Source organism: Carya illinoinensis, chromosome 16 (genome assembly GCF_018687715.1).
Source record: "Carya illinoinensis cultivar Pawnee chromosome 16, C.illinoinensisPawnee_v1, whole genome shotgun sequence".
NCBI lineage: Eukaryota > Viridiplantae > Streptophyta > Magnoliopsida > Fagales > Juglandaceae > Carya > Carya illinoinensis.
Window position 1 is genome coordinate 13,029,239 of NC_056767.1, and position 72,089 is coordinate 13,101,327.

General features: G+C 36.3%; 3 protein-coding genes, 1 long non-coding RNA gene, 1 other non-coding gene and 1 pseudogene across 5 annotated transcripts; 4 read left to right on the forward strand and 2 right to left on the reverse strand.

Annotated features, from left to right (window-relative positions):
• The first annotated feature begins 11,264 nt into the window (after nt 1–11,264).
• On the forward strand, nt 11,265–11,372 carry LOC122299989. Its single transcript, XR_006239840.1, has one exon. It is a non-coding gene; the product is annotated as a small nucleolar RNA R71 (small nucleolar RNA).
• A 7,727-nt stretch (nt 11,373–19,099) lies between these two features.
• LOC122298828 lies at nt 19,100–20,242 on the forward strand. The gene is made up of 2 exons (XM_043108680.1): nt 19,100–19,219; nt 19,544–20,242. The coding sequence occupies exons 1-2, from the start codon at nt 19,100–19,102 to the stop codon at nt 20,240–20,242; spliced, it is 819 nt and encodes a 272-aa protein (XP_042964614.1).
• A 7,841-nt stretch (nt 20,243–28,083) lies between these two features.
• Nucleotides 28,084–29,097, forward strand: LOC122298829 (protein FAR-RED IMPAIRED RESPONSE 1-like). The gene has a single exon (XM_043108681.1). The coding sequence runs from the start codon at nt 28,084–28,086 to the stop codon at nt 29,095–29,097; it is 1,014 nt and encodes a 337-aa protein (XP_042964615.1).
• A 2,819-nt stretch (nt 29,098–31,916) lies between these two features.
• Nucleotides 31,917–32,718, reverse strand: LOC122299905. The gene is made up of 2 exons (XR_006239793.1): nt 32,592–32,718; nt 31,917–32,495 (listed from the first exon to the last, which is right to left on the reverse strand). It is a non-coding gene; the product is annotated as an uncharacterized LOC122299905 (long non-coding RNA).
• Nucleotides 32,719–36,389: 3,671 nt separating this feature from the next.
• On the forward strand, nt 36,390–41,343 carry LOC122298830. Its single transcript, XM_043108682.1, has 7 exons — nt 36,390–36,592; nt 36,749–37,381; nt 37,530–37,938; nt 38,035–38,088; nt 38,193–39,641; nt 40,207–40,224; nt 41,092–41,343. The coding sequence occupies exons 1-7, from the start codon at nt 36,390–36,392 to the stop codon at nt 41,341–41,343; spliced, it is 3,018 nt and encodes a 1,005-aa protein (XP_042964616.1).
• Nucleotides 41,344–47,667: 6,324 nt separating this feature from the next.
• LOC122299937 lies at nt 47,668–56,298 on the reverse strand (annotated as a pseudogene).
• Between the last annotated feature and the right edge of the window lie 15,791 nt (nt 56,299–72,089).

The window sequence follows — 72,089 nt, forward strand, 5'->3', positions numbered from 1 at the left end:
ATCTGAAGCAACCGGTAATTTCTCCAACCTATCAATGAGAGTTCTTTCAGTCTTTCCACTCCAGTGCTTAGAAACATAGACCCAAAACTTGAAACAGTCTTCATGTGGCAGTTGGGGTCTTAAAGTTTTCCAAATCTTCCAAAGCTGGCAATAATCATCAATAGAGGGATTACTTTTAACATTGAAAGCCTTTGAGAAAAAAGAGAGTAGCTTCTGATCAGGGTATTTTTCCAAAACTTGCACCCGGAAACTAAAGAGATCATCCTTGTCATGCAAAACACACTCTTCGGGGCTGGCCCACTTTCCATTCTCAGTTCCATATGGGATCCAAATCCTTTTTGTTGCTTCAGTGTCCGGCTCCCAATTAAACTCACTCAAGTAGTTGTAAATTCAAACTATACTAGAAAATTCATGATGGAAATTAAGGTGGCTGGCAATGAAAAGGCATCCTTTCTTTACATTCACGGTAACATGAATAGCATTAAGCTCTTTTTTGTATGATCTAATGTTAGAACCATAAAAACCTTCATCAAGAAAAGGTCCATCTGTATGCTTCAAATGAGAGCCCCACGTAGAATCAAACAAGTAGCACTGGTCTGGAGGCCTATAACCATCATTCTTCTTCAACCATTTTTGAGAGATTCTTCTGTAGAAACTATCTGGAAATTTGTGACTCCCTGCATGATCATGCAATAAAATGAGGATGAATTCCAGCAAGGCAACCACATTTGCAGGAGTTATGATGAAAGGGTCCTGGGGGGAAAAAACACCATCAGCAATAAACTTTACACCATCTTTGAATTTAGTGACAACCCCTATACTTTTCAGCTCTTTCTTGTATTCATGAATGTCCTTGCCATAATAATTGTCACTATCGTCTATGAAAGATAGCAGAGTAATTGGGGCAATTGATTGCCAATTTGGACCATACAGAATGCAATTGCTTGGAGATCTGAGATCACCAAGCCTAGTTTGCAGCCACTTCACTTCATAGATACATTTCATAAGATCTGAAGGAAACTTATGTGGAGTATCCTTTAGTAGTCTGTAACATGACAAAAAGAACAAAACATTTTCTTTCATCATGGAAGCCGCTCGCTGCTTGAAACTCTGGCCAAATACTTGGGCTACCTCCTCAACATCCACCATTATGCCTAGTTGCTGCAACTCGTTTCTGTACTAGAAGATGCTGCCTCCATAGAAATCATGATCAATGAGTGGGAAACCATTGAAAATGTGTAGAATGCAAGCCCACTAAGAGTTAAACATGAAACATTCTCCTGGAGACTTGTAACCAATATTTGTCTTAAAGCATTTCACACCACTCAATGTCCCAATGAGTTTGTTGGATTGTCCTGAATGATTCATACATTTCAATATGAATATAATAGCCTCTGCTGTTAGAGAAGACAAGGATGAAGGTGATTTTAAGTTTTCTACAACGAGCTTGTAATTTCCACTGAAGCCAATTAACACACCAAGTGACCTGAGTTCCTCTTTAAAAGAAAGGATTTCATCCCCAAAGTAACCTGTATCGATGAAGGGGAGGTTACTAATTTGAGATGCAACTTTCCATTTATGATCAAACAAAATAGATCCAACTAGCGACATGTCACCTCTAGATGTCATCAACCATCTTCTTTCTTTAACAATACTGATGAATTTTTCCAGTGCAAGATAATTGGCCCTCAAAAACCTAATGAAATTAAAAATAGAGAGCACCTGGCCTCTAGTTAAAGTGGAGGAATCAGCAAGAGACATGAGATGCTTCCCAATAAATTCATATGCTTCTCCATACTTAAACATGACACCGATTGTCTTTAGCTCCTCCTTATATTTATTTATTTGAACACCATAGAAACTTTGATCAATCAATGGAATATCAACCAGCAATGATCCGCTCTGCAAAATGTTTCCTAGTGAAGAAGTAAGCATGCATGACCAAGATGGTGGCCTGTAACCCGAGCAGCCATTAGTAGTAATCTTCAATCAGCTACCTTCCTTTATGCTCGCCAAGAATTTATCTGGAATTCGAGCTCTCCTACATGTCAGGTTTTGAATCCAATCCAAAAGCAAGAATGCATTTTGTTTGGTGAGAGGTGCAGAAACAGCAAGAATTTTGACAATGGGAGGAGATATATAAGGGATATCAGAAGCAACAACATGAGTTTTAAGGAACTCCAAGAGTTGTTCTTCAGAACAAGATTCACCTGCAAAAGGACCCGGGCACAAGTATGCTTCTCCTAACTCAACATAGCTTTCACCTCTCCATGGATTTGAACCAATCAATCCAGCCAATTTGCTCCAGTTGGCAGGGACCAGAACCCCTTTCGTCTGTCTAGTTAGATTCCCGTAATTATTTATGAGGGGCATAATACCACATAAATAATCTACTTCAGCTTTTGACAGATAACTCTTTGAGAAAGAGTGATATAAGAAGTGAACAAAGGTATTGGCAAGCTTCCGGTCATTATTAATATAGCCATTAAGGTGAACTGCATAGTCATGTACATCCAGAGCACCAACCTTGACATTTTCTTGAAGCCATTGTTGTAAAGTCATCTTCTTAGGAAAGAATCAAATAGCTTCTTGTGTGCTTTGTGGCATAAAAAAATGACTAGCAAGACAATGGAATTCCCTATTCCAATTAATTAGCCATGAAGAACAACGAGGATACTTGGATGAAGACACCACCTTATAAGAGTTTCTGCATTCATCTATGCTGCATGACTCGGTTTCGAATGTGCTTCCAAGTGTAGAAGGGTCAAATTGTATCAAGGATAAGTCCAGGATCGTATTCCACAGGGACAATGGATGTTCAAAGCGTATAAGGGATTTGTGAGTAACAAATGAATCAAGTATGAGAGATAAAAATAGAATTCAAATGCAATGCAAAAAGATAATCGAAATTGAAATTAGAGTTTCTAAAAAAAAAAACAAATTAACGAACACTTGGGTTGGGTTTGAGACTCTTTATTTTGGATTCTAGATAATTTTCTCGATTAATAACCCAATCAAGGCATTGATAATCGGAAGATAAAAAGGTTAAGCTCAAGTTTTTGCAATATTTTCCTAAGGGATTTTCTATTTTACTAGCCGAACACACATTAACAAACAAACAAGAGCAAGCCTTGATAATTTTCAAGCTTTTGTTGTGCCTTACGTCAACAACAAAACAAGAGCAAGAGCTGCAATCTATTTTCAATTTAAATCCAACTAGTAACTTAGTGAAATCAACATTCAACCATAAAATATTGCATTAAACTAGAACCCAAAATAAATTAAATCTCATTCCACAACCCAAGTTTCTAGAATTAGCTACACATGATGTTTCTAATAATAAAAATTAATCTAATTAAAGCCATAACAAAATCTGAGAGCAAAAATAAACCCAAAATTAAAATGAGGCTAAACGAAGGAGAAATCACAATACAGGAAAAATAAAACCAAAGAAATAAAACTCAAAGGAAAAAAAGAAAAGAATGAAAATGGAAATGGAGAGAGTTCCGTCTCCAACGAAAAAGAATCAACCCGAAAACAAAAAAATAAAGAAAGCTGCCGCCCCAGTCTAAGGTCTAAGCGCCTAAATGAAAAAATGAAAATAAAAACCAGCCGCCTCCCCCTTCCAGGTTCTCTCCGGCCTGTAAAATGAAAAGTAAACTAAAAACTCTGCCATCCCTTGAGCTCTAAACTAACAAGAACGAAAAGAAAAAAAATAACCAAGCCACCCAATAAGGTCTGTAACGGGAAGAAATACTGAAAACTCCAACTCTATCAACGCTTAACGGAAAGTAAATTAAAAATTGAAAACTTAAGGCACTCTAATGTAAATGACAGCAAAAGTACCAACAAGAAACTCCAGACGCCGAAAACGAAAAGAGGTCAAGATGCTCCACGCTACAACCGAACAGAAAAACTAAAGACTCAAACTCTTGTTCTGCAAACGCCGAACGAAAAGCAAAAGAAAGCTGAAAGAAAACTACTCTGCTGCTGAACGAGGTCTCTAACCAAAAGCAAAAAAATAAAGTCTGCAAGACAATAAAACCCTGCTGCTTCTCTTAAACGAGAAGAAAAGAAAGAAAACTGAAACTCCAAGCTCCTGCTGCTACCAAACCGAAAGCAAGAAAAAAATGAATGAAGGTAAAAGTCAAGAAAAACAGCAGCCCAAGTCTTGCCCCCTGCTGCTGCCAAACCAAAAACTCCCAGCCGTATAAAACAAGTTGAGAAGTAAAGAGTTATCTCCTGCTGCTGCGGTCCAGCTATCCTCCATCTGCTGCTGCACGTTCAGTCATCCAAAAAAGAAGGAAGAATGATTCTTTGCTGATCAACGTGATTTGCTCCAGCATGCAGAGTGTGAGCTATCATTGACCTTCCATGTGCAGAAACAAGAAAAGCTTGCCTTCCAGCAACATGTTTTCTGCATTGGTGTGCTGCTGGTCCACGTTTGAGGCTGCATGTGTGCTGTCCATGTGGGTTTGTTCTGCTGCATGTGTCTGAATGAGTGCATTTGATTGTGTTCTGCAACATGGTGTGATTGGCTGGCTATGAGTTGCTGTAACGTGCTGCCCGAGTGATCTGCATGTGCTGGTTTGTTGCATGTTTGCTTACTGATGTGTACATGTGTCCATGCATGCGTGAGTGCTTTCCGACTGATCTTCTTTCTGCTGCTTGGTGTAGTAGCTGCTGCACATGTGATTTTTCTGCAAGTGCTGTGTGAGTATTAGTGCTGTCCGAATGATGCTATGCTACTTTTAGCATGTGTGAGTTTCCAGCGTGTGTGAGTGTCTTTGCTGCATGAAGATCCCATCATCCCGTAGCAAAAATCTGAATTTGCCCTTTTCTTCCATGCGTGACTGCTCCTTTCGGCCTTTGTTTGTATCTTGTCAAGAATGCACCTTTTATGATAATATTTCTCTATACTCAACAGGGTGTCAGCAGCTCATATATGTTTTTCTTTCTAAAAATAATTGCCCTGCAGTGTATAAACATGATATGAGAAGAGTAAAATTGAAATATTTATTTTGACATGAAACAATTGAATTATAACTCTTTTTAAGCACAAACAATATTAGAATTTATCAATTGACTCAAGTATCATAATTTACTACATAATTAAGTACTTAAATCATTTTTGGTTAAATAATTTATTCACTTAAGTAACTTAATCATGCAGTTTTAGCGCTTCATCACACCCCCAACTAGCTTTTTGCTAGACTCTAGCAAATAAAGTGAATGAATTCATGCGAAGGTGAGATTTCCAACTACAATTTCAAAAGAAATTCAAGAATCACATGCCATGAAATAGACTTGTTGAATTTAAGAACACTGGAGATAGATTAATCTGAATTTTGTATCAACTAAGAGATTTATACACAATTTAGTTAATCAACCAAGGGAATTACATGTAACAAAGCTTGCTTTCTTTCAAGTGCATAGAAATGGGGTTAGAATTCCAAGATCGACTACCAAGAGAGATTAACAGTTTCAATCACAACAACCAATCTGAGAAAACCACATAGTCTTACTCTAATTCAAAACCATTGTAGTGGCGGCTTTCACGCTATTACACTTTGAAAGACGCCTACTTCTTTTTTTTGTAAGGACCCCGGTAATAGGCAGCCTTTTCCACTACACAAATGTAATTTTTGTTTTTTTATGTTTTTAGATTTCCTAGTGGGGGAATCGGACCTATGAATGTGCGCCTACCCACACTTTCACAAGTCAGCCCTTACCACTAGTCTACCTAAAGGATTTTTTTTTTTTTTTTGGAATCCCTGGCTTGTCCCTTTTCTCATTTAATTCATTTCAGATCTCTTCCTAAGCCATTAGGATATGGTTCATTAGAGTCTCAAACAATTGAAGTGTAAATCAACCAACAATGACTCAATGTAGTCTTTATAGGCCTTCCAGGTATGTGTTGTGTGTGTTTTAGCAAAACTTTTAACATCTTTCCCTTGGTTTAACAACTAAATAAAATGGATAAATCCCTCTTTTGACATATACTCTTATTTGCACTACATTCCACATGTTCCATGACCTCAACAAATCTTTTTTTTTTTTTTTTTTTTAACTTTCCAGCATGTAAAATTCAAGAATGGGGAATTTAATCTGCTTTCAACTCATTACTAGCACTCCCCAAGGTGGACCAACAAAAGAGTAAGGCATGCAAACAGAAAAATAAATTCTCTTCCACCCCCCAACTAGATTGTAGCATTGTCCTCAATGGTGCAAGAGAAACGAAAGAATTTACACAAAGAGAGCAGTTAAGGGGCAAAACAACTAAAAGAAGAATCGAAAATTCAAAGAAAAACTGAAGGAAAGAGGAAAAGGAAGTACCTGGATAGCTTTGAAAGAAATGCAGCCAAAATAAAAATAAAAACTGAAGAACAAAAGAAAACAATGAAAAGAGATGGATAGATCAAGAACCATCAATTAGGATCAAGCAAATGTAGAGTAGATTCCTCAGGTGCAAAGTTAGAAATAAAAGACTTGAGCCTTTGACCATTAACCTTAAAAATGTTACCATTGAGAGGATTCATTATCTCTATAGCACCATGAGGAAAAACAGTTTGTACCACATAAGGCCCACTCCATCGAGACCTTAACTTACCAGGGAACAAGTGTAACCGAGAGTTGTACAATAACACTTTTTGATTAGGCTCAAAAGTCTTAGGTTGGATGTGTTTGTCATGTAAGTTCTTCATTCTTTCTTTCGACAACTTAGAGTTGTTGTAGGCATCTTTCCTCAACTCATCCAACTCAGACAACTGCAATTTTCTCACACAACCAGCTTTATCAATGTTAAAATTGCATTGCTTAATGGCCCAATACACTCTATGTTCCAACTCTACAGGCAAATGGCAAGCCTTACCATACGCTAGTCTATATGGAGACATGCCCAAAATGGTTTTAAAGGCTGTTCTATAAGCCCACAAGGCATCAGACAATCTCAAAGACCAATCCTTCCTGTTTGGGTTAACTGTTTTTTCAAGAATGTTTTTAATCTCCCTATTTGCTAGTTCAGCTTGTCCATTGGTTTGAGGATGATAGGGAGTAGAGATTTTGTGATGGATACCATACTTCTTCATTAACGCCGAGAAATGCTTGTTACAAAAGTGGGTGCCATTATCACTGATTATAGCTTTAGGCATGCCAAACCTTGCAAAAATGTTTTCTTTTAAAAATTTTAAAACAACTTGATGATCATTAGATTTGCAAGGGACTGCCTCAACCCACTTAGAAACATAGTCAACAACAAGCAAAATGTATAAATAGCCATAAGAAGAAGGAAATGGTTCCATAAAATCTATCCCCCATCAATCAAAAATTTCAATCACTAGTATGGGTTGCATAGGCATCATATTTCTCCTAGTGATTCCTCCTAATTTCTGACAAGGTTCACAAGTTTTACAAAAACTAAAGGCATCCTTGAACATGGTTGGCCAATAAAATCCGCTTTGAAGAATTTTGGCCACTGTTTTGTGGGCTGAAAAATGCCCACCACAAGCTTCCGTATGGCAAAAATTTAAGACACCAGAAATTTCATCATTGGGCACACACTTCCTAATGATTTGATCTGAACAATACTTGAAAAGGTAAGGATCATCATAGAAGAACGACCTCACCTCATGCATGAATTTCCGTATATCTTGAGCACTCCAATGAGGTGGTGTTTGTCCTGTCACCAAGAAATTTACTATATCAGCAAACCAAGGCAAATTTTCAACTAACATAAGATGTTCATCAGGAAAAGAATCAAGAACAGGTGTTGTTTGTTCAGTTTCAGCAACTGTGAGCCTAGACAAATGGTCGGCTACCACATTCTCTACTCCTTTCTTGTCTTTGATGATAATATTGAACTCCTGGAGTAAAAGTATCCATCTAATCAACCTTGGTTTTGCATCTTTCTTTGCCAATAAATACTTGAGAGCTGCATGGTCAGTAAAGATGACTATAGGAGAACCAAAAATATATGCACGAAACTTTTCTAAGGCAAATACCACAGCAAATAATTCTTTTTCAGTAGTAGAATAATTTTTTTGAGCAAAATTCAAAGTTTTACTTGCATAGTAAATGACATAAGGAAGTTTGTTCCTACGCTGTCCAAGAACAGCTCCTATAGCAAAATCACTTGCATCACACATGATTTCAAAAGAAAGTGACCAATCAGGAGGTTGAAGAATAGGAGCAGTGGTTAGCAAAGTTTTAAGCCGACAAAAAGCTTCTTGACACTCGGGTGTCCAATCAAATTTTACATCATTCATCAATAGCTTACATAAAGGCTTAGAAGTAGAGCTAAAGTCTTTGATAAATCTCCTATAAAAACCCACATGCCCAAGAAAAGATCTAATGTCTTTTATTGACTTAGGTGTAGGAAGTTTAGAAATCAACTCAATTTTTGCTCTATCTACTTTAAGTCCTCTAGATGAAACAATATGTCCCAGAACAATGCCCTGTTGTACCATGAAATGACACTTCTCCCAATTAAGTAGCAATTGCTTCTCTTCACACCTGGCCAAAACAACTTGTAAATTGGTTAAACAACTCTCAAATGAATCACCAAATACAGAAAAATCATCCATAAACACTTCTAGGGTATTCTCAATCATGTCACTAAAAATGCTAAGCATGCATCTTTGAAAAGTTGCTGGTGCATTGCATAAACCAAAAGGCATTCTCCTAAAAGTAAAAGTACCAAAAGGACAAGTAAAGGTGGTCTTTTCTTGATCCTCTGGTGCTATTTCTAATTGATAGTACCCGGAGAATCCATCTAAGAAGCAATAAAAAGCATGTCCAGCAACTTTTTCTAACACTTGATCAAGAAAAGGCAAAGGAAAATGATCTTTCCTAGTGGCGGCATTCAACTTCCTATAATCTATACACATGCGCCAACCAATATGAATTTTGGTGGGAATCGATTCATTTTGCTCATTTTTAACAATGGTAAGCCCAGATTTTTTTGGAACTATATGAATAGGACTTACCCACTTGCTATCCGAGATGGGGTAAATGATACCCACATCAAGCAATTTCAACACCTCATTTTTAACCACTTCCTTCATTGTGGGATTCAACCTTCTTTGCATTTCCCTAGAAGGCTTTGCTTCATCTTCTAAATAAATCCTATGGGTACACTCTAAGGGACTTATACCTTTTATATTAGCCATTGTCCACCCAATAGACTTTTTATGCTTCTTAAGGACCTCTAGCAATTTATCTTCTTGTTCACTAGTTAAGTGAGAAGAAATTACCACAGGGAAGGTGCTTTGTGGTCCTAAGAAAGCATACTTCAACTCCAATGGAAGAGGTTTGAAGTCCAAAGTTGGGGATTGCTCCTCTGAAGGCTTGAGGGTTGATGTCAATGGTGGAAGTTGCTCAAATTTTGGCCTCCATGGTGGTGTAACTTGCTGACCTATTGAGGAAACAAAAGATGAGTCATTAACATTATCAAATATTTTCAAATTTTCTTCAAATTCCTGTAAAGAATCAATAAGTTGAAAGTAATGTGTAGAATTTTCATCAATGAAATTTTCCAGCAAATTCACTTCATGAACTTCTTCAACTTCTTGCGGTTGCCTGCAAAGATTAAAAATATTTAGTTCCAAGGTCATATTTCCAAAACTCAACTTTAAAACTCCACTTCTACAATTTATGAGTGCATTAGAAGTAGCCAAGAAGGGTCTTCCTAAGATAACAGGTGCTTGGAAGGTAGAATGAGTAGTCAATTGCTTGTCGAGTACGATAAAGTCTACCGGATAGTAGAATTTGTCTACTTGAACCAAAACATCTTCCACAACACCCCTAGGAATCTTAATAGACCTATCAGCCAACTGCAATGTGATAGAAGTAGATTTCAACTCACCCAATCCAAGCTGTACATAAACATTATAAGGCAATAAGTTCACACTTGAACCTAAGTCTAATAATGCTTGGCCTATTTTTGAGCTCCCTATCATACAAGCTATGGTAGGGGATCCTGGGTCCTTGTATTTGGGAGGAGTGTTGGTTTGGATAATAGCACTAACCTACTCAGTAAGAAAAGCTTTCTTTTGCACATTCAATTTTCTTTTTACGGTGCATAAATCCTTTAAAAATTTAGCATAGGTAGGAATCTGTTGAATAGCATCTAACAATGGTATATTAATCCTAACTTGCTTAAAAATTTCAAGAATTTCAGCGTAATGCTTATATTTGTGCAAAGGGGCTAACCTTTGAGGAAAAGGTGCAAGTGTAGTGCTTGGGACACTTTCAGATTCCAAAGGATCATGTGCCTCATTTTCAGAAGGAGGTTTAGAAGTGTTACCATTCTTTTCTACCTCTTGAGCTGGAATGCCAATCACCTTACCACTTCTCAAGGTTGTAATAGCCTTGACTTGCTTGACATTTGAATCTCCTGCCATACTTTGAAATTGCTGGTTTTGGCCTTGGGGATTAGGCTGAGATTGTGCAGGGAACTTCCCTTTCTCTTGAGCACTCATGGTTGTAGTCAACCTTGTGACTGACCCACGAATCTCAGCAATGGCTTGTGAATTTTGACTGTTGATAGCAGCTTGGCTTTGCATGAATTGCTGAAAATTGGTGGACAGTTGCTGGAAGTTGGTGGATAATTGCTGGAAATTGTCTTCAAGGTTCTTTTTCTGGGCTGGCACCATGTGGTTGGCATATTGAGATGGTCCTGAACCTCCTGGGGTAGTGTATGGTGCAAATTGTGAGGGACCAGCTATATTGGGTGCAGGTAAAGCAGCTTGTTCACCCCTCCAACTGAAGTTAGGGTGATTTCTCCATCCCGAATTGTAAGTGTTGGAGTAAGGACCTGAAAAAGATTTAGCAACCATATTAACATCATTAGATTGATCCAAGAGAACTTCTTCAAAGGCAGGAATGGTCGGGCAATCATTAGTTAATGCCCTTGGTCCTCACAAATATTACAGCTCAAGGTAATCTGAAGTACAACTTGTACTTCATTTACTTTCTTCAGTTCTATGGTTTCTAATTTCTTAGAAATCATAGCTAACCTAGCATTCAAATCATCTACTTCTCTCAGATTATATTTCCCACCCCCTGAAATTGTCCTTGAACTTTCCGACCTATCATGAACATCAGATGTATCCCATGATTGTGCATTTTCAGCTAGATAATCAAAATATTCAAAAGCTTCCTCAGGTTCTTTGTTAAAAAACGCTCCATTACACATGGTCTCCACAAATTGTCTCATTTTTGGTTGCAACCCCTCATAAAAAAAACTAATGACCCTCCAATTCTCATATCCATGATGAGGACATGCATTTAAAAGGTCTTTGAATCGTTCCCAACAATGATAAAATGTTTCCACATCCTTTTGGCCAAAATTCATGATATGTCTTTTCAAGGCATTGGTTCTATGCATGGGAAAAAATTTCTTTAAAAATTCAGTTTGCATTTGTTGCCAAGTCCCAATGGATCTTGGTCTTAAAGAATTCAACCATGTCTTAGCCTTGTCTTTTAAGGAAAATGGAAACAGTTTCAATCTTATGACCTCATCAGTGCATGTTCTATCCACGAATGTGGAACACACTTCTTCAAACTCTTTGATATGCAAATATGGGTTTTCAGATTCCATACCATGAAAGTGTGGTAACAATGGAATCATCCCAGGTTTGAAATTAAAAGCATTTGCATTAATAGGTAAAATGATGCAAGAAGGTGTGCTAGTCCTAACAGGCTGAAGATATTCTCTAAGAGTCCTGTTTGGATTCTCCACTTCCCTATCATGATGCTCATTTTCAGCCATGATGCTAACAGTGTCTGATGATGATTCAACAAAGATGATGCAGAGCTAAAAGATGTCAATGATTCTGTCCTAAACAATCGAGATGTATGGTCTCTAGTCCAACCAGTCATACAAACAGGAGCAGAAAATCAAAGACTATGAAGAATAAACAGAGAGAAGGGAAAAAGATTAGATGTCACCCAGGCTGTGAAGAGGTTCACAGCTCCACAAACGTCCTCTCAACAGTAGAGGAATGCTCTAATAAGCACCAGTTGTCCCCGGCAACAGCGCCAAAAACTTGACTCGGTTTCGAATATGCTTCCAAGTGTAGAAGGGTCAACTTGTATCAAGGATAAGTCCAGGATCGTATTCCACAGGGACAATGGATTTTCAAAGCGTATAAGGGATTTGTGAGTAACAAATGAATCAAGTATGAGAGATAAAAATAGAATTCAAATGCAATGCAAAAAGATAATCGAAATTGAAATTAGAGTTTCTAAAAAGAAAAATAAATTAACGAACACTTGGGTTGGGTTTGAGACTCTTTATTTTGGATTCTAGATAATTTTCTCGATTAATAACCCAATCAAGGCATTGATAATCGGAAGATAAAAAGGTTAAGCTCAAGTTTTTGCAATATTTTCCTAAGGGATTTTCTATATTACTAGCCGAACACACATTAACAAACAAACAAGAGCAAGCCTTGATAATTTTCAAGCTTTTGTTGTGCCTTACGTCAACAACAAAACAAGAGCAAGAGCTGCAATCTATTTTCAATTTAAATCCAACTAGTAACTTAGTGAAATCAACATTCAACCATAAAATATTGCATTAAACTAGAACCCAAAATAAATTAAATCTCATTCCACAACCCAAGTTTCTAGAATTAGCTACACATGATGTTTCTAATAATAAAAATTAATCTAATTAAAGCCATAACAAAATCTGAGAGCAAAAATAAACCCAAAATTAAAATGAGGCTAAACGAAGGAGAAATCACAATACAGGAAAAATAAAACCAAAGAAATAAAAGTCAAAGGAAAAAAAGAAAAGAATGAAAACGGAAATGGAGAGAGTTCCGTCTCCAACGAAAAAGAATCAACCCGAAAACAAAAAAATAAAGAAAGCTGCCGCCCCAGTCTAAGGTCTAAGCGCCTAAATGAAAAAATGAAAATAAAAACCAGCCGCCTCCCCCTTCCAGGTTCTCTCCGGCCTATAAAATGAAAAGTAAACTAAAAACTCTGCCGTCCCTTGAGCTCTAAACTAACAAGAACGAAAAGAAAAAAAATAACCAAGCCACCCAATAAGGTCTGTAACGGGAAGAAATACTGAAAACTCCAACTCTATCAACGCTTAACGGAAAGTAAATTAAAAATTGAAAACTTAAGGCACTCTAATGTAAATGACAGCAAAAGTACCAACAAGAAACTCCAGACGCCGAAAACGAAAAGAGGTCAAGATGCTCCACGCTACAACCGAACAGAAAAACTAAAGACTCAAACTCTTGTTCTGCAAACGCCGAACGAAAAGCAAAAGAAAGCTGAAAGAAAACTACTCTGCTGCTGAACGAGGTCTCTAACCAAAAGCAAAAAAATAAAGTCTGCAAGACAATAAAACCCTGCTGCTTCTCTTAAACGAGAAGAAAAGAAAGAAAACTGAAACTCCAAGCTCCTGCTGCTACCAAACCGAAAGCAAGAAAAAAATGAATGAAGGTAAAAGTCAAGAAAAACAGCAGCCCAAGTCTTGCCCCCTGCTGCTGCCAAACCAAAAACTCCCAGCCGTATAAAACAAGTTGAGAAGTAAAGAGTCATCTCCTGCTGCTGCGGTCCAACTATCCTCCATCTGCTGCTGCACGTTCAGTCATCCAAAAAAGAAGGAAGAATGATTCTTTGCTGATCAACGTGATTTGCTCCAGCATGCAGAGTGTGAGCTATCATTGACCTTCCATGTGCAGAAACAAGAAAAGCTTGCCTTCCAGCAACATGTTTTCTGCATTGGTGTGCTGCTGGTCCATGTTTGAGGCTGCATGTGTGCTGTCCATGTGGGTTTGTTCTGCTGCATGTGTCCGAATGAGTGCATTTGATTGTGTTCTGCAACATGGTGTGATTGGCTGGCTATGAGTTGCTGTAACGTGCTGCCCGAGTGATCTGCATGTGCTGGTTTGTTGCATGTTTGCTTACTGATGTGTACATGTGTGCATGCATGCGTGAGTGCTGTCTGAATGATCTTCTTTCTGCTGCTTGGTGTAGTAGCTGCTGCACATGTGATTTTTCTGCAAGTGTTGTGTGAGTATTAGTGTTGTCCGAATGATGCTCTGCTACTTTTAGCATGTGTGAGTTTCCAGCATGTGTGAGTGTCTTTGCTGCATGAAGATCCCATCATCCCGTAGCAAAAATCTGAATTTGCCCTTTTCTTCCATGCGTGACTGCTCCTTTCGGCCTTTGTTTGTATCTTGTCAAGAATGCACCTTTTATGATAATATTTCTCTATACTCAACAGGGTGTCAGCAGCTCATATATGTTTTTCTTTCTAAAAATAATTGCCCTGCAGTGTATAAACATGATATGAGAAGAGTAAAATTGAAATATTTATTTTGACATGAAACAATTGAATTATAACTCTTTTTAAGCACAAACAATATTAGAATTTATCAATTGACTCAGGTATCATAATCTACTACATAATTAAGTACTTAAATCATTTTTGGTTAAATAATTTATTCACTTAAGTAAGTTAATCATGCAGTTTTAGCGCTTCATCACTGCACAAAGATACATCCCCATAAACACCCAAATATTTTATGAGTGGTATGTTTTTCATCTCGGTGCTGTCAAATTTTGACTTCCAATTCGTAGCAACCAATAGTAAAATCTCTAAATACACATCCTCGGTGACTCCTACAACAAGATTAAAACTCTTGATGCACTTGGCATACCATTCATTGTTGACTAGTTCTACTCCTAAGAAGCTCAATATGTGATCATACTCCCCTTTATCAAATGAAGAACTCAGTATATACTTTCCATGGGATGAGAGATTGAGCAAGCTCACCCCTTGCTTCTCTGCCTGTTCCAAAATGTTCCAAAAATCAGGCATAAGCCTACCGACTTTGCATGGTTTATGAAAGAACTTCTGCGGCGTGTATGACTCACTTGGGACAATATTTTCTTGATCAAGCTTTTCCTTGGATTGAATTCCTCACTTTGTTCAACTCTTGATAAGAAGAGCAATTGATAGGAATGAACCTGAACATGGGAGCCAAATATAATGGTGGAATGTTATGATCAGAAGTTCGAACAAGGGAGACAAAAGCATCAATAAAAGCAGAGGAAACACAGTCAAGAATCCCTTGGTTCCACTTACTGTCTAAGAGAATTGTTTCCCGTGATGATGCAAGAAGAAAATCTGCCTAAATTATAAAGGGAAAGTTAGTAATCATCTCTGTGGGTAGAAATGCATAGATCCCAGGAGAACTAGTTCCTCTGTTGAGATGCTCTCCAAATGGAAAAGCCAATTTGATCACTAACTCTTTCTGTGACGCCCCCAACTCTCACGTACGGACACGTGGAAATCGAGGCATCGGGATGATGACAACACGGGTCACACGTCCCATCGCGAAGTGCCAAGTGTGTGTACATGCAACAAGTGTACAATACAATCACGCAGCGGATAATAAAAGTCTTATAACTAAGTACCATAATTTTTTGTTTAAATACAAACTCGTTTAAATCACACATAATAAAATATTACAAGTCTCAAATATTGTTTCAAAAGCCAAATTACAAGACATAAAAGCTAGCAGAGATAATTTTTGACATAAACGACTCCAAATCAAAACTCTGGCAGAGCCGCCTCCTCGGGCTCAGCCTCCTCCTCCTCCTCAACATCTGCATCAAAGTCTACGGTACCAAAATGGTGCCGCAAGTAAGTAATAATCCAAACGCCACAAGATAAAAATATATTAAACTCAACAATATGCATGAAAGAATGCCAAATGCACACGTCCCATAAATCCACATTTTTTTCCACACACGCCAAAAAAATCTCATTTTGGCTTAAAACATATCCTTTAAAACCAGACCTTGCCATTATCCCAGATAATGATCCAAACCAAGAAAACCACCATTTTCTCAGAAAATGGATCACAATATCCTCATACAAAACCTCGCCATTTTCCCAGAAAATGGCCCGTATCTAGTATCCAAAATCAGTTCCAAATTAATGCATGCACCATGATCTCCCCTAGGGATCATCCGCACACTATGGCTCCTGTGCCACACCATAGGTAACAACTATGCAAGTGACACCGAAATGAGCGATGCCCAGTCTCACGCCCAGCGCGTACCTGGACCAGGCCATCCTCTAGTCCCCACCAGCCTAGGGACCATGGAGTCGACATGACAGCGTTACCGTATCGTGCAATCCGGTCATCGCCCAGCGACAACCCAGGGGATTTCACTCAGTATTATCTACTCTCGAGTGACCAGAGGAGCTCCACCGAGATAATACCCCATCCCGGCTTGGGGTTGTGATACGCACGCACCCGAAAATCCATTTACACTGATAAAACCAGTTTTTCTCGATTTAATACATGCACATGAATGCACCATGCAATGCACATCTCAAGACACAATTTATCCAACAAATCCCAACATCAACAATAACCAAACAACTCCGTTCTCAAATCCATCCGACCCCCGACTCCTCGGACTCAGTCCGGAATAACCAACCAGTCAAAGAATTTATTGTAAAAGCAATAATATATTTAAATCTAAAATAGAGTTTAAAAAATACTTACAGCACTATATAATAATTTTTGAATGATCAAGAGGCTGCAAACGGCAAAGAAAAAGCACCGTAACAGTGTAAAATACACTGTGGCCGTGGGTTGTAAAATACCCACTTTTGAATGGGGACAAACCAAGACTTGAGATTGATAGGTAATGGCTTAGAGGTGTTTATGAAGCTAGTGGAAGTGAGAGTTGGCCATGGGTGGCGGAGGAAATGGCGGTGGAAGAGAAAAACGGCCAAAACGAAGATGAGCTCGTGGGGGCTACTCTAGCAACGGATCGGAGCTGGAAATAGGTGGTTTAGGACGGCAAGAGATCAGTGATAAAGTGGTGAAGAGGTGGTGGCCGGAGGTGGAACGACAGCAGTGAAATGGGAGAAAAACCGTGCGGCTTGGAGGAGCCCACGGTGGCTAACGGCGGCACGGAAAGGATTGGAATTTGGTGGGGAGGTGTGCCAGCCGGAGGGGAAGAGAACTGGGTGGGTGGTGCAGGTCGCCAGCGAACGGCGGCACTGGGTGGCTGAAGGAAATGGCAAAAATGAAGGGGGAGAGAGACGCGCGCAGAAAGGAGAGAACCGGAGGAGAAAAAGAAGAAAAATAAAGAAAAAGAGAAAGAAAAAAGAAAGGAAAAAAAGAAATGATGGGGAAAAGAAATGAGGTCCAATCCTCACTTTTGGAGTCCAAAAACTTATCCGACAAAAACAACTTGAAAAGCTATAAAACGAACAAAATAATTTAAACACCACATCAAGCTAAAATATAGTAAATAACTAGTAAAAACTAACAACATAATTTTAAATCTAAAAGCAAACTAAAATAAATTACACAGCAATTTAAACTCAAAACGATAATTAATGTTAAGAAAGCTCTACAAAATAAATTTCACAGTTAAGTAAATCCAATTAAATATGATAATTTAAAATAAAAAAACCAATATTTTAATTAAATTGAAATACTCCTTCAGTGAAAATATATGTAAAAACGGGGTATCACACTTTCCACTTTGTTTTCATGTCTTACAGGGAACTTTTGCTTCCACATATAGTAGCTACATTCTTCATCAATCCCATTATTCTTTCTCTCAGCGGAAAGATGGAATGTGGAGGACTCAGCATCAATGTTCTTCCTCATCACAAAGTTAGTCTCGCTTGTAATAGCAATTGCACTAACGGTATTGAGCTTAGGATTCTTATTATGTTCCCTGACTGAGAGTCGCTTTAACTTTGTTAGGAATAAAAGAACTTCAAGTAAACGCTTGAGAGCTACTATTTCACAGGATTGACCTGATCAGGCTTCAAAGGTAAGACAATTGTTGTTGTAGGAGGATATTTTTGGGAACCATATATTTGTTGTATATCAGAAAGTCTTGGGTTCTCCTCCACCCATTCTAGAACTATGTACCCAAGGTTGCAATGTGGGCAAGGCTCTTCGTTGAATCGTATCTGATACCCACTGCTGAATATGTATGGTTGAGCAGTAATGAGAAATACACTTTTGAACCCAATTCCTGCATTTTTAACTATATTGAAATTTAATTAGAGATAAAAGAATGTACATATCCTTCCCATTCTCATAGATCAGTTAAAAATAGAAAAGGAAAGAAAATACATGATGCATTACAGTATATGAAGAATATAGCTCATAATTAATTCACAGTAATCAAGGTTCATATGTTATATATCATGGCACATATCAAGTAATTTCTTGAGCATTGAGAGAGAGAGAGAGAGAGAACTATTAAGAAATAAGCTTGTAATTTCTAGATGTTACACTTTGAACACTTTTGAAAGAAATAAGCTACTAATTTCAAGCAACTATTGTAATCATCTTTCATATGACTGCTTTCTAGGAGATGTTACTAATTACTTCCCAAACATATTAAATTTCATGTAACCATTTATAATCAGTTAAAAAACTATATGTAAAAGTTGTTGCTTTTGTGCATCAAAAGGATTAGAGATGTTGATAAATCTAACAAGTGCATGCATTATTGCTAAACCCAGTGTAAGAGGTAGGCCAAGATTGAGATAACTTGTCAGCTATAATACTTTTAGTTACTAAAATAAAAGAAACAAAACAAAACCTCATCAAAGTAACATCACATGATTCTCAAACGTATGCATGATAATTTACATTAATAGATCTATCAAGATGGGTGATCAAAATTGGGTAACTCATAGTAATAAATAGTTGTTTTAAGGGGGTTAATTTATCTATCATGCATGGTTTAGATCATCATGTGTACATGTTTAAGAAATATTGGTGGAAGCAGTTCAGTTCGAAAGATTATATACTATATGAAAAATGATCATTTGTGACGCAAGAATGACTATTTGCCACCAAAATAGACTCATTTTGACAAAAAAAAAAAAAAATCATTTTCGCAAAAAATAACTGAACCATTTTCTTGTAGTAAATATATATATATACACATACACATATGTGTGTGAAATTCAGTACTTATTTTTGTTAAAGTATCTACTGCAACCACATCAGATCCCTCAAGCTCCAGCTCTGCAAATCATGCACACAATGAGTGTCCAAGAAGTATCATTACCAATATGGCAAGAGCAGCTCTTCAAGATCATGACAGCAAGCCTCCAAACAAGAATCCTTGCAAATATGGAAGCTCACACTTAAGGCAAGCCTTTGCAAGAATCATGGATCCTACAAAATCTGCTGTATAACTCCCATTGATTCAACAAATCAATCTTATTTATGTTAATTGTATCATTTGCTACCTTGTACGGAAAATCATGTTTATCTCTCAAGATTGTATCTTTTGATTCTTTCATTGACTTGTACTACCTATATAATGAATACACAATATACTAGTTTGGTGTGTTGGCCAAACCTATTTTTTTGCAATTTTGTTCATGGTATTAGAGCCAGGTTCAATGGCTTCTCCAAATACTAATTTTGTTGCTCCTCTTGTTTTTCCATCCTTTACCCAATTAACTGGGGTTAAACTTGATGGAAACAACTACTTATAATGGCTATCTCAGCCGGTTCCTGTTATGAGAAGTCATGACATAATGGGCATTGTGGATGGTTCTGAATCATGCCCTACCACTTTGATCTCTGATTCTCGAGGCAAAGAGGTTCCTAATTCAGCTTATGCTCTATGGATAAAGAAGGACCAATTCCTTCTCGAATGGATCAATATGACCCTATTTGAATCAGTGCTTTCCACAGTTTATGGATTGCAAACTTCTCACCAAGTGTGGATTGCCCTTGCCAGTCGATTTGCATCACAGTCTAGATCTCATGTCTCTCACATAAAGAGACAATTGCAGTCCCTTTTTCAAGACACCAAATCATGTTCTGAATACCTGCAAAGTGCTAAAGTTCTAGCAGACCAACTTGTTGCAATTAGTGGCCTTAATCCTTCCTTCAATGGATTTATCACTTCTTTCTCTCTTGCAACAAGAAACAATCCTATAACATTTCTTGACTTTCAAGATGAGTTACATAGTCATGAAATGCTCCTCAAACAACAAACTCCTCCTATTCCAACAAACTTTGCTCTATTTATGCCAAATTCCAACTCCTCACAACAAAACATATTTTCCTTACGTAATGGAGCACCCCACTTCCACAAGAAAGGCAAAAATCCTAAAACATACAATTACCCTCCAAGAAATGGGCCCTTTAAGCCCTCTGCAGATTCAGCACCTAAGCCACCACAGCAAAACAATGCTTAAAACTTCAGCAACACTAGTAAGCCATCCTGTCAAATTTGTAAAAAAACTAGCCATAAAACTATTGATTACTTTCATAGGATGGATTATTCCTATCAAGGAAGGCATCTCCTTTCTAGCTTACTGCCATGGTGGCTCACACCAATCAAGCATTAAAAGAACAACCTTGGTATGTTGATAGTGGTGCCAATGCGCACATCACCAATTACTCGGAGATCCTGACCATCCAGCAACCTTTTCAAGGTCATGACACAGTTATAGTTGGCAAAGGAGCTGTAATTCACATCCGAAACACTGGTTCTTCCATCATTCACTCATCTACATCTCATTTTCATCTTAAAAATGTGTTGCATTGTCCACAGGCCTCAACCAACTTGCTCTCTATTAACAAATTATGTTCTGATAACAATTTCTATTTTGTCCTAACCTTCTCTCATTTCTTTGTGAAGGACAATTAGACTAGAGCCATACTCTTGGAAGGCAAAGTTGAGAATGGGTTGTACCCCTTGCAGTTTCAAGGATCTTTCTTAAAAAATAAACATGTTTTTACTGCCTTTATTGGATTAAAGACCACTCTTACTATGTGGCATTTTAGACTAGGACATTCCTCATTTGTACTAGTCTCTTGAATAATAAAAGATTATCATTTACCACTCTCTCATGCAAATGATAATGAGAAATCCTTTTGTGATTCATGTCAGCTTGGTAAAAGTAAAAAGCTTCCATTTTCTACCTCCCACAGAATCTCTACTGCTCCTTTAGAACTAATTCATACAGATTTATGGACATCTCCTATCTCTTCTGTTAGTGGCTGCAAGTACTACATAATATTTGTGGATGACTTTTCAAGCTACACTTGGTTTTATCCTCTTCGAACTAAAGCAGAAACCTATGAGTATTTTGTTAAGTTCAAGACTTTTGTAGAAACTCAATTCTCCTCTAAAATCAAAAAGTTGCAAACTGATGGAGGAGGGGAGTATAATTCACTTTAGTTCCAATCCTTTTTGACCCAAAATGGCATTATGCATTGTAAATCTTGCCCACACACCTCACAACAAAATGGATTGGCTAAAAGAAAACTCCGTCATATCCTTGAAATATGCCTCACTTTGCTTGCCCATTCAAGCCTTTCAAACACCTATTGGGTTGATGCCTTCCTCACCTCTGTTTACATCATCAACAGGCTGCCTACTACTGTACTTACCCACAAATCCCCGTATGAAAAACTCTTCAAAATGGTGCCTAATTATTCTACACTTAGGGTCTTTGGTTGTAAATGTTTCCCTTTACTTCAACCTTACACCACTCACAAGTTAGAATATAGATCCAAAATCTATATTTTTCTTGGCTACAGTCCTACTGGCTATTGTTGTCTTGATCCATTTTCAGGTAGAGTTTATCTCTCTAGACATGTCATTTTTTACGAAAGATCCTTTCCAACAAAGGAACATGCTACATTGCAACTGCCATTCTGCGTTAATGCTATTGTTGATCATCCTTTTCAACTCTCTGTAAGTTTTCCTCCTACAAATACTGTTACAATTGCTTCTGAAAATTCTAGCACTGCATTACTAGTCTCTACTGACACCCATAACTCTATGTCTTTGAGTCCCTCATTGTCTCTTGACCCTTCCCCACCTCACTCAGCCCCTACAGATGCTACTTTTGACCCATTACCTCATCCTGTCACTAATTCTGCTCCTCACTTATTTGAACCAACAGTTGAGGTCCCAATTTCCCATCCAATGCAAACTAGGTCACGTATTAGTTCTCTTCAACCCAAATCTTTCCTCGATTCCCAACTTTATTACTCCACTAGATATCCTCTTCTTGCATTACAAGCTCAAAGATCACCACTAGAACCTACTTGTTTCTCCAAGGCCATTGTTAATCCATGCTTGAAAGATGCCATGTCTCAAGTGTTTGTAGCTCTTCCATCCAATGACACATGGACACTTTGTCCAAGACCAGCCCATCAAAATGGTATTAGAAATAAGTGGGTTTACAGGATCAAATAGCACTCTAATGTGTCCATAGACAGGTTCAAAGCACGCTTAGTTGCTAAGGACTTTGAGCAACAACTTGGCATTGACTACACAAATATGTTTAGTCCAGTTGTTAAAGCATGTACCATTCACATTGTGTTGGCCCTAGTAGTAAATTTTCATTGGCCCATTAGACAACTTGATGTGTCTAATGCTTTCCTACATGGAACCTTAATGGAAGAAGTGTTCATGGAACAACCTCAAGGGTTTGTTGATACTCAACACCCAAATTATGTTCAAACTTCATAAAGCAATCTATGGTTTAAAATAGGCCCTAAGAGCCTGGTTCCACTACTTATCTTCCTCATTACTTGATCTCGGGTTCATGGCATCCTTGGTTGACACCTCCTTGTTTGTCTTTATTGAAGGGGAAATCAAGGTCTTCATGATCATTTATGTGGATGACATAATTGTCACTGATACTCTTTACTCTATTATTTCCTCTCTGATTTCTCAGTTGCAGCAAAGGTTTCCTCTCAAGGACTTATGGTCACTTAGATACTTCCTTGACATTCAGGCCACACGATCAGCTATTGGCCTGCACCTCTATCAATATAAGTACATTCACAACTTTTGCACCATACTCGCATGATTGAAGCCAAACCAACTAGCTCTCCTTGCTCATTTAGTCCCAAGTTGTCCAAATATGATTGGGATGTGCTTCCTGGCCCATCTGAATATTGTCAAGTGGTTGGATCCTTGCAATATTGCATGTTGACACGACCCGACATTGCCTTTTTAGTCAACCAACTTTGTCAACATATGCCTTGCCTCTCAACTACCCATTGGTCAGCTATTAAACGTGTTCTCAGGTACATGAAAAGCTCTAGTGATCATGGTCTCTTTTACTCTCCTGGCAACCTTCATCTTCAAGCCTTTTGTGACTCTGATTGGGTAGGGAATCCGGATGATCATTGTTCTACCTCTAGATTTGGTATTTTTCTTGGCAACTCTTTAGTCTCTTGGAGTGCCAAGAAGCAAGTGGTGGTGTCTCAGTCCAACACAGAAGCTGAGTACTGAGGTATGGCCATACCACTATACTTTGCTGTGACAATGTTAGTGCCCTGGCCCTTGCCTCTAACCCAATGTTTCATGCACGTACTAAACACATAAAGGTCAACTATCACTTTATTCATGAAAAAGTATTGAATGGTGACATTCTTCTCAAGTTTATTTCAACTAATGATCAATTGGATAATATTTTCACTAAGGGTCTCTCCTCTGCTAGATTCTCTCTTCTCAAGTCCAAGCTCTTGGTTCAACCTCGTCTCATTTGCTTGCGGGAGGATGTTAAAGTATCTACTACAACCACATCAGATCCCTCAAGCTCCAACTTTGCAAATCATGCACACAATGAGTATCCAAGAAGTATCATTACCAATATGGCAAGAGCACCTCTTCAAGATCATGACAACAAGCCTCCAGAAAGCAAGACTTGCAAATATGGAAGCTCACACTTAAGGCAAGCCTTTGCAAGAATCATGGATCTTATAAAATCCGCTATATAACTCTGTAATCCCACTAATTCAAAATATCAATCTTATTTATGTTAATTGTATCATTTGCTAGCTTGTACAGAAAATAATGTGTATCTCTCAAGATTGTATCTTTTGATTCTTTCATTGACTTGTACTACCTATATACATAATGAATACACAATATACTGGTTTGGTGTGTTGGCCAAAACCATTTTTCTACAACTTTGTTCAATTTTTGCTAACTTTGTTAGGACCAAATTAATTAGTTGCTTAACATTTATGCATGCAATAATTTCCATTTCATTTATTTCTAATTTCCTTGTGTTCCCAAGATTGTAACTCCATGATCATCGATGATCTTTATGCAAGCTCATTGTAGCATGCATTTTTTTAGAAACATAGTACGTGAGAGTACTGCATGCATGCATGCATGCAATATCGATCGATCGTATAAAGTAGAGTATTAATTGGAGTGTGAAAAAGTAGACGTAGTAGGCATGTTACGTACATACCATTCTCTCCAATATAACCACGTTTCTTTTGCCTTTCTTGGTGGACCGACCTGCAAATGGAGTCTATGTTTTTAGAAGAGAAGCCTTTCTCGTTGTTGAAAATAAGAAATGTTGCTAGAGCTCCCCTGCCTGCAATGTCCTCCGAGGTTATCAAGAACTCAAGCGAGGGATCAACCCCCTCCACGTATTCGTTATCTTCCACATTCTGACACACAATTGTTTTTAAAAAAATGCTCATTCATGCATCGTGTGCTGATCCGTTTCATGATCACACAACCTTTTAAAAAAATTAAAACTAGAGTTTATTGAGGGAGTGGAGTACTGGTGAGAATGAGGGAGTGCTTGCTCTTAATTATATAACATTTGAATCTCTCAAAATGAAATCTGAAGGCCTATTTGGAATCTAGTACAGTCTAATTTTAAACTGAGTCTAATATCCAAACATAAAACTCTCAAATTACTAAATATCACTAAACTCAAAACCTATTTACAAGTGGACTCACAATTTTTTTTCAAATCAACACCTCTTTATACGTGGGACTCATAACCATTTTCAATTTCTCATAAATACATCTAAACTCATCTTAAGATTCAAACATATCTAAACTCATTTTAGGTGAGTCCCACAAAACTCACTCTATCATTTCAACTCACTACTATTCATAAAAAACTCAATTCATCTCAACTCAACTCAACATCTAAACATGGTCTCAAAATCTCATTTTTATTGGAAGCCAACAAAGGTGACGTTTAATTCAATTAAGTACTAACATACACATCATCAAGAACTAATACACGTACGTATGTACGAAGATCAAACGCGCACACAAAGCAAACCTGCATGCATATGAGAGATCAGAATGAGTAGTGAAGAAGCTAGATGAGTTCCAGAAGAAAGTGGACATCCTTGGCATAAAGTTCAACATACAGGTTTTTGACGGCCTGATGAAGATCCTCCGTCAATGGGTTTAGTTCTCCTCCGATTGAAAACTTTTTTCTACGTATCTCTTCTATGTGTTCTCTCGCCATCTTTTCCATTTCAATTCTTCTACAGCCAATCGGTGGCTACAAACGGCATGCAGTCAGCTGACATGGCATTATGCCAAGTCAGTCGTTATATTATTAAAAAAACAAAAACAAAAAAAAATGCAAAAGTAAGAAATGCGGGAAACTTTCATCAACCAAATGTTTGGTTGGCGTGTTTTGCAAGTGAAAATGGCACTCTCCATTTCTAAGCAGGTTTCGGCTTGGATTTGCAGCTGATTTGGGGCTTCTTCTTCATGCAACTAATTCAGGGCGTGCTTTGAAGCAAAGTGGGAAAAAATAGTGCATTAGTCTTCGGTATTGTCGTCTGTAAGCAACTTGGTAAGAGCTCCGTGCTTCTTCTTCGTGTGGGTCTTCTCTAGTGTGTGTTTATTTTTTATTTAGATTAATGGAGAAGAGATATGAATCTTTATGTAATTTAAGCTTAGACTTGTATGCATGCCTATCATTTTGATTGTAAACGCTAATTTTTATTTTTTATTTTTAATTTTGTTGGATATTTGCATCTTAGTCTCATTGTTACTGAGATTGCAGTCCGACAGCGACTCCTAGGTTCTATTCCATGTATCATAGTCTCTTCTTTGTGCCTTAAGCTCTGTTTGAAGCTTTGTTAAAAACCTGGAAGTTGCCTTAAGCTCTGTTTGATGGACAAACTTCTCGAGTTTTAATTTAGTTGAGGTGGTCTGTGATTGTTAAAGTGCTAATGTATGCATGTAGACACAGACCTATGAATGGTTTCAAATGAAAAACTATGTGAATCCTTCTTTCTGCATTTTGTGTAATGCCAACAAAATATCTGTTGGAAACATTTATCAAGAACTAACAGATAATAAGAGCAAGCACTAAGCTTGGTCTTAGTTGAAAGGTAAAGATATTATGATGAGAAATATTGTAGCAGAAGATATTTATTTGTTTTGCAAGAGCTTTCTGTTATATCTGATTTAGCTTTTCTATCAACTTAAGCATTACTATTGGTGAATTTTTTCTGGTGAAAGTTTTCATAAAAATTTTGTTCAGTCAACATTCAATGCTCTCACTCCAGAAAAAGTTAGAGGTAAGGCTTTTGGCTTTTCGGTATGGGGTGGATTACGTCTATGCTTAATAAGATGGTTTTGTTGCATGTGAAATTATTTTAAGGGAAAAATGAAGGTTATGTTAAAAGTGGATTGTATGGTCTTATGATCAGGACAAGTTTTCTACCTGACAAATTAACATGCCATTCTCTTATTCTTGGCTTAGCAAGTCTGATTTTCTCCTTGGCGATTGTCAATCCCTCATTTAATTGTTGGGTGCTTCCAACCCAAACGCAAGAAATCCAACCTCTTTCCTGCAAGTCCTTCAAAAGTATTTCACCCTTAACAGTATAATTATTTTCAGCCACCAAAATTATTATTATAGGTGGTGCTGTTGGGCCAGAGTCCTCTTTTTTATTATTGTTATTATAATAATAATAATAGTCCTTCAAAATTATTATTATTATTATTTCAATGAGAATAGTATAGGTGGTGGTGTTGGGCTAGAGTCCTCTTTGTTTCATCTCTTCATAAAGTTCAAATGCAGCCACCACATCACCATTATTGCAGTGGCTTTAAACGAGTACATTATAGGCAGCAACATCAAGCTTCAGACCACAATGTTCCATGATGCCCCTCAACTTTAGAGCCTTTGTGAGGTTAGCAACCTTGCAGAAAATGTGCATCAAAGATGTAAAAGTGGCAATAGTTGGAACGAGTTGCCGTCTAACCATAGCACTCTCAGCAACATCGCGTGAACAGATACCTAGTGCATCCATCTCATCTTTTAGCTTGAATGCTCCTTGTATATCTCCCACTCTACACATACCATTAATTAGTGTGATATATTGCACACAATTAGGAGTAAAACCCTTTTCCAACCTGTCATGCAGAAAAATATGGGATTCATGGAAAGATGAGCATGTTAAAAGTACACTGACCAGCTGTAACACCTTCCATTGTCATCTTTTTCAACATTTTGATACCAATGTCCAATCTCCATATGCAATAACAATATAAAAACAATTATTCTTGATATCATGATATAGGCAAGAAGTACACTTTACACTTGGTATTGAAGCTTCTTTATGACCTTTAATTTCAGTGATGGGGCTATTTCCTTGAATCATGTGTTTTATTTGCTTTTTTGCATGAAATGGCTGAATTATTTTATTTCTCCAATTTATTTGCTTTTTTGCTCCTTGATTATAATGAACTGTTTATGAAAGGGCACTAATATGGCCTATAAAATTTTGAAGGCATTATTCTCTTTCTTTGGATGATACAATATCACCTACTAATATTGTATGGGCTTATGCGATAGACTTCAATGGTTTAAACACTTTCTTGGATTGACTTTTTAGTGATCAAATTTTAATTTGTTAGCATGTGAAAAGGGGAAGAAAACCCATCTCTCTCAACACTACCTAGTGTAAATCCCTTAACCAAGGTATGTTATATGATTTTTATTTGTTGTTACATCAATCTCGTGCTTGCTAATTATCATTAGTATTTTTATGTTAAGACATCCCAACAACTGCTCCAAACTTTCCAAATTACATGCACGATTACTATGGACCAGAACCTGCATAGTCACTGGCTTTTATGCCATATCCAGATGCATACCAATATCAAAGCAACATTCAGATGGTGATGATCAAACTTCATTTTTTTTTTTTTTTTGCCACCTTTTTTTGAAAGTTTAATTGCTTTCATTTTTAGCAGAATGTTGGTTACCCTTTTCATCATGGGATGCGACCTCTGACTCCTCTCATGACTACAACCTCCGAAACAGCCAAAATATTTGGTAAAGGGGATACACCTAGTGAAACTACAGCACCATGTTCATCGTCTAGAGTTCATGAACAAGGTGAAGAGGATAGGCCAGATTCATGGGAAACAAACGATGGCACTATCAGGTCACCTCAGTTAGACCAAATGGATGGTGGTGATATGATCGAGGAGCCAAAAACGGGGATGGAGTTTGATTCTTTAGAGGAATTAATGAGCTATTATAAGTTATATGCTAAGAAATGCGGGTTTGGATCCATGACACAAAGGAGTGAGAGGGTTGACAAAGAGAGTGTCAGGTATGTCACTCTTGGTTGTGCTCATGGGGGAAAGGCTCGAAATAAAATGATGAATGTCGGCAAACCATGCCCGATAGGAAAGACTAACTGTAAGGCAAGGATTAATGCCTTAAAAGTTGAGGGAAAGATGCAGTTGACCACAGTTCATAATACTCACAATCACAGACTGAGTCCACAGAAATCCCGCTTCTTCAGCTGTAATCGCAAAGTTAGTGAGGTTGTAAAAAGAGTACTAGATACTAACGACCTGGCTGGCATCCGAATGAACAAGAGCTTCTGGTCTCTTGTTGTTGGCATGGGAGGGTTTGAGAACCTCCCATTTTTGGAAAAGGATTGTCACAATTACATAGATAAGGCAAGACATCTACTACTTGGGTCAGGTGGTGCTGGAGCGTTTCAAGACTATTTTTCTAGAATACAGTACAAGAATCCTAGATTCTTTTACTTGATGGATTTAGATGATGATGGGAGGTTAAGGAATGTCTTCTGGGCAGATCCATGCAGTAGGGTAGCTTATCAAGATTTTGGTGATGTGATAACATTTGACGACACTACGTACCTGACGAATAGGTATGGGATGCCCTTCGCACCCTTTGTTAGTGTAAACCATCACGGCCAGTTGATTCTCTTGGGAGCATGGTTAATTTCCAGTGAGGACACAGACCCTTTTATATGATTATTTCAAACCTGGCTACAATGTATGGATGGTATAGTCTCGCTAGCTATTATTACTAACCAAGACAGAGCAATAAAGAATGCAATTGTTGTTGTATTTCTAAAAAGCCGACATAGATTTTGCCTATGCAATATACTTAAAAAAGTCCCTGAGAAGCTTGACTCCTATCATGCCTACAAAAGTGGCTTGAAAAGTCAGCTAATGAAATGTGTGTATGACACTCAAACTATTGAAGAATTTGAGAATTCATGGGAAGAGTTAATTAGCACATACACCTTGCAAGAGAATGGCTGGTTGCAAAGTTTGTACGTTGAGCGCACGCATTGGGCAATGGTATTCCTAAAGGAGTATTTTTGGGCTGGCATGAGTACCACGTAGCAAAGTGAGAGCATGAATGCATTTTTTGACAAATATGTTCATGCAAAGACAAACTTGAAGGAGTTCGTCGACCAATATGACAATGCCTTGAGAAAGAAAATCGAGAATGAAATCAGCTCGGACTTCCACTCATTTAGTGTTACAATTCCATGCATATCTAGATCTCCAATTGAGAAGAGATTCCAAGAGTTGTACACGAATGTAAAATTCAGGGAAGTTCAGCAATAAGTAATGAGTGTGCTTGATATGGATCCATCTCTACTTAGGTGGGATGGTGTGAAGAAGACCTATCTGGTAGAAGATGAAATTCGTGTTGAGGAGTTCGCTAAACATGTTACATATTATGTGGACTTTAATGAGGAAGACTGCGATGTTAAGTGTTCATGTAGGTTATTTCAGATGAGGGGATATTGTGTAGGCATGTCTTGGCCATATATTCAAATGTAATGGGATAAAATCTTTACCAGATAGGTACATTTTAGATCGATGGAGGAAGGACATCAAACAGAGATACACTTTAATCCACAGTACCTATGACATAGGGTATCAGCGAGAAGATACTAATAGATATTCAACTTTATTGAATATTTGTTATCGGATGATTAGTCATGCAGAGAGTTCAAAAGAGCATACGAAAGATGCAACTAAAAAGTTATATACAATGATTCAGTTATATGGTGACAACCAATAACCCCCTTCAATGACCAAAACAGGTTCCAATGTTGGTTGTACTACAAAGGACACAATCAACGTTGGTAGTTCGCAGCAAGTACTCAGTCCATGAGTTGTGCAAGGAAAAGGTAGACCCCCATCTCTGAGGAGAGCATCGAGGATGGAGCAAGACATGCAGAAAGTTAAAGCAAAGATGAAGAAAGCAACTGTATTGGGAAAACGTAAAAATGTTTGATATTTTTAAAAACAAAAATATTTTCTATATACATGTTTATTTGGATTGATTTATTTATGCAAATATTGCGATTACATAGAGTTTGTACTTGTTTTGGAATTATTAGTGAGATGGAGGATATACTCCAGCCCAGGACTCATGTAGGAATTTATTTGGGCCATCAGAGATAGATCTTCCCAATGTTGGAAACATGCAGGTATACATATCTTTCTTTTGAATTGCTGACTTATTTGGAAAAGTAATTTTTTAATATTTTAGACTTATATTTGCCATATTTTTGTTATCTTTGTATCACTAGACTATTCCAGTCAGCTCAACTTTTGACATTAGTGGAACCCAAAATATGGTTGGGAGTCAAGAAAGTCTAATATTTCTAAACTTTTGATACTTTATACGTTATATTGATGTCACAATAATATTCTATATTGCCATATTTAACAGATGCAATTTGGGTTGGATGGATCACAACCTGTCATAGAAGGATTGGATGGATCACAACTGGTGCAATGATATGGTGGTTATACTTTATGCAAATATAATTTTTTGAAAAGTATATGCATACCATGTGGTTGCAAAGTCTATTAGATTTTGTATTGGCAAGTGACAGGTTTTGTAGTTATTTTTGTGTGAAGAAATATTGATGGTTATAGTTTTTGTAATTATTTTTGTGGGAAGAAATGTTGGCAAGTGACAGGTTTTGTAGTTATTTTTGTGTGAAGAAATATTGGTGGTTATAGTTTTTGTAATATAATTTATGAGAAGAAATATTGGCAAGTGACAGGTTCTGTAGTTATTTTTGTGGGAAGAAGTATTGGTGGTTATAGTTTTTGTAGTTATTTTTGTGGGAAGAAGTATTGTTGGTTGTAGTTTTGTACTTATTTTTGTGGGAATAACTATTGGTGGTTATAGTTTTTGTACTTATTTTTGTGGGAAAAAATATTGGTGGTTATAGTTTTTGTAATATAATTTATGAGAAGAAATATTGGCAAGTGACAGGTTTTGTACTTATTTTTGTGGGAAGAAACACTTGCATCTGAATGTAAAAGCCTTACAGTTGAGTTGACCTAAACTAAAGAAAATGATTTGTATTAATTAGCTAGCGTGAGGTGAGTTGCCTTCCAGTGGTAGCTGCTAGCTCTAATACAAACTTGATCCTACTTCCAAAATCCTGCGCGCAGCCATAATATAGAAGAATTTATATTAATAACTAGGTATCTATAAAGATGCAGGATTTTCCAAATTCTTATGGTCTGCCAGAAACCAAAACCAGTTGGTAGTTCGCAAATAATATTCATTGTCCTGCATCGTTCTATATATATGCTGGCATGAAAGGGTAGTCATTGCACGCACACGGATACGCACTCATGATGGAAAATTTAACTTTTAACAAAACTTGATTCATTATGAAACAAGAAGGTAGGAACACTTGCATCTGAATGTAAAAGCCGTAAATAAGCAAGAAAAATGCAAACTGGGTTGAAGATCATGGATCTACTGAAAGCAACATTCTCCTTTTGTCACCATTAAAGATCAATGCGCAAAACCACTACCCATTCATACTAAACTACAAATCACTTCTCTAAATATTTACAACACTTAAATATACGAATCTAATAACTAAATAACTTATAACACTTAAACTACAGATTCAACTAACACAAACCATAACCCATTCAGAACAAACAGTACAAATCAGTTCTCTAAATAATTACAACACTTAATTATACAAACGGCATAACTAAATAACTTATAACACTTAAACTACAAACTCAACTAAGATGTAACATAAGCCACTACCAAGTCAATAAATAACAACAAACAACAAATACAAAACCCCAATACACCCAGGGTAGCGTGCATGAACGCCTTAGGACAGATTCTCTCTCAAGAAGCATCAACTCCATTTTTGGAACCTTCTCATTTCCACTGGATAGCACATCTCTCTCTTCTCGATTTCATCCAATATCTTATGGAGCACAGTCTCCCTCTTTTCGACATCGTTGAGTCTCTTCTCACGCTCTTCCTCCTTCCTTAACAGCTCATTTTTTCTTTCTTGTAGATCTATGTATTCATTATTATCTTCCCACTTGAAATAGTCACAGTATGGTAATCCCTGATATTTTCACAGATATATAAAAAAAAGTTAGATGTATGCAATATTATGGCAATATAAACCCCTATGTAGTACTAATGAAATTCTTGTAATTACCTTTGTGTTGTACTTAGGACACCCTAAGAAGGGTCATCCTGGATTTGCCTTAGTTTTTGAGTATCTCAATATAGCTTCAACCCCACAGAAGCACAAGGGAGGAGCCAAAGTACATTTGCACCTGGATGAAGAAGACAATGATGATCTTGTAGACATTCTAGCATGAACCAGAATCACAATGGAAAGGCACACATCAAAAGACACACATAAACCATACATCTATGTATTTTTCCCAGTAATTCATCATGTTGAAGAAGTCTAGTAGAAATAAATGGTCAATCAAGCAATACAACAGAAATGAAAGAAAATTTTAACAAAGTAGCAGACATGAATTTCCATTTACTAATTTTTAAATCATCTACACAGATTGAATAATCAAAGTAGCAATTTTTTTCTAGAAACAGATGAACATTGTATTTTTTTTTTTTTAGGATAATAGCTGCATAGGAATATCACTAATAAGTATTAACTACGTCAAATACAAGTAAGTAATATGTTACTATGTTAAATCACTAGTTATCTTAAAAACAATCAACACAAAGCAATTTATTTCTAAAGTAGATCAACATACTAAGTGATGTTAGTATATGGATGTCTTTCTAAAGTGGAATTCATTTCTAAAGCAGATCAGTATACTAAGATGAGGCAAGGATCCATCTTGATGGAACCTATTGTCACACTGTGGTAGGAACCTCTCAGCTATCATTCTAATTTGGGAACGTGTTAGCCATTTTGAACAATACCTATGCTTTGTATCCCACCAAATATGCAGTACTAAATCAGCCCAACAATAAATATGAGTTTTTATTGGACCCATCAATTTCATTACCACCGATACAGACTACACCAAAGTCCAAGTGGGTGAAAACCAATGTCTTGTTGTGTATTAACATACAAATTCTTTCTTACCCTACCTTACTTTTTAAATAGGAGTGACGACACTGAGATCAATGCTGAAATGGACATTCAAAATGAATCTTTCATCATAGAGTTGTTTTAAAAATAAATTATACTTTCTTGGACATTGCAAATGAACCAGTGGAAAACTCAAATTAATCCTAAACCACCTTGCTAATACGCCTGTGAGAACATCCATGCATTTCGGATTATTTATTTGGAATGTAAGTGAATGGTTGGAAGTTCCCATTTGGTTTAACGTGTAGCGTTTGGACTAATTTATCTGGGTTTTTCATAATGGTTGGCAAAAACTGTATTTTTTTCTCATTTTAATTTACAATAAGCAAACAAATTAAACACACTTACATGGCTCTCTATAAATAAGAACATTATCTTACACATCATATTTAGGTGTCTAGGAATATGTGACCTAATTAACCTAATTTTAAACGTAATATGATGAACTCTAAAGCATAAAGGAAAACCAAGCTTGCAAGAATCACCTAAACATCTTCAATAGAGTTGATTACAGTAAGCAAAACTGCCATAACTTTATATTTTGGCACATAATACGCAACTTCCTTCACAATGAAGGATAAAACTGGTTCTTTGTGGAAGCTTTTCAACAACACATTCACTTGTCCAAGCATGATCACAGGCACAACCCATTCACTAGTCCAAGGATGATCACCAGAAAAAACTCCAAACCAAAAGACTCGAAAAGTAAAACAATGACAAATTAACAAACTAAGAAAATAATGCATAAAAAAAATCAGAATACTATGTACTTGCCTTCCTTCTGCACTGGATAGGGGCAACAGTCTTCCTTCTTCCTCGATGGCCATATTCTAGGATTAGGGTTTCGAGATGAAGGAAAAGGGGCTGGGTTAAGGTTACCGTTTCGAGTTTCGGGTTAGGGTTAGGGTTAGGAGATGAAGGGAAATGGAAGGGCTTCGAGAGAGAGAGAAACACAGAGAGGAAGGGTCTTCGAAACACAAAGAGGGAGAAAGGAATGGGCTTCGGGTCCTCGAGGTTCATCCAAAATCAAAAAACATAGAGGGAAGGAAAGGCAAACACAGAGATGGAGGAAGGAAGGGGCTTCGGCTTCGATGGTCTTCGAAAGTGAAAACACAGAGAATGAAGGAAGGGGACACACAAGCTTCGGGTTTTCAAAATCAGAGAGAAGTAGGAGGAAAAGGGGTGGGAAATTAAAAAAAACCAAAAAACAAAACGGTACCGTTTTTAATTTTTTCACATTAGCATCGTTTGAATGATGCTTGCACGAGCCGCCTGCATCTAGACTTTTTCTTTCTATTTATTTCCAAGACACATGCACAGTTTTGACACAATTACCAATTTACCACCAGATCTTAGATAGATTATAATAGCCAGAGAGTAGTACTGAAAATAGTCAGAGATAATGTCAAGCACATCTATTTGTATGTCGAGAAGGAACCTTAACGAAGAGGGTTTACTTCCCAAGAAAGAAAAACGATGCTGGACGAAAAAGGAAAAAGTTAAAAAAGAAAAGAGACTGCGCAATAAAAAGTCTTGGACCATACGAAAAAACTATTTGTCCACGGTCGAAAACTGCTTTTGCACGAACTTTGAACGCAATTCGACCAAAGAGTATCTTCGATAGATTAGCTAAAAGAAAAATACTAGTTTCACGTAGATTTTCTCTACCGAAATGTTTTTTAATTTTTATTTTACTTAGATGTTAAGTAAGTGTTTTTAAATGAATATCTGATTTTTTTTATAATTTAAAAATATTTAAATAGTTTAAAAAAATAGTGAAAAAAAATGAAAATAAAAAAAAAATTTTGACTGATCGGTAAAGAATTTTGGTGGAAATTCTCTGTATATATAGCATGATCCTTAGATAAAAATTAAATCTATCGTATATCTAGCTATTAGACAGTAAAAACAGAGTATAATAGATTAGCTAAAGGACTTAGTTACAGTAACTTCTAAAGTAAATTTTAAATTTGATTGTTACTGTAGATAGATCAAATTTATAATGTTTCTCTTTCTTCTTATCATCACAACTGCCTTCGACCATTCCGGAAAGGCACACGAGCTTCGTTCTTGGACCAGAGTAGTTGTGATTCTTAAGTTGGAGTCTTCGTTTGCTTTTTGTAAAATAAATTAAATATTTATTTAAATTAATATTATAATAAAATTTAAAAAAATAATAATAATTAAAAAAATTAAAATTTTTTTTAAATTAATATTATTTTATTACTATATAATAAATAAATTGATAATCTAATATAGAGATTTGATGTGAATAGAATAGTCAAAATTAAATTTATTTCATATTATTTTATTATTATATAATGAAAAAATGACTATTCCAATATAAAAATTTGATATGAATGGAATAATCAGAACCGGATAGTTAGCACAAAACCGGCTCATGAGATGATGACGTGTCCAGATTCTCTCTAGGATCTACGTAACCCTAGGGTTTGCATGGAAAACCCTGTAGCGCCATCCTCGTCCACTGCTGCCCAGCCGTTGGGGGTGCCTGGAACGGTGGCTGGAGTTGATTTCTCTTCTTCGTTGCATGATGCTGGAGTTGGTTTTCGGAGGGGTTTTGCAGATGTGGTGGCTAACCGGCCACAACCTCTGCCTTCTATGGAAATATCTGTTCATGAACCCCGGTTTGTGGATGGGGAGATGTTTTTTACGTTCTCTCCGGCTGAAGTAGCGAAATCGGCAAAGCCTTTTCGGTTTGCTGTGGTTTTGAAGTTTCAACGGCGCCGGCCTTCTTTGGATCAGATTAGAGTTTTTATTAAAAGTAGATGGGGTCTTAAGGATACGCCGGTGGTTGGTTAGTTGAGAAACACTCGGAATATATTGGTCCGATTGATTAATGAGGGTGACTTTGTATCTGTTATGGCTAGAGGCTACTCAGACGTGAATGGTGTTCCGTATAAGATCTTTCACTGGACTCCGGGTTTTAATGAAGAAGATGAGCCCCCGTTGGTCCCTGTTTGGCTTACAATACCTGGACTACCTCCAAATTACTTCCAAACATCCATGCTGAAGAGTTTTGGTGACGGTTTGGGCCGGTTCTTGAAATGTGATAATGCTACGTTGTGTGTTACCAGACCGAAAGCGGCTAGAATATGTGTTGAGTTGGATGTCTCGGTGCCGTTGAAGAAGCATTTCTAGATAGGATCACCTGGGCTGGAGAGTAGTATTTTTCAAGAGGTTATATTTGAGAACCTACTGGTGTACTGTAACTGGTGCAGAAAACAGGGGCATTCGGAAGGCTCCTGCAAATCGAAAAGTCAGTATAATTTGAAGGGAAAAAAGAAAGTGGATTCGGTTGCCAATGGGAAGGGGTTAGAGAACAAAGTATGGAAGGTGGTTGGGGAGAAGAAAACAGAAGAGAAAGTGCAGGTTGAAGAGGAGGAGAAGGAAATACCGAGTGGACGACGGAAACAAATTCTGGATCGGATTGCCCAGAAACAGAGTATTGCTCAGTTCGATCAGTTGGAGATTTTATTTATGGATTCTAATGGTGTTTTATTTTCACAGCCTCAAGCTCTCTTGGAGGAGAATGGGATGAAGATGACCGAAGCCATTCGGCTGATGGAACCGGAGGAAGAACGTGCAGTGGGACAGAATGTTTATAAGGATCAATCGGCTGGAAAGTTGTCTTGGTATGAGGGGTCTGAAAATCTGGGTGAAAAGGATGAGGGTGATGATTTGGTAGCCAACCGTGGATCCCCTAGAAGCTCTCTAAAGCTGATTGATGAAGCTCTTGAAGGAGAGGTTTACTGCAATGCTATAGGTAATGATAATTGTTTACGGTATCCTTTTTTAGCACATTCTTTGACTGATAATGATAATGAGGATGAGATTGAAGAATTGGCTACCAAGTGTTATGAGTCGGATAGTGAGATTGAAGTTCCGAGGAAAAAAAAAATATCGTGGGAATAAAGAAAAAAAACCGATTGTTGTTCTTGAACGAACGACACGTTCCAATAAACACTATTAATTGATGAATATTCTTGTATGGAATATTAGAGGGATTTGTTCTTCGAAGGCAAGTTTGAGGCAGATTAAGAATAAATACCGTCCATCGGTTGTAGGAATTTTAGAACCTTTTCTTTCAGTTAATAAGTGTGCTCATTGGGCACGGTGGTTACGTCTTCCAAATTTCTGTAATCATGTAGAAGTAGGTGGTAAAGTTTGGCTGTTCTGGGCTGATGGCATTGAGTTTCAACTGCATTCAGTGATGGCTCAAGCTCTCTCAGGTTGGTTCTCTCTTGGTAATTCTAGAGTGTTGGCTACTTTTATTTATGCAAGTTGTTTTCAAGAACAACGTCGGGTCCTGTGGTCTTATCTTCAGGATTTAGATGGTGGTGATAATATACCGTGGTTTCTTGGTGGGGATTTTAATATTATCCGGTCGGAAGGTGAGAAAATTGGTGGAGTTTGTCAGTCTTCTCGGGGGCGGGATGAGTTTAATAGTTTTATTCAAGATTGTAGTCATGTTGATCTTCTTTATTCTGGTAATCGTTTTTCTTAGTGTAATGGGAGGTTAGGGGGTGGAAGAATTTGGGCTCGGCTTGATAGAGTGCTGGTGAATACTGGTTTTCTATCCAGCTTTCCTAATAGTTGTTTGATGTATCTTCCTCGAACCTCGTCTGATCATTGCCCTATGGTTACCTCTTTATGGGTTGATAGGAGGGTTGGTCTACACCTTTTCGTTTTCAAAGAATGTGGTGTTTGCATGAGGATTTTTTAGGTGTGGTAAGTGAGTGTTGGAGGCAAGAATTTCAAGATTCCCCGATGGTGAAATTTAGTAGAAAATTAAAAAAACTGAAACAAGTGTTGAAGAAATGGAATAGGGAGGTCTTCGGTAAAGTGGAAGTAGATCTTAAAGTCATTGAAGAGGAGCTCCTTGCGTTGGAGAATAATGTACAGCAAAATTATACTCAAGATATGGAAGTTGAACTTTTGAGATGCAAGCAAAAGCATCTCCAATATTTGCATAGAGAGGAGATTATGGGGTGTCAAAAATCCAGAGTTAAGTGGATTTGTGAAGGTGATGAAAACACAGCTTTCTTTCATGCTTCTCTTAGATGTAAAAAGAAATTTAAGGCTTTAGAGAGTATGATTCTTGAAGATGGTAGTGTTCTTGATTCCAGTGAAGCAGTCCTTGAGGGGCCTGTTGATTTCTTCCAGCAGCAATTAACCACGTCGGCAGTGTCTTTTGAGGAGCCTGGTATGAATCTTACAACTTCTATTATTACTGAGGATGATAATCAGTTTCTTGGCAGAGTTCCAAATTTGATGGAAGTTAAGGAGGCGCTTTGGTCGATCCCACAAGATAGTAGTCCAGGGCCTGATGGTTTTTCTGCTAGTTTTTTCCATCATGCCTGGGATATTATCAAAGAAGATTTATTGATGTTGGCAATTGAATTCTTTGAGGGTAAGCCTTTAACTACGTTCTTTGGTGCCACCAATATTGTGTTGATACCGAAAGTGGATGACCTAAGGGGTTTTTCACAATTTAGGCCTATCAGTTTATGCTCTATTGTTTATAAAATTTTATCCAAGGTTCTGGTGAATAGGTTGGAACCAATCATGAAGAAAATAATCTCTGCGGAACAATCAGCCTTTATTAAAGGCCGAAGCATTTTTGATAATATTTCTATCGCTCAAGAAATGGTTCAGAGTATGAACAAGAAAGTGAGAGGTGGTAATGTTATGATTAAAATTGATATGGCAAAGGCGTATGACAGGGTAAATTGGAGGTTCTTGTTGGAGGTGATGAGGAGGTTGGGTTTCTCAGATCATTGGAGGGGCCTGATTTTTAATTGTATCTCTTCTCCTATGTGTTCGGTGATGCTTAATGGTTCTTTAAAGGGCTTTTTCAAACCTTCCCGTGGTATTAGGCAAGAGGATCCCCTATCGCCTTATCTTTTCATTTTATCTCAAGAATTGCTTTCTCGTATGATTAATGTTGATTTTCAACAGGAAAGAGTAAAGCCTTTTAATTCTAATGGAGGTACTCTAATTTCTCATTTGTTTTATGCTGATGATGTGCTGATTTTTTCAAATGGGGGTAAAAGATCTCTTCTGCAGATTATGAAGACTTTGCAAGCGTACCAATCTATGTCTGGGCAGATGGTCAGTCCGGCTAAGTCATCTATTTTTTTCTCCTCTAAGTTTTCTGTTGCTAGAAAATTGGAGTCTTTGAGGATTACAGGTTTTATGGAGGGGAAATGGCCATGCACTTATCTGGGAGTTCCGCTACATGTGGGAAGGATGACTATCAAATTATTTGAACCTTTGTTGTTAAAGTTGCAGAAAAAATTGGCTGGGTGGAAGAGTAACATTCTCTCTTTCGGGGGTAAGATTATTCTTCTCAAACATGTCTTATCTAGTATGCCAATTCATGTTCTCTCTGTTATGAATCTACCTAAGGGTGTTTTCAAGGCCATCAAAAGTATCTTCACTAATTTTCTTTGGAATTCGACTGATGATAAAAGAAAAAGAAAATGGGTTTCTTGGAAAAATATTTGTTTGCCGGTTGAGGAAGGAGGACTGGGTATTCGAAACCTACATGATGTGCAAAGGTCTCTTTTCATGAAATTTGCTTGGAAACTGTTGGAGGGGAATTCGGTGTGGGCAAAATTCTTTCTGAGGAAATATGTGGGTGATAAGCACCCTATGGCTCTTTATAATTCCACAGGTTCAAGATTTTGGAAAGGTATTTTATCTGTGATGCCGATTGTGCAACAAAATTAATATATTTTGATTAAAAGTGGTGCTTGTAATTTTTGGTTTGATAATTGGTTGGGGGATGGGGCCATTGCTAATACAGAAGAGGTTTGTGTAGATGAGATTTTATTGGTGGCTGATATTTTAAATAGTTTTGGATGATATTTTAAATAGTTCTGGATGGGATGTGGTTAAATTGCGTTTGCTAGTGTCGAAAGAGATGGTTGAGAAAATAATTGCTTCGCCAGTTCATATCTCAGGTTGCTCAGATGTGCATATTTGGAAGCCTAATCCGGACGGTACTTTCTCTACCAAATCTGCTTGGCATTTAATTAGAGAGACAAGAACTATCTGTCTTTGGAAAAAATGGCTTTGGCATAGTTTGGTTCCAAAAAAACTGTCTTTTGTTTGTTGGCGTGCTAAAAAACATGTTTTACCTGTGGATGATATCATTTCTAAGCTAGGTATTCCTCTAGCTTCAAAATGTCATTGTTGTGTTTTACCACAACAAGAATCCATTGATCATATTTTTTGTAGTGGTGAGTTGTCTGCTATGGTTTGGAGGTATTTTGCAGGTATTTTGGGGGTACGGTTGCCTAACCTCCAAAACTGGACTGTGGTTATGAATGTTTGGTGGATTTGAGCATCAGAATCTTCTCAAGTAAGTTGTTGTCGTGGTATCTTACCTATTATTATCACGTGGGCTTTGTGGAGAGCACGGTGTGAGCATAGAATGGAAGGAAAGACTACTGATTGGAAGGGTGTGGTAAGGAGGATTAAATTGATGTTAATTGATATTTTTTCTCCGCATCGCAAATTTGATAGATTGCATGCAAATGATATCAAGGTTTTACAGGAATTAAATTGCCCTTTTTCTCATGTTAGAAAAAAAAGTATGAAAGCTATAGCTTGGATTAAGCCAAATAGAGGTCAGTATAAACTCAATGTTGATGGTAGTTCGCTCAGAAATCCTGGATTAGCAGGTGGCGGTGGGGTTGTTAGAGATCATGATGGTCGAGTGTTAGTGGGTTTTGCTATTCATTATGGGCAGGTCTCCAATAATGTTGCTGAGGGGAGAGCTTTACTGGATGGGTTAAAGTTGGCATAACAGTTGGGTATTCGAGACATCTTGGTGGAGTCCAATTCAGAAGTTATTGTGAAATGGATTCAGGCTGGTAAATGCAGTTTATGGTATTTGTGGGATTTTTGGGATGACATCCAGAGTTTGTTTGCTGATTTACAGTGTTCCATCCAACATATTTTTAGAGAAGCAAACATAGTTGCAGACTATCTTGCCAAAGAATGGGCTTTTAATAGAGGTAATTTTTTTACAGGGTTGGCCCTTAATAGGGGAATCCTTCGTGGATTAGTACGCACGGATATGTGGGGTCTTCCTTATATTAGGATGTAATTGTGTTAGGTTGTTAGCACTTCCTTTGTTTTGTTTTCCTTTGATCACAGGGATTTTTTTGATTTTTTGTTTTTTTTTTTGTAAAATCCCTGTTGATAGTAATGTAACCACGATTTTCCTCCGCCATATGTGAGGGCTTTCTTAATAAACTTGGGACGGGGCTACTACGTGGGTGGCTATCGGCTATTTCTAAAAAAAAAATAAGAATAATCAGAACCAAATTTATCTCATATTAGTTAAAAGTATCATTTAACTTTGGATAATCAATACTTTCGTCGCGCCTTTAATTTCCGCTTTCCAAGGAATAGAAATCCATCGGTGGAAGACCTAAGGTCGCGTTTTTTCTTCTTTTTTTCTTTTACCAAAAAATACCCAAATTAATACCTCGTAAGACCAATTCACTCAATCGCTCCACAAACAATAAAAATCATACATTCAAGTGAGATTTTAAAAAATTATATTTTAAAATGAAAAGAATAAATTTATTTTTGACATGAAAATTGATATTAAGTTGTTTTTAATTAAAAAAATATAAAATAAAAATTAATGTTACTTCTTACATAAAATTAAAATTTTAAAATTAAGTTTTTTTAAAGATTTTATAAATTGAAGATATCTATTTTCTAAAATTTTATATGAAAAAGTAGTTATTTTTAATTTTAGAATTCTTTATTTCCGCATGGCAGTCAACAAAGGTGCCACAAGTTCCAAAAGAAAAAGCATAAGGAGTTGTTCCAAAAGAAAATGCACAGAACTCAATCTCAATTGAGGCAAAATCGGAGCGAGCTATCTGCCAATTCTTTTAAATGAAAGCCCACCATTGCGTTCTCATTTTCAACATTCTTTGGCAAGATATCGTCGAACTAATCAATAAACTCTTTCAAAATTATCACTACAAAAAATTATATTTTATGACATAAAAGATTTTATCTCAAAAAATACAATTTTCATCTCAAAAAGTCTTGGAGACAAAACTCTTTTGTCTCCAATTTATCCCTAAAAGACAGTTCCAAAAGGTTTTTTGGAATGAAAATTTTAATTTCTTTCAAAAAAAATATTTTTAGAGATGAAATGTGACCGACCCATTCGGACAGATTCCAACGAAATTTTTGTTTGGGAATCAAACAATTTCATCTCAAAATCCTGTTCGAATTGAATATATTATGCCGAGCAGGAACCTTAACGAAGAGGGTTTACTTCCCAAACAAGATGAACGATGGTGGTAGATGGTACATAGAGGGGAAAAAAAAAAAAAAAAATAGAAAAGAGAAAGCACAACAAAAAGTCTCGGGACTGTACGAAAAATTATTTTTCCATCGTTCATGGTTTGAATGTCAATCTACCACCATGGAATTTGAGGCTAGCTGATCTAGTGATCTGATCGATCTTCAGCTTGGTTTGAATGTCAATAATATTTTAAATGTAAACTGTAACGCTCTAATAGAAAATTTAAATCACATGACCTATACGGCTGTACTCTAAAAAGTATTTTTTTGTTTTCTATCCTTTTTGAAATGTCCAAAAGGTAATTCAATGATATAATTAGAATTTCATTATAAACTTATAAAAAGTAAGAATTTTTCCTTCTCAAGTAATGTAAGATCTTATATACTATATATTATAAATAATAGTGAAATAATTTATAAATAATAATAAATAATTTATAAATAATAAAATAATTAAAAATCAATTGTATTTGTAAATAGATTGAGATTGAGAATAGAAAGAAAATATATAAATATATATATATATATATTTATATATATATATTACGAATTAGAGAGAAAAAAAGGTGCTGGGATTGTACGAGAACTGCTTTTGCACAAACCTTAGAACGCATTCGACGGCTCGGTACAAATTAACTACATAACTCTTAGCTTCCAATAATAATTAAAAAAAAAAATAGAAAACTGTTATAGATATAAAGTCATTATATAAAAATAAATTTACAAATTGATGTAATTTTATATGATTCATTAGATCTATTTTATACTAAAAATAATTTTACAATCTGACGTATTATATCAAATCACGTCAGTTTGTAAATTTATTTTTATATAATTTCTTTGTGATTGAAAGAAAAAAAAAAGTCTAGATAATGGTATTCTTTGATTCCTTTCGCCCACCTGGATGAGTTTGGGTGTTGAGAAGTGTTGAGAAGAGTTATGAATAGTAATAAAAAGTAAGTAAAAAGTAATAATAAAATAATGAATAGTAATAAAAAATAGATAAAAAATAATGAATAGTAAAAAAAATAGGTAAAAAATAATAATAAAATAATAAATAGTAATGAGAAGTGTTGAGAAGTGCCAAGATAATTCCGCTTTCGAAGGAATAGATATCCATCAGTGGAAGGCCAAGTCCCCCCCCCCCCCCCCAAAAAAAAAGAAACCCAAATTAATACCTCAGACCACCAATTCCATGTCCTATAACAAACATTAAATTTGGCTCTTCCATTATATATTTCGGCAACCTTGTTTAACTGAGAACATGTTGCAGTCTTAAATATTGTCAAGTAGGATTTAAAAAAAATTATATTTTAAAATTAAAAGAATAAATTTATTCTTGACATAAAAATTGATATTAAGTTGTTTTAATAAAAAAATTATAAAATTAAAATTAATGTTATTTCTTACATCAAATTAAAATTAGGTTTTTCTAAGATTTTATAAATTGAAATTATTTTTAAGTTATCTCTTTTCTAAAATTTTATATGAAAAAGTTGTTATTTTTTATTTTAGAATGTTCAAATCGATGAGCTATGTTTGACAATCTTAATTTCGTCCCAAAAAATATTTTTAGGGACGAAATAAGACCGACCCATTCAAATGAGTTCCAACAAAATTCTTGTTTGGGGACAAAACAATTTCATCCCAAAATTCTTTTTGAACTGAGTATATTATGTTTGAACTTACGATTAACTATTAAGACAAGTTGATAATTTAATTTGAATACACAAATTTGATTGTTTCTATTCAAATCCAATAAGTGTTCGAACGCTTTCTTGTTGTTCTAAAGTTTAAGTTTGTGTTCAAACATAGATAATCCGATCAAACATTTAAGAAAATAGTTCGAAAGGAACTGTGTTTGAATGTTAAGATTGATGAACTATGTTTGAACGATTGAGTTACTTGATGGGTTTAGTTTGAACGAATTGTATGCGTTTGAATGCTTACACATGCAAAATGTTCGAACTTAGTAGTTATCCATTCAAACTGGATTGACGATTTCATTTTCATTTAAATGGTTTTTATGGTGATCACTCAAATGGCAATGGTAAATGTGTTCGAATGTTAATAAATAATTATTACTGTTTGAACTAAATATTTTTCATTCGAACGGTAATCAATGGTACAGTAAATTATAAATTTAAAATAACAAAACTACATTTAAAAGTTATAATTAAAACTATGGATGAATTCGGTCCAATCCAGTTGGTCCATAAGAGGTTTTGTGGGCCGGACCGGACCTCTTCGGTCCAAGGTTTTCCCACCTTGGACCGGACTAGACAGCCATTGGGACCGGTCCGTTTGGTCTGACCTTGTACCAAATGGGCCAATGGCCCAATCCTAATATCCTATGTTTTGCAGCCTAACAGAGAAATCTCACTAATATTTTATCTAATTTTAAGCCAAAAAATACCAAAAATAAACTTGAAAGGAAAATAAAAATAATCATAAAAGGAAAATTGTCTATATAGAATAAATTTGAATAAAATATTTTACTAAAAAAAATAAAAATTTTCTATATCCATCCAAACAACTTAAACAATGTTATCAATTATAGTAATAAAATTAAAAAAAAAAATACAGATAAAGAAATCTTTAAAAAAATCCCTAATCAGTAGTCATCCAAATTTCAATTTCCGAATAATAAAAGAAAAACAAAATAAATAAAATAAAGGCAACTACCATTACATTCTGATTAATACAGCTCTAAAAAAAAAATAAAAGAAGCTCTAAAAAAAATTAACAGTAGCAGTCATGTATGTAACGTCGGCTTCACATTATCTTTCCCTACTCTTAGATCAATACATACAGAATTTTAAACTTTAATCAACTATCAAAGCCCAACACCAAATATTTTAGCCAATTGCCAAAGACAAATTGTACTGCAACAGCAACAGCAACAGCCAATGGCAAGTTTTACCAGCATTCCTGCATCCAGCCCGAGCAGGCCCATGTGCTCTTCATTTCCTGGAACTGTCCCAACTCATCCATTAAAGCCACTAGTGTCTACACTTCACAAAACATAACTAGTCATGCAAACAAAAATAATAGCTCTCCTCCAAAGAAAGTCTTTTGCTTTACTCAGAATTCATTGAATTTTTTAAAAGTTTTTTAAAATCTTGATTTTTTTTCCCCCCCTTTTTATAGAATGGGCAACCAACCAACTGCAAACAAGTCAACGGGAACTGTTCAAATGAAGGGGCAGCCAATCCAGCAGAACAGCAACTGTTGTGGATAAGCGTGGCCATTGTAGATTTTAGTTTCTGCTATAAATATGTAATACATTGAAACACTGTTGGCTGTACTCTTATGGATCTATCAGAATCTGTGAAATATGGCTGCTTAATTCAATCCATGTGTTTGGTAAAAAAAGATCTGATTCCAGTTCACAAGTTGGATTTGAAAAATGCTCCACTTGAAATATGCCCACCCAAAGCAAAGCCAATCCCAATGGGAGGAAGAGAAGGTCTTGAAGTCAGTATGTTGATACCAAATGATTTGGATGCATAAATGACAGTTCTTGATTGAAATATTAATATAGTATCTATAATACAAAGCAGATCATATTGGCTACCATAACATATATCGTCAAAAATTATGGAAGAGACAAAATAAAACTAAAGAAGCCAACTTTTTCAAGATAACTCATAATCTGCATTGGTTGATAAATCTTACAAGCAACGATTGATAAATATTCTACAAGCAAAACAAAAATAGTACACTAGCAAAGATTGATAAATTTCTTATCACCTCTTTAATCTGCATTGGTTGTAGACATTGTATTTGACACTTTTATAGAATTTTCACCCTCTCGAACAAGTTCTATACAATAAAGAAAAACAAAACAAATTATATAAATTTACATAACATATAGGTCATAAAAGTTATAGAAGGAAGTAAATAAGAAACAGGCCCAAAACCAATGGGATCCCGACAGTGCAAAATGCTTTTTTTCCATGTATTTTTTAAATGCTTTTAAATACTTTTTTTTAAAAAAATCATAATATTATTAAAAGAACTTCCTTAATCACTAGGTAAAAAAAAACACAATCGGGATCCACAATTAGGATTCCCTATATGTAGCTTTAGCATTTCTGATAGATAAATCCCCAACTTTTCTCTCTCCCTCCTTTAAGAATATATATCTCTTCCTCTCTCTCCCCCTTCGTTTTGAAATGAGGGGGACGGCCTTCAAATTCAGCTTCAAATTCTAGTTTTTTCACAATCTTTGCATTAGAGGCAATTTCAGAAAGCAAATGATCTAGATTTTGAAGGGATTGAAATCCAAGTCTAAGGATTAGCAATATTATCTGTTGTTCCTTCAAACTAATGGTATCCACACCTTCACCTCTATAATTATAATCAGGTTTTTCCAATTTATAAAAAAGAATTAGAAAAGTTTTTTGCATACAATTTTCCTATTTCCATAGCAAAATTGAAGGTCTACATCGTGAGTTATAAAAAGGCATTGAGTATTGATGGTGTCTAATTTTATGAAGATGTACATGGTCTAGCACGTTGTATTATAGTCCAGCTAGGGAAATCAAATTTAAACCCAAGACAAAATTAATAATATATATAAATATCTGATCAGCACAAGCCAACCAAAAACCTCCCATAAAGTTGCAATATTTATAAATGAGTAATGCTTCTATATACCGTCACAGAATGTGCAAGTATCGTGTAATCGCTTTGAAAAAGAATAGAGTCTACTATTAAAAAATTAATTTCTTTTTATGTGGATCTCGCATTTATTCAATTTTTTCAACGTGATTGCACAGCACTTGCGCACTAACAACTACAACTATCATTTCTCTTTATATATATATATATATAATCAACAACATTTGGAGAATTTATCCATTAAAAAATGCAAACAAACCAAAATAGTAAAAATACCACACAATATCAATCGATTCGAAATTACAAGCAAAAGCACTCCCAACATAAAAATTAGAAACAAAACAAAACAAGCCGGTTTACACATATTTTATATGGAAAGAGCATTAGAATCAGCTGTGCAGCAACTGATTCATGCTTGATATTTATGCCAAACATACACTCACAAACGCACCTAGCTAGTTCAAATCCAAACCTAAATCAAGGGAAGATAGACGCAAGGAACTCCTCGTCCTCCATGAAAATCTGCATGTTCTTGGTCTTCATTACAAACCCTATTGCTTCCTCATTATATTCAAGAACGAAACACAACTTTATCAGCTCAAAGAGTGCACCAATGTGATCACTGTTTTCCCATAACAAACCCTCAGATATTGCTTCAGAGAAATATGTAGCATACTCAATCATATTCTTATATCCACTGGATCTGTCCAACTTTTGTGCAAAAAACTTTGAGGCCTCTCTATCCCAACGTATCATCCGGCTAGCTTTCAATTCCATGTTTTCCCCTGAAGAAAGTGATAAAGTATAGTTTACAGTGATGGGTTCAACTGTCTCCAGGAAAGTCATATTCAGAAGCCCTTTGACAGCTTCATGTCGCCTCTCTACTTCAATCTTCAACACAGGATCTGCTAGAAAACCAAGGATGAGCCTAACCAACCCTTTCTTAATCAAAATATCCTTTGGATTCACCTGATTGAGTTGAGCAACATCCACCATTGATGCTTCTTCCTTCTTTATCGATTCAGATATAGTCCGAACCCCGATTTTCCTATACATTTCAAGCAACTTTGTTCGAGGTAATGAAGGCGAGCTTCGCTCAGGGTACCAGACAAATATGGGTCGGGGAGAAACTTGTCCAAAAAGATCCTTCAACTGAAGATCATCGGCAATGAAAACATCATGCTTGTTGGACAGCAAAATTCCATTTGAATCTGAAGCAACCGGTAATTTCTCCAACCTATCAGTGAGAGTTCTCTCAGTCTTTCCACTCCAGTGCTTAGAAACATAGACCCAGAACTTGAAACAGTCTTCATGTCACAGTTGGGGTCTTGAAGTTTCCCAAACGTTCCAAAGCTGGCAGTAATCATCAACAGAGGGATTGCTTTTAACATTGAAAGCACTTGAGAAAAAAAATAGTAGCTTTTGATCATCATAGTATTTTTCCAAAACTTGCAGCCGAAAACTAAATAGTTCATCCGTGTCACGCAAAACACACTCTTTGGGGCTGACCCACTTTCCATTCTCAGTTCCATTTGGGATCCAAATCCTATTGGCTGCATCAGTATCTGGCTCCCAACCAAATTTACTCAAGTAGTTATAAATCCGACTTATAGTTAAAAGTTCATGATGGCAATCAAGGTGCCTGGCAATCAAGGGGCATCCTTTCTTTACGTCAACGATAACATCTATAGCATTAAGCTCTTTTTTGTATGATCTAATGTTAGAACCATAAAAACCTTCATCAAGAAAAGGTCCATCCGTATGCTTCAAATGAGAGGCCCATGTAGAATCGAACAACAAGCACTGATCTGGAGGCCTATAACCATCATTTGTCTTCAACCATTTTTTAGAGATTCTTTCATAGAAAGTTTCTGGAAATTTGTATCTCCCTTCATGATCATGCAATAAAATGTGGATGAATTCCAGCAAGGCAACCACATTTGCAGGAGTTATGATGGAAGGGTCTTGGGGGAAAAAAAGACCATCAACAATAAACTTTACACCATCTTTGAATTCGGTGACAACCCCTATACTTTTAAGCTCTTTCTTGTATTTGTGAATGTCCTTGCCATAATAATTGTCACTATCGTCTATGAAAGGGAGCAGAGTAATTGGGGCAATTGATTGCCAATCTGGACCATACAGAATGCAATTGCTTGGAGATCTGAGATCACCAAGCCTAGTTCGCAGCCACTTCACTTCACGGACATATTTCCTAAGTTCTGGAGGAAACTTATGTGGAGTATCCTTTAGTAGTGTGTAACATGACAAAAAGGACAAAACCTTTTCTTCCGTCATGGAAGCCGCTTGCTGCTTGAAACTCTGGGCAAATACTTTGGCTGTCTCCTCAAAACCCATATTTACTGCTAATTGCTGTAACTCATTTCTGTATAAGAAGATGCTGCCTCCATAGAAATCATGATCAATGAGTGGAAAATCATTAAAACGTGTAGAATGCAAGCCCACTGAGAGTCAAACAAGAAACATTCTCCTGGAGACCTGTAACCAATATTTGTCTTGAAGCATTTCACACCACTCAATGTCTCAATGAGTTTGTTGGATTGTCCTGAACGATGCATACATTCCAGTATGAATATAACAGCCTCTGCTGTCAGAGAAGACAAGGATGAAGGTGATTTTAAGTTGTCTACAACAAGCTTGTAACTCGCACTGAAGCCAATTAACACACCAAGGGACCTGAGCTCCTCTTTAAAAGAAAGGATTTCATCCCCAAAGTAACCTGTATCGATGAAGGGGGAGGTTACTGATTTGAGATGCAACCTTCCATTCATTGTTAAACAAAACAGATCCAACGGGAGACATGTCACCTCTGGATGTCCTCAACCATCTTCTTTCTTTGATAGTATTGATGAATTTTTCCGGTGCAAGATAATTGGCCGTTAAAAACCTGATGAAATTCAAAACAGAGAGCACCTGGTCTCTAGTTAAAGTGGAGGAATCAGCAAGAGACATGAGATGCTTCCCAATAAATTCACATGCTTCTCCATACCCAAACATGACGCCTATTGTCTTTAGCTCCTCCTTATATTTATTTATTTGATCACCATAGAAACTTTGATCAATCAATGGAATATCAGCAAGTACTGATCCATTCTGCAAAATGTTTCCTAGTGAAGAAGTAAGCATGAATGACTGAGATGGTGGCCTGCAACCCGAGCAGCCATTGGTAGTAATCTTCAGCCAGCTACCTTCCTTTATGCTCATCAAGAATTTATCTGGAATTTGAGTTCTCCTACATTTTAGGTTTTGAATCCAATCCAGAAGCAAGAACGCATTTTGTTTGGTGAGAGGTGCAGAAACAGCAGGAATTGCGACATTGGGAGGAGATATATCAGGGATATCAGAAGCAGCAACGTGAGTTTTAAGGAACTCCAAGAGTTTTTCTCTAGAACAAGATTCACCTGCAAAAGAACGCGGGCGCAAGTATTCTTCTCCCAACTCAACATAGCTTTCACCTCTCCATGGATTTGAACCAATCAATCCCGCCCATTTGCTTTGGTTGGCAGGGACCAGAACCCCTTTCCTCTGTCTGATTAGATTCCCATAGTTATTGACGAGGGGCATAATACTATATAAATGATCTACTTGAGCTTTTGATAGATGACCCTTTGAGAAAGAGTGATATAAGAAGTGAACAAAGGCAATGGCGAGCTTCCCATCATTATTGATACAGTCCTTAAGATGAACTGCATAGTCATATACATCCAAAGCAACAACCTTGACATGTTCTTGAAGCCATTGTTGTAAAGTCATCTTCTTAGGAAATAATCGAATGGCTACTTGTGTGTTTTGTGGCATAAAAAAAGGACTCGCAACACAATGGAATTCCTTGTTCCAATTAATTAGCCATGAAGAATTGTTCAAATTAATTGCCCATGAAGAATGACGAGAATACTTGTATGAGCACACCACCTTATAGGAGTTTCTGCATTCATTTATGCTGCACAAAGATACACCCCCATCAACACCCAAATATTTTATGAGCGGTATAATTTTCATCTCGGTGTTGTCAAATTTTGATTTCCAATTCTCGGCAACAAATAGTAAAATATCCAAATACAAGTCCTTGTCGACTCCTGCAACAAGGTTAGAACTCTGGATGCACTTGGCGTACCATTCATTGTTGACTGGTTCTACTCCTAAGAAACTCAATATGTGATCATACTCCCCTTTATCAAATGAAGAAGTCAGTATATATTTTCCATGGGATGAGAGATTAAGCAAGCTCACCCCTTGCTTCTCTGCCTTTTCCAAAATGTTCCAAAAATCAGGCATAAGCCTACCAACTTCGCATGGTTTATGAAAGAACTTTTGCTCTGTGTAGGACTCACTTGGGATAATATTTTCTTGATCAAGCTTTTTCTTGATTGAATTCCTCACTTCATTCAACTCTTGATAAGAAGAGTTGTTGACAGGAATGAACCTGAACATGGGAGCCAAACTTGATGGTGGAACATTTTGATCAGAAGTTTGAATAAGGGAGATAAAAGCAGCAATAAAAGCGGAGGAAACACAATCAAGAATCCCTTGGTTCCACTTACTGTCCAAGAGAATTGTTTCCCTTGATGATGCAAGAAGAAAATCTGCCTGAATTATAAAGGGAAAGTTGGTAATCATCTCTGTGGGTAGAAATGCATAAATCCCAGGTGAACTAGTCCCTCTGTTGAGACGCTCTCCAAAGGGAAAAGCCAAAATGATCACCAACTCTTGTACGTCCATTCTTCTTTCCACTCTGTTTTCATGTCTTACTGGGAACTTTTGCTTCCACATATAGTAGCTACATTCTGCATTAGAGCCATTATTCTTTCTCTCAGCAGAGAGATGGAGTGTGGAAGACTCAGCATCAATGTTCTTCCTCGTCACAAAGTTAGTCTCGCTTGTAATAGCAATTGCACTAACGGTATTGAGCTTAGGATTCTTATTATGTTCCCTGACTGAGAGCCGCTTCAACTTTGTTAGGAATAAAAGAACTTCAGGATGAACGCTTGAGAGCTGCTGCTTCACAGGTTTGACCTTATCAGGCTTCAAAGGTAAGACAATTGTTGTTGTAGGAAGAGATTTTTTGGAACCATATATTTGTTGTATATCCGAAAGTCTTGGGTTCTCCTCCACCCATTCTGGAACTATGTACCCAAGGTTGCAATGTGGGCAAGGCTCTTCATTGAATCGTATTTGATACCCATTGCTGAATATGTAGGGCTGAGTAGTAATGAGAAATACACTTTTGAACCCAATTCCTGCATTTTTAACCATATGGTAATTTAATTAGAGATAAAAGAAAATACATATCCTTCCCATTCTCACAGATCGGCCAAAAAAGAAAAGAAAAGAAAATACATGATGCATTACAGTAGATGAAGAATATAGCTCATAATTAATTCATAGTAATCAACGTTTATATCTTATATATGATGGCACAGATCAAGTAATTTCTTGAGCATGGAGAGAGAGAGAGAGAGAGAGAGAGAGAGAGAGAGAGAGAGAGAGAGAGAGAGAGAGAGAGAGAGAGAGAGAGAGAGAGAGAGAGAGAGAGAGAGAGAGAGAGAGAGAGAGAGAGAGAGAGATCTGTTAAGGAATAAGCTGCTAATTTCAAGCAACTATTGTAATCATCTTTCATTTGACAGCTTTCAAGGAGATGGTACTACTTACTTTCCAAACATATTAACTTCCATGCAAGCATTTATGATCAGTTAAAAAACAATACATAAAAGTTGTTGCTTCTGTGCATCAAAAGGATTAGAGATATCGATAAATCTAACAAGTGCATGCATTATTGTATAACCCAGTGTCGGAGGCAGGCCAAGATTAAGATAACAGCTTGTCAGCTATAATATTTTTATTTATTAAAATAAAAGAGCAATAAATAATTGTACGTGAGAGTACTGCATATATGCATGCATGAAATATCGATCGATCGTATAAATTGAGTTTTAATTGGAGTGTGAAAAAGTAGACATAGTACGTACGCACGTACCTTTCTCTCCAATATAACCAAGTTTCCTGTTGCCTTTCTTGGTGGACCGACCAACACTGCAAATGGAGTCTATGTTTTTAGAAGAAAAACCTTTCTCGTTGTTGAAAATAAGCAATGTTGCTGGAGCTCCCGTGCCCGTAATGTCCTCCGAGGTTATCAGGAACTCAAGTGATGGATCCACCTCCTCCATGTATTCGTTATCTTCCGCATTCTGACACAATTTTTCTTTTAAAAAAATGCTCATGCATGCATCATGTGTTAATCCCTTTCATGATCACACGACAACCTTTTAAAAAATAGAAATGCTAAATCTACCGAAGTCATGAGGTCCCAATAGTGTCCCGATGCAATTTTGTTTTACTTAATGCTTAATAAAGTGTTTTCTTTAGTGATGTTGTGAATTTTTTAAAAAATATATATTTAAAGATATTAAAAAAATGTACGTAAAAAGAAAAATAATAAAGATGAAATACACTGGAGTGCTAGCTGCTAATTATATAACATTTGAATCTCTCAAAATGAAATCTCAATGCATGTTTGGAATTTGGACTAATCTAAATTTAATTTGAGTCTAACATCCAAATTTATAATTCTTAAATTACTAAATATTACTCAATTCAAAAACCTATTTACACGTGGGAGCTACAACTTTTTTCAAATCAATATTAATTTTCACGTGGAATCCACGACCTTTTTTAATTTCTTATAAACTCATCTTAATATTCAAATATATCTAAACTCGTCTTAAGTGGACTTCATAAAACTCACTCCATTATCTCAACTCACTACTTTTTATAAAGAACTCAACCGATCTTAATTCAGCTCAACTTTTAAAGAGAGTCTCAAAATCACATTTTTATTGGAAGTCAACAAAGGTGACTTTTAAGTTAATAATTATGTACTAACATATACATAATCAAGAACCGATACACGATACGTACGTACGAAGATCAAACACACACACACACAAAGCAAACCTGCATGCATATAATGAGAGATCAGAATGAGTGGTGAATTCGAACCTGAATGAGTTCCATGAGAAAGTGGACATCCTTGGCGTAAAGTTCAGCAGACAGGTTTTTGACAGCCTGATGTGTTGGACTTTTTGCTCCTTTTGGTTAGTCCCACATGGGTGGGAAATGGGAAGGAGCAAGCTCTCAAGGCTTATAAATAAGAGGCTTAGCCTCTTAGTTTAAGTGCACCAGTCAAATACTTAGCTAGTAACTTTTGACTCTAGTTAAATTCCTCTGTTGTCCATTTTTGTAAAATGGGAAGAGGTGTGAGTTAAAGTTTTGCTAGTGGGGAAAGCTTTGTGGGTGTGTTTGGGGTGAGGAGAGAAATTATGTGATTGTAATAATTTTTCACATAGTGTATTTTCTTCTCTGGGTCTGGTGGTTTTTCTCCTGTTTTGGAGTTTCCACGTAAAATCTTGTGTTGTAATTATTTCTCTATTTTTCTTTGTTACTCCTGCAAAGGGTAGATCCTATGGGGGGTGAATTTGGGAGGTCCAAATTCCCAACAATTGGTATCAGAGCCACTAGGTTCTTTTTGTGGGGTGGAGTTTTGGTGTGGTAGTGTGGATACGTACAGTCTAAGGAGGTTTTATCTAGGAGATTGGAAATTTTAAGTGTGTCCATTGTGACCCTCCAATCTTTCCTGGGAACTGACTTAGTGAGGTACTATTCATTTCTACAGTAAATTCATCAAAGCAATATCAGGAAGTAGGATTTCAAATCTTGTTAGATTTGAGATGGAGAAATTGGTTTACACAAGGTGTGGAAGGGCAGATCAACCCCTGAAGTCAGCAGTGATTCTAGCGACTGGTGAAACGGCTAGTACAAGGAGCTGGTTCGGCAAGTGGCTCCAAGTCAGTAAATGGAGATACTGGTATTGATGCTAATGTTGTGTCTCTCTCCATGAAAAATGAGACATGTACATCCTTATGGCATGCTGTTAATTCTCAAAGTTGTCATGATAGAGGATGTGTTAATATTAGCAGGTCCACAAGTTTGCACACGGGCATTGGTTTGGCATTCATGCAGGGTGTGTGGTAGAAATTCATGTCGATGGCTGATGAACTTCCAGGAGAGCCAAACATGGAAGTTACACCATAATTTTCAGCAATGTTGTTTTCGACATGGGCCGAAGTGTAATGCTTGGAATTGGTTTATTCTAAGTGGGTATGCTTTTATGGTGAAGCATGATAGCGGAAGTTATGAAGATCTTCATTGAGGTGGAGCTTGGCTGTGGGACCAGTCAAAGTCGCAAGGTGGAGATTGTTGGACTTTTTGCTCCTTTTGGTTAGTCCCACATGGGTGGGAAATGGGAAGGAGCAAGCTCTCAAGGCTTATAAATAAGAGGCTTAGCCTCTTAGTTTAAGTGCACCAGTCAAATGCTTAGCTAGTAACTTTTGACTCTAGTTAAATTCCTCTGTTGTCCATTTTTGTAAAATGGGAAGAGGTGTGAGTTAAAGTTTTGCTAGTGGGGAAAGCTTTGTGGGTGTGTTTGGGGTGAGGAGAGAAATTATGTGATTGTAATAATTTTTCACATAGTGTATATTCTTCTCTGGGTCTGGTGGTTTTTCTCCTGTTTTGGAGTTTCCACGTAAAATTTTGTGTTGTTATTATTTCTCTATTTTTCTTTGTTACTCCTGCAAAGGGTAGATTCTATGGGGGGTGAATTTGGGAGGTCCAAATTCCCAACATGATGAAGATCCTCCGTCAATGGGTTCAGTTCTCCTCCGATTGAAAACTTTTTTCTACGTATCTCTTCAATGGCCTTCATTTCCATTCCTTTCCAAGACACGCACAGTTTTGACACAATTACCACCAGATCTTAGATTATAATAGCCAGAGAGTGGTACTGAAAGTAGTCAGAGACTCAGAGATAGTGTCAAGCACGTCTATTTATGCTGAGCAGGAACCTTAACGAAGAGGGTTTACTTCCCAAACAAGATAAACGATGGTGGAAGATGGTACATAGAGAAAAAAAGAAAAAAGGAAAAAAAGAAAAAAGTGGGCACAATAAAAAGTTTTCCACGTACAAAAACTGCTTTTGCACGAACTTTAGAACGAAATTCGACGACTTTGATTAACTACAGAAGTCTTAAATTACTTTCGTCCCGCCTTTAATTTCCGCTTTCCAAGCAATAGGTCGCGTTTTTTCTTCTTTTTTTTTTTCCCCAAAAAATACCCAAATTAATACCTTGTAAGACCAATTCGCTCAATCACTCCCCACACAATAAAAATCATACATTCAACTATTCAAGTAGGATTTAAAAAATGATATTTTAAAATTAAAAGAATAAATTTATTTTTCACATAAAAATTGATATATATATATATATATGTATATCAAGTTGTTTTTAATAAAAAAAATATAAAATAAAAATTAATGTTATTTCTTACATAAAATTAAAATTAGGTTTTTCTAAGATTTTATAAATTGACGTTATTTTTAAGGTATCTCTTTTCTTAAATTTTATATGTAAAAGTAGTTATTTTTAATTTTAGAATTCTTTATTTCCGCATGGCAGTCAGCAAAGGTGACACAAGTTCTATGAAAAAGCAAGCATAAGGAGTTGTTCCAAAAGAAAATACCCAGAACTCAATCTCAATTGAGGCAAAACCGGAGTGAGCTATCGGCCAATTCTTTCAAATCAAAGCCCACCGCTGTGTTCTCATTTTCAACATTCTTCTGCAAGGAATCATCGAATTAATTAACAAACTCTTTCAAATTAATCACTACAAGAGATTGTATTTTTTACGATAAAAGATTTTATCTCAAAAAATACAATTTAGACAAAACTCTTGTCTCTAAGTTGACCCTAAAATACAGTCACAAAAGGTCTTTTTGGATGAAAATTTTAATTTCATCTTACAAAATATTTTTAAGGATAAAATGTGACCGACCCATTCGGATTCAATATATTATGCCGAGCAGGAACCTTAAGGAAGAGGGTTTACTTCCCAAACAAGATGAACGGTGGTGGCAGATGGCACATAGAGAAAAAAAGAAAAGATAAAAGATAAAAGATAAAAGAAAAGAGAGAGCACAATAAAAAGTCTTCTGACTGTACGAAAAATTATTTTTCCATGGGCATTTGAGGCTAGCTGATCTAGGATCCAGTAATCCGATCGATCATCAGCTTGGTTTGAATGTCAATAATATTTTAAATGTAAATTGTAACGTTCAATGGAAAATCTAAATTACATGATTTATATAGAAAAATGATTAATTAATGGTACAATTGAAATCTCATTAGAACCTTATAAAGAGTTAGTGAAAACTTCTCATTTTCAAACAATATGAAATCTCATACACTACATGATACTCTTATCTTTATCGTATGGGGTGTCACATAAATAATAGTAAAATAATTTATAAATAATAATAAAATATTCAAAACTCAATTGTATTTGTAAACAGACTGAGATTGGGAAGAGAGAGAAAAAAATATTTATTGGTAAATTAGAGAGAAAAGGTGTTGGAATTGTACAAATTAACTACACAAGTCTTTGCTTACAATAATCATTAAAAAAAACACTATAGAAGTCTTTGATTCCATTCGCCCGCCTTTAATTTCCGCTTCCCAAGGAATGGAAATCCATCGGTGGAAGACCTAAGGTCGGTTCTTTTTTCTTTTATCTTTTTCTCTCAAAGCTACCCAAATTAATACCTCGGACGACCAATTTGCTCAAGTTTTGTTTAGTTATACAATTCATAAGAGAAAAGATTAGATATTTTATTAAAATTTAAATAAAATATTGTTATTATTATAATTTCAGCTCTCTCACAACAAGTACTCAAATAACCAAATTAATGTAACTAGTTTTAATATGCAATTAATTTGAACAAAGGACAACCAAAATTTCAAGAAAATTAAATGATGAACATGATCAGTTTAGTTTTCTATTTTAAACCAATTAGAAATCTGAAATCACAGTATATATTCATACAAGATCAAAAATAAATACAAGAATAATAAAAGAAATGCAAAATCAATACAAGAAATTACGTGGTTCGACCCTAATGGTCTACATTCACGGCAGGAACAGTCTAGGAGTCTTTATTATTGAAGTATGCTTCAGAATAGAGTTTACAATCACTTACAACCATTTCTCATCGCACAAAAATAGAAAGTGGCTTCCTCGTATTATTCTCTAACGAAACCATACCTTTCTTGCACTTGATCTTCTCCTCAAAGTGCTGATTTGATCTTGATGAAAAATTAGGGTTTCACTGACCTCTGTATCTCTCAGGTAGCATCTTCACGAAGAAGAAAGAAATAAAATTCTGACTCTGCTTTTGCCCGTAAGCTCACATGCCTTTATATATATATAACTAGGTAATTACATAATTGCCACTTACCTAATATTACAAAGCATGCCATTAATGAAATACACGGTAAAGCAAACGGCAAGTCGTTGGAGAAAATAAAAACTTGGCACATCTTCAACAAATCTCCACCTTGTCAAGTCTTTTATCCTTGCAAAGTGATCTTCTTCTTCCTCTAGACTGTTCCTGTAGAGTAATCCGAGCTCTAATAGCTCCTCATATTAATCAAATTTAGGCAATGCCTAAACTTGGTAGCTGGTAGGGATTTTTTCATCATATCAGAAGGGTTTTTCTCAGTTGGAATTTTTTCTACTTTAACCTCTCTAGATGCTATTACATCCCTTACAAAATGAAGTCGAATGTCTATGTGTTTAGACCTTTCGTGGTATACTGAATTCTTGGCAAGATGTATAGTGCTTTGGTTATCACAGTGAACTGTGATAACCCCTTTAAATATGCCTAACTCATGTGAAAAACCATTTAACCACATAGCCTCTTTTATTGCTTCTGTCATAGCAATATATTCAGCTTCAGTTGTTGATAAAGCAACTACAGATTGTAAATTAGCTTTCCAACTAATAGCCCCTCCAAATGCTGTAAATACATACCCAGATAAAGACTTTCTGGTATCCAAATTAGCAGCATAGTCAGAATCCACAAATCCCTCTAACTCACTCCCCTGCTGCACATCCCCTCCAAACCTCAAACCTAGACACTGTGTTCCAATTAAGTACTATAATACCCACTTTATAGCATGCCAATGTGGCTTCCCAGGGTTACTCATAAACCTACTTACCATGCTAACAGCATAGGTTAAGTCAGGTCTAGAGCACACCATAGCATACATGATGCTTCCCACCATGCTTGCATAGGGTATACCTTGCATAAGTCTAATGTCTTCCTCGGTTTTAGGGGCTTGACTTATGGACAGTTTTGAATGCTATCCTATTGGTGTGCTAACAGGTTTTAAATTAGACATACCAAACCTGTTGAGGATCTTGGTGATATAGTTTTTCTGAGATAGATAGAGAAGTCTTCTTTTCCTATCTCTAACTATTTCCATACCTAATATCATCTTAGCTGGCCCAAGTTCCTTCATCTCAAATTCTGTTTTCAATATACACTTGACTTCTTCAATTAGCTCGGCATCCCTACATGCTATAAGCATGTCATCTACATACAAGAGTAGGTAGATAATGTGGTTCCCGGAATGCCTAAAATACACACAGCTATCATAATGACTCCTTTTAAACCCATTGTCCAACATATGAGAGTCAAATCTTTTGTACCATTGCCTTGGGGACTGTTTAAGTCCATACAATGATTTTTTAAGTAAACATACATGATCAGTGTTGGACTTATTTACATAACCCTCAGGGGGTTGCATGTAAATAGTCTCATCTAGTTCACCGTGCAAGAAAGCCGTTTTTACATCTAATTGCTCCAAGTGTAAATCTTCATAAGCAGTATAAGATAGAATTAACCTTATTGAACTATGTTTAACAACAGGTGAAAAAATTTCATTAAAATCTATCCCTTCCCTTTGAGTGAATTCCTTTGCTACCAACCTAGCCTTATACCTAGGACCCTCAACTCCAGGTATGCCCTCTTTCCTTTTGTAGATCCATTTAGACCTTACCAGCTTAGCCTTTTTAGGCTTAACAACCATTTCCCAAGTATGATTCTTTTTCAAAGAATCCATTTCCTCATCCATGGCCTGTACCCATTTCTGAGACTCAATACTTTCCATGGCTTCCTTGTAGGATCTAGGATCCATTTCTACAACTTCATCTGCTACGGTCAAAGCAAAAGCAGTCAGCTCAGCTTGACCATACCTGATGGGAGGTTTTATAACCCTCCTCTTTCTATCCCTGACCAAGTTGTATGAACTAACTCCACCTTGGTCCTCATCACCTAAAGTGGAAGTTTGAGTCTCAACATCCTGGCCTTCTAATTTCTTCAAATTATTCTCAGGATGCTCCACCTCAAGATGTATCTTCTTCGGTTAGTATCCTGAGTGGGTTCAGGTCTTTTAGTTTTAACCCGAGCCATTTCATGTTCATTAAAGACCACATCTCTACTAATGATACATTTTTGTATTCCTGGCTCATCAATCCATAATTTGTACCCTTTTACTCCCTCAAGGTACCCTACAAAGATACATTTCATAGCTCTTGGTTCCAGTTTGTCAGTTCGGGTATGAGCATATGCAACACACCCAAACACCCTCAAGTAGTCATAGTTAGAAGGTTTTCCAGTCCACATTTCTTGAGGAGTCTTAAACCCTATGGCTGATGAAGGACTCCTATTAATTAAATGGACTGCAGTTGTCGCAGCTTCAGCCCAAAAGGATCTAGGGAGTCCCGAGTTTGACAGTAAGCATCTAACTCTCTCCAATATGGTCCTAATCATTCTTTCAACTAGACCATTCTGTTGAGGGGTTTCCCTTACTGTTTTATGCCTAGCCATATCCTCTTTCTTACAGAACTGATCGAATTCACTTGAGAGATACTCAAGCCCATTATCAGTTCTTAATTTCTTAACCTTCCTTCCTACTTGAGTTTCTACCAATTTCTTCCATTCCTTAAATTTCTCAAAAGTGTCACTCTTATTTTTAAGAATGTACAGCCACACTTTTCTGGAATAGTCATCAATTATAGAGAGGAAATAACTTCCCCCTCCATGTGAATTGACCCGTGCTGGACCCTAAAAGTCTGAGTGCACATAGTCCAGGGTTTGTTTTGTAGTGTGAGTGGCTGTTTTAAAGCTTACCCTTTTAGCTTTCCCAAGGATGCAATCCTTACAGAAAGGTAAATTTTCCAGTTTTTTCTCACCTAACAACCCCTGTTTATGGAGTTCTAACAATCCCTTGTGACTCACGTGACCTAACCTTTTGTGTCATAGAATTACCCTATCCTCACCCTTCTCTAGGATAGAAGAAACCTCACCTATAATAGTTTTCCCAATGAGGGTATACAAGCCATTTTTAATGACTCCTTTCATCACAATAAGTGAACCCTTAGTAACCCTCAAAGATCCAGATTCAGATCTAAAAGTGTACCCAGATAGGTCTAACACACCTAGTGAGATTAGGTTCCTTTTTAATTCAGGTATGTATCTCACCTCAGTTAAGAGTCTTTCAATACCATCATGAAGCCTTAGTCTCACCGACCCTATACCCTGGATTTTACAAGACTTATTGTTACCAAGCATCACAAACCCCCCATCTAAACTAGTGAAGGTTTCAAACCATGTTTTATTAGGACACATATGAAAAGAACATCCTGAATCAAGGATCCATTCTTTTCCTGAATCAACATCGGACACATTTAGAACCTCAGCACTCTCATACCCATCACTCACAACCGAGGCATCCCCTTCCTCCTTAGACCCATTTCCTCTATTAGATCTCTTAACAGGGCAATCTCTTTTGAAATGCCCCTCTTTGTGACACAAGAAGCATTTTAATTGCTTCCCTTTAGACTTGGACCTACCCCTTACATTGTTTTTATTATTCTTTCCCTTTTGACCTCTTTTTTCAGCTCTCCCCCTCACAGTCAAGCCCTCCCCAGCTTCAGATTTTATTTCAGACATGGCTTGTAATTCTCTGGAGTGTAATACGGACTGAACCTCATCTAAGGTTAGTGTTTCCCTCCCATACATCATGGTCTCTTTCAAACTAGAATAAGTATTATCCAGAGAACTCAACAATAAAATTGCTTGATCTTCATCATCAATTTTAATATCAATATTAGCCAAATCTAAAATAATTTTATTAAAAGAATCGAGATGGTCAGAAATCGATATACCTGCAGACATCTTGAATGTGTAGAGCTTTATTTTCTTGTACAGTCGGTTGGTTAGAGATTTTGTCATGTAGAGGCTCTCTAATTTCAACCAAATTCCAACAGCGGTGTCTTCGTTGGCTACCTCCCTCAGAACTTTGTCTCCAAGAGAAAGAATGAGTGCGCTGTGAGCCTTCCTCAAGATTTCTTTCTTATCCTTCTCTTCAACAGTTTCCATTTTCTTTTCTCCAAGAAGAGCTTCTTGGAGACCCTGTTGAGTGAGAAGGGCTTTCATCTTGATCCTCCACAGCCCAAAGTCATTCTTTCCATCAAACTTTTCAATATCGAACCTTGCAGTCCCCATTGAACCAAGCTCTTGATACCACTTGTTATAATTTCAGCTCTCTCACAACAAATACTCAAATGACCAAATTAATGTAACTAGTTTTAATATGCAATTAATTTGAACAAAGGACAACCAAAATTCCAAGAAAATTAAATGATGAACATGATCAGTTTAGTTTTCTATTTTAAACCAATTAGAAATCTGAAATCACAGTATATATTCATGCAAGATCAAAAATAAATGCAAGAATAATAAAAGAAATGCAAAATCAACACAAGAAATTACGTGGTTCGACCCTAATGGTCTACATTCACGGCAGGAACAGTCTAGGAGTCTTTATTATTGAAGAATGCTTCAGAATAGAGTTTACAATCACTTATAACCATTTCTCATCGCACAAAAATAGAAAGTGGCTTCCTCGTATTATTCTCTAACGAAACCATACCTTTCTTGCACTTGATCTTCTTCTCAAAGTGCTGATTTGATCTTGATGAAAAACTAGGGTTTCACTGACCTCTGTATCTCTCAGGCGGTGTCTTCACGAAGAAGAAAAAAATAAAATTCTGACTCTGCTTTTGCCCGTAAGCTCACATGCCTTTATATATATATAACTAGGTAATTACATAATTGCCACTTACCTAATATTACAAAGCATGCCATTAATGAAATACACGGGAAAGCAAACGGCAAGTCGTTGGAGAAAATAAAAACTTGGCACATCTTCAACAGTTATAATATAATTTTTTAATATTAGTCTTGTTTTAAAATTTAAAAAAGTTAAATTGTTTATTATATTTTATATAAAAATTTAAAAAAATTATAATAATTATATAAAATGAAATGAGATAGCACTACAAGAGAATTGGTTTTTTGAGACAACAAATTTTGTCCCTAGAAGTTTTTGGAGATGAAAAATTTGTCTCAAAAAGACCGTCTCAAAAACTTTTTGGAGACGATTTTCGTCTCCAAAAAGTACTTTTAGGAACGAAATTGGACGGAACCGGTTGAAACCGTTCGAACGGAAATTTTTTTTTTAGACAAAAAAATGTCGTCTCAAAATCAAGTTTGAATGAAAAAATTTATGTCCGAACAACAAGAAATGTTAATTCGAACCAATAACCATATCTGACCAAGGCCGTTAGAACCTAAGTGACTTTTGTTCGAAGAAAAATATTAACTGCTCGAACAGACAATCTATTTAAGGAAATCTTCTGTTCAAATGGAATTTTGAAAAATAACGTTATTCGAATGAGTATTTAATTGTTCGAATGAACGCACGGATTGTATTTCCCGATACGTTCGAATGGATATGTTTTTGTTCGAATATATGCATAAACAGTAATTTACCATTTGAACGGGTTATTTAAAGTTCGAACGGTATTGATCAAACAAAATGAAATTTAATTAAAAAGAACATACTAATACAAATTGTAATATATATACATCAATTGTTCAAATGTCTACAAACATCATAAATAAAGGAAATTAAAAAAACTAAATGAATTATGATTGTGGTGGTAGTGGTGGCATAGGGTTTATCATTGATTGGAATTGTTCAAACACTTTTTGGTTATTTAATTGTAGTCTCTCTTCTAATCTTGCCTCTAAATCTGCTGCTTGATCTAATCAAGTCAGAAACTTTTTTTCCTTCGACCTCAATCGTTCTATCTTAAGTGCAGCTTCCACTAATTTTTTAGTCTTGTCTTCATTCGATCTAGCTTTAGAAGATGATGACGATGTTGAGGATGGCTTCACGCAACGTCTTAAGCCCCTCAAATATCCAGAACATGATCCAAGAACTTTAGAAAAGATTTGAGCATCGTTGACAGATGATTCATCAGATGGATTTGCAGCAGTGTCTTTAAGAGATATCATCTTGTCCTACAAAAAGAAAAACATTAAAATTAGTATAGATAACAAAAATATATTTAGACAATGAAATTAAATAAACTTAAACTTACATAATTTGCCTCTGCCTCAGAATTGCTCCAAACACTATCACGATTTTTATGTATTTTAGCATACAATTGGGTTAGATCATAATTAGCAGGACTTTCTTCTTGCTGCAAAATGAAAATTAATATTAGAACTTAAACTAGAAAAGTGTATATATTAATATTTAATGGAGACTAAAATAACTAACCATTTTTTTTTACAAGCGATGAAAAGATCGAGAACCCGCATGATGGTGTATCGTTAAATTTGATCTATTTGCTTTGTTCACCGTACTCCGTTGCTAAAAAAAAGTATTATAATTTAATGTTTAATACATCTATCATATATTATTAAAAAAAGATAGCAGCAAAATTACCTGATAAGCATAATCTTTAAACAGATCACAAACTTTCTCCCATTCGTTTGGTGGCATTGCCTGGAATGGATTTTGACGCGCCTCTGTCGTAGTACTGAACTTCTAATAGTGTGCATGGCATCGACCTTTGTACCTCCGAAATGCATTTGACATCAATTCCTCAATCATTAGTCGATCCTCTCATCGGCCAAAATTCAGTTCAAAATCATCCTTCAAAAAATTATAAACAATTAGTATAATTTCAAAAGTTATATAAATAAAAATGTTATACAAAGTAACTTATTACCAGACAATGATTTTTGATGTGGTCTTTCATATCTTGGGGAACTTTAACCCAGGAGGATGTAGTCATCGGTGCATACGTGTGAGTAAGTGTACCAACATAAGAAGCAAGTCAAGCTGTCGAATCCCCAGAGCCACTGGTGTAATCACCAGGTATATCAATTTTAATTTTACCCACTTTCCTTACTTTCTCTATGCAGACACCCCTCGTAATGCCTCTAAATCAGCGCTGATTTACAATAACTATATATACAAAAATTAAAGTATATATTTTAATTAAATTATTTTATTTGAAAGATATATAGTGATAAAATACCTTGTTCTGGTTCTGGTGATGTTGGTCCACCATTGTTGGTAGGTGAATCACACGGGGAGTTAGTAAGTGGTGGGGATGGCTCACGTGTTTTTTTTGCGTTTAGGAGGCATATATATTTGAAATTATAATAAATTATCATTCGAACAAGATACATTTCATATTTTTATAAGAATTATATCTACACAAATATCTGTTAGAAAATCATTCGGTATCAATTTTGTTGGACCAACCACTCTCATCCTCAGTAGACACTTCAGTTGATTCATTGTGACGCCCCCAAATCCCCAAGCCCGAACACGGGAAAATCGAGACGTCCGGATGGTGACAACCCGGGTCACCATCCCATCGACGGGTGCCAAGTGTGTGCAAAAGCAACATATGTGCATGAAGAAACACGCAGCGGATAACGAAAGTCATAACTAAGTACCATAATTTTTTCTTAACATAATACAAGCTGTTTAAAACATACATAAATAAAATATTACAAAAACACAAATACAGTTTTAAACAAATATAAAACATAGCATCAGCAACCCGGCGGAGCCGCATCCTCGGGCTCAGCCTCCTCCTCTTCGTCCTCTAACTCTGCACCAAAAGCTACGGAACCAAAAATGGTACCGCAGGTAAGTAAAACCCAAACACTACCAGATAAAAACACATATAGAACTCAAACAATATGCAAGAACCATGCCCAATGCACAAAACCCAAAGACACAGTTTTCCACACACGCCAAAAACCCATTTGGCCCAAAAACACATCCTTTCCGGAAAACACGCCAAAGTCACATTTTATCCGTATACACCATGACCTCCCCTAGGGGTCATCCGCACACCCTGGCTCCAGTGCCACACCGCAGAGTACCACCACGCATGTGACACCTAACGAGCGATGCCCAGTTCCGTGCCCCGCACGTTCGTAGCCAAGCATCCTCTAGCCCTCACCAGCGAAGGGCCACGGAGTCAGTGCGTAGAGCGATGCTCGGTTCCGCGCCCGGCGCGTTTGTAGCCAAGCAACCCCTAGCCCCCGCTCCCGTCGTCTAGCGACAACTCAGGGGACATCACTCAGTTTATTTCGCTCCCGAGTGACCAGAGGAGCTCCACCGGGATAATACCCCATCCCGGCTTGGGGTCGTGATACACACGCACCCGTAAGACCACTTACGCCAATAAACAGGCTTTTTACACTTAAACAAAAACACACGCGCATGCACCATGAAATGCCATATCAATGCATAATGAAATAACCAACCAACATAAATCAATAAAACAAGTAACTCCGTCCTCCATCCATCCGACCCCCGAACTCCTCGGACTCAGTCCGGAATCAACCAACCAGCAGATTAATTAATTGAAAGAGCAATATATATTTAAATCTGAAAATAGGGTTTGGAAAATACTTACAGCGCTATATGGCAATTTTAGAAAACACGCGGCGTTGCAAACGGCGCCGAAAAAGCAACGTCATAGTGAAAATTCACTGTGGCCGTGGGTTGTGAAAAACTCACTTTTGAACGGGGACAAACTAGGGCTTGGGATTGATAGGGAATGGTCTAGGGATGGTTGTGAAGCTATTGGAAGTGGTGGTTGGCCGTGGGTGGCGGCGGAATCGCCGGAAATAGGCCGGATTTCCCAAAAAGGAAAGCTAGCTCGTAGGAGCTGTTCCAGTGGTCGTTGGAGGCCGGAAATAGGTGGGTTAGGACGGCAAGGGACCGGTGATGAAGTGGTGAAGAAATGGTGGCCGGAGGTGGAGCGACGGCGGCGGATCGAGCTGAAAACCGTACGGGCTTTGAGGAGCTTTTTCGGCCAAACGGCCGGCCGGATGGGGGTGGAAACCGGTGGGGAGGTGCGCCGGAGGGAGAGGAACCGAATGGTGGGGGTGGTGTGGCCCACGGTGGCCGGACGGAGATGGGTCGACGGTGAGAAGCTTTCAACCGTGGGTGAGGAGAGAGAAGAGAGAGAGAGGCCGGGGGGGTCGATCGGGGAGAGAGAAAGAGAAAAAGAAAAGAAAGAAAAAAAAAGAAAAAGAAAGGAAAAAGAAAGAAGGAAAAAGAGAAAAAAGAAAAAGAAAAGGAAAAAGAAAAAGAGATGTAGGGAAAAGATGAGGTCTAATCCTCATTCCGGGAAACAAAACTAAACCGCCAAAAAAGAGATTAAAAACCACAAAACAACTAAAAGAAATAAAACACAACATCAAATAAATTAAAAACCAATTTTCAAACGTAAATAAATTAAAATAAATAACTAATATATTAATTAAAATAAAAACAATTATTTCAGTGAAAATACACTCAAAAACGGGTCATCACATTCATGTTCTTCCGACATGTCACCTTCAATTACTTCGGGTTGAACATCTTCTCTACGCAATGGGACCATGTCATATTGGCTTAGATCAACAAATAGATTGATGCCTGATTTATTTTCTTGATATGCTTCTTCATGGTCTGAACTATCAAATTCTTCATGTGGTTTGTCTGCCTCTGAAATATAATCATATACATTTATTGGTGCAAACTTCTCGACTACCTGCCATGGATTTCCGAACTCTGGATCATCTAAATAAAAAACTTAATTTGCTTAGCATGCGAGAATGAAATGATCGTCCTCATACCATTTGCGAGATGTATTAACACTTACAAAATATTCATCCTTACGCACTCCCAACCTAGGATTTGAGACATCCCACCAATTACATTTAAATAACCAGACCATATATCCCCCCACATACTTTAACGCTATGATATCTTCCACAATTCCGTAAAAATCGATATTATCATCCCCATGGCTTCCTTCGACTACGACCACGACCCCACAATTTTGAGTTTACCTATATCGTTCTCTATCTGCTGTGTGAAATCTATATTCACGCACCAAACATCTTGAATATTGGATAGCCTGCTTAGACGGACCACATGCCAAAACATATACTTCTGGTGAGATTTTACATGAATGTTCACTATATTTCGATGCAACCAACATAAATAAATTTTATTCTACTTATATCAATATCATATATAAATATGGTGACACTCTTACAAAATGTATAAAGTTCAAAATAATTGTGCATATTTTTTTTAGTAATACCGTATGTTCAAACCACGAGGCAAATTCTTTTTCCTATGTCTTTTCTACGTCAGTCACACCATTCATGCGAAGTAATTGTATATGTTCGTTGCGTATGTTAATGTGAGCTATTAATTTGTATCAATATATACTATATTATTATAAATGCACTTAAAAATACTATTAAATTAGATGATCATCACTAACCTCAAATAGTGTTCAATCTCTTCACAGTCATTTAAGACATACCATCGAGCTCTTTCAAACTCTTGCCCACATAGGTCATAGCCCCCTTGTGCACCTATGGGACGTACTTTATGGGAAAACACAGTAAATGCTGATGAAACTCCCATTTGTCCACCTTCATAATTTCAGTCCGGTCTTGTAATTCTAGTATCAATCCCACGAAAATACATTGAACAAAATGTATGCCACTCATTATGAATGTATGACTCTGCGATCGATCCTTCCGGACGAGTCTTATTCCCCACAGATGGCTTAAGTTTTTCCAAAAACCGTTCAATAGGATACATCCATCTATACTGAACGGGCCAGCAACTAAAGCCTCACGAGGGAGATGCACAGCCAAATAAACTATTACATCAAAGAATGAAGGTGGGTACAAACTCTCCAACTTGCATAATATCAATGCAATGTCAACTTCCATTTTTAATAAGGCATCAACTTTCAACGTTCTACTACAAATACTCCTGAAAAATCGCCCTAATTCTGTGAGAGTTGTACAAACATCTTGAGTAAGCTTTCTGCGCACACCAACTGGCAACAATCGCTGCAGAAATATATGACAGTTGTAAAGTCCAGTTATCTTCCAATCATGAGCTCGGACACATCTTGACATGTTCGAAGCATAACCATCGGGTAATTTGATTGTCATGAACCAGTCATAGAATTTCTTTCTCTCATCACTTGAAAGTGTGTACCATCCAAGGGGCATATAAGCTGATGACCCCGTATCTTACAAATGCAACTCCGATTTGATTCCCAACTCTTTCAAATCTTTATGAGAGTTGACTGTATCTTTTGTCTTCATTTGTATTGACATGAGGGTACTCAAAATATTCTCACATATATTTTTTTCAATGTGCATAACGTCTAGATTGTGACGCAGTGTCAAGGTAGACCAATATGGCAACTCAAAAAAAATACTTTTTTGTCCAATTCAATTCCACTGCTTGTCTTTTCCTCTTTCGACATCTTGCATTCTTTCCAAAACTCGTATGTTAGTAAAAATTTTGGCAGCATTTCCCTACAATTCTCTAAGTATGCTGTTCACAATAAGTCGTCAACCTTATTTATGGGCCGATAAACTTACGAACTACATACTCGAAGAATGTAAGAAAATGCTAAACCAAAATTTTAATTGACTAATACATGAGTTTTAACTGAATATATATGCCATATAGATGATAGAATCCCAAACTGTCTACTTCGAATAATTCAAGAGTTGTACCCAAACATTCTTTAAGAGAATATTTGGTCACAACTCTCGAACGGGTCTAAGGTTTAACTGCATGTAAAATAACTAGTATATCTAAGCGCTCAGTAGTAAACATAACAAGTATACATCACAAATACTTGGGAAGATTACACTACAAGTATACATGATGGGCCCTTAAAGATTTTGAAGTAGACCCTATAATTATTTACTTAAATATTTTTAATGTATAAAATTCATTAATTAAATATTGTATAAGTATATTTCAAGTGTTAATCATCTTAATTAGAGTACTTAAATATTTTCAAATATTTAATTATAATTTTTTAATTAAATATTTTATAAATATATTATAAGTATTAATCTATTTAATTTGATCACTTAAATAGAATTAATTATACATTATAATTCTTTAATTAAATATTGTATAAGTATATTTTAAGTGTTAATCATCTTAATTAGAGTACTTAAATATTTTCAAATATTTAATTATAATTTTTGAATTAAATATTTTTTAATTATATTTTAAGTATTAAGCTATTTAATTAGAGTACTTAAATATAATTAATTATACATTATAATTATTTAATTAAATATTGTATAAGTATGTATTAAGTATTAATCATCTTAATACTTAAGTACTTAAATATTTTCAAATATTTAATTATAATTTTTGAATTAAATATTTTATAATTATAGTTTAACTAATTAATCAATTTAATTAGAGTACTTAAATATTTTCAATAATTCATTATAATTATTTAATTAAATATTTTATAAGAATATTTAGAGAATTAATCTATTTAATTAGAGTACTTAAATATTTTCACTAATACATTATAATTCTTTAATTAAATATGCCATATTTATATTTTAAGTATTAATCTATTTAATTATAGTACTTAAATATTTACAATTATACATTATAATTACATTTTATAATTACATTATAAATATCTATTTAATTGATACTGTTCAAACAAACACTGAAAATGTTCAAACGGAATTCTGGTCGAGTCAGATTCCATTCGCACTGAGTAAATTCAATTCGAACGGTATTCAGAGTGTTCGAATGGAACCAAGCCAGAAACCAATCACGAAACAGAGCAAAAAACTGATATACAAAACACAATTTTCACATACATGATGGCATATTTCAGTATAATACATTGAAAACTATATGATTCAAATTAAATATGATTTTTAAATAACTTAGAAAATTATAAAAACTTACCTCTAATTTTTGCAATCCAATAAAAATATCAATCCAAATACCTATAAATGCACCAAACACATTAAACTGTTGTTCTATCCCAACAAATAAATGTAACAAATATCAAGACAGTTGCTAAACGAAAATTGAAATGAAAAATAACAAAAAAAAACATATTACCTCTTGTCCTTGTCCTTTCTCTCTTAAGAATCTCTTATCTCTCACTGCTTTCAAGCTCTCTCTCTCCACAACACTCTCTCAAAGCCTCTGCCACGCTCTCTCTCCCTCTCTCAAACTTCAATCCGAGTGAAAATGAAGTGAAAGGATCGGGTTAATAATATGTCCAAATATGTTCGAACGAATTGTTTAGCAGTTCAAACTCAAAAGTCAAAAACCGTGAATTTTTCCCACAACATTTTCTCGTTTGAACTAAAAATATAAGAGTTCGAACAAAAAAAGGAATATTCTCCAGCACATATTGATAATT

What these genes read in the sequence shown, in the direction of transcription:
- LOC122298828 (XM_043108680.1), top strand. Translation starts at nt 19,100, where the DNA reads ATGGCAAGAGCAGCTCTTCAAGATCATGACAGCAAGCCTCCAAACAAG. An exon ending in TGGATCCTACAAAATCTGCT is followed by an intron (nt 19,220 to 19,543) that starts GTATAACTCCCA and finishes TGGCTATCTCAG; the next exon opens with CCGGTTCCTGTTATGAGAAG.
- LOC122298829 (XM_043108681.1), top strand. Translation starts at nt 28,084, where the DNA reads ATGCGACCTCTGACTCCTCTCATGACTACAACCTCCGAAACAGCCAAA.
- LOC122298830 (XM_043108682.1), top strand. Translation starts at nt 36,390, where the DNA reads ATGGCTAGAGGCTACTCAGACGTGAATGGTGTTCCGTATAAGATCTTT. An exon ending in ATTGAAGAATTGGCTACCAA is followed by an intron (nt 37,382 to 37,529) that starts GTGTTATGAGTC and finishes ATGGAATATTAG; the next exon opens with AGGGATTTGTTCTTCGAAGG. An exon ending in CTCGGCTTGATAGAGTGCTG is followed by an intron (nt 38,089 to 38,192) that starts GTGAATACTGGT and finishes ATGGGTTGATAG; the next exon opens with GAGGGTTGGTCTACACCTTT.